The sequence below is a fragment of the Thalia democratica genome, chromosome 2 (assembly GCF_965202585.1).
Source record: "Thalia democratica chromosome 2, ktThaDemo2.hap1.1, whole genome shotgun sequence".
Lineage (NCBI taxonomy): Eukaryota > Metazoa > Chordata > Thaliacea > Salpida > Salpidae > Thalia > Thalia democratica.
In genome coordinates, this window is record NC_139166.1 from 25592911 (window position 1) to 25664999 (window position 72089).

General features: G+C 25.9%; 4 protein-coding genes across 5 annotated transcripts; 1 reads left to right on the top strand and 3 right to left on the bottom strand.

The window, feature by feature from the left end:
- Nucleotides 1–15204: 15204 nt before the first annotated feature.
- On the bottom strand, nucleotides 15205–25725 carry LOC145849990 (uncharacterized). 2 transcript variants are annotated; one of them, XM_082955121.1, is made up of 12 exons: nucleotides 25587–25725; nucleotides 24374–24409; nucleotides 24222–24309; nucleotides 21999–22117; nucleotides 20874–21038; nucleotides 19192–19424; nucleotides 18923–18986; nucleotides 17994–18110; nucleotides 17640–17679; nucleotides 17235–17291; nucleotides 16018–17022; nucleotides 15205–15596 (listed from the first exon to the last, which is right to left on the bottom strand). In XM_082955121.1, the coding sequence occupies exons 1-12, from the start codon at nucleotides 25677–25679 to the stop codon at nucleotides 15544–15546; spliced, it is 2070 nt and encodes a 689-aa protein (XP_082811247.1). In that variant the 5' UTR covers nucleotides 25680–25725; the 3' UTR covers nucleotides 15205–15543. The 2 variants fall into 2 exon arrangements, with proteins under 2 accessions (XP_082811247.1, XP_082811246.1); XM_082955120.1 differs by having other exon boundaries at nucleotides 19192–19427.
- Nucleotides 25726–30910: 5185 nt separating this feature from the next.
- Nucleotides 30911–34556, bottom strand: LOC145829228 (cyclin-dependent-like kinase 5). Its single transcript, XM_082936969.1, has 2 exons — nucleotides 34485–34556; nucleotides 30911–32481 (listed from the first exon to the last, which is right to left on the bottom strand). Exon 2 carries the CDS (start codon nucleotides 32459–32461, stop codon nucleotides 31598–31600), a length of 864 nt encoding a protein of 287 aa, XP_082793095.1. The 5' UTR covers nucleotides 32462–32481; nucleotides 34485–34556; the 3' UTR covers nucleotides 30911–31597.
- A 60-nt stretch (nucleotides 34557–34616) lies between these two features.
- On the bottom strand, nucleotides 34617–36079 carry LOC145829227 (mitochondrial tRNA-specific 2-thiouridylase 1-like). The gene has a single exon (XM_082936968.1). It carries the CDS (start codon nucleotides 36055–36057, stop codon nucleotides 34714–34716), a length of 1344 nt encoding a protein of 447 aa, XP_082793094.1. The 5' UTR covers nucleotides 36058–36079; the 3' UTR covers nucleotides 34617–34713.
- A 16720-nt stretch (nucleotides 36080–52799) lies between these two features.
- Nucleotides 52800–58190, top strand: LOC145829687 (uncharacterized). Its single transcript, XM_082937544.1, has 8 exons — nucleotides 52800–53056; nucleotides 53986–54118; nucleotides 54243–54335; nucleotides 55130–55273; nucleotides 56137–56364; nucleotides 56853–57080; nucleotides 57194–57291; nucleotides 57591–58190. The coding sequence occupies exons 1-8, from the start codon at nucleotides 52820–52822 to the stop codon at nucleotides 57837–57839; spliced, it is 1410 nt and encodes a 469-aa protein (XP_082793670.1). The 5' UTR covers nucleotides 52800–52819; the 3' UTR covers nucleotides 57840–58190.
- Nucleotides 58191–72089: the final 13899 nt, after the last annotated feature.

Consider the following 72089-nt stretch of genomic DNA (forward strand, 5'->3'; position numbering starts at 1 on the left):
CAAGTTCAATTATGAGCGCAAAACAACAGTTACTATTCGCTTGTACTTTTGTAAAATGTGTTTACAGTAGTTCACAAAGAAAGTTAATTCTGTGCACATTAACTAATAAACTATAAAAAATTCGTTGTTTGTTTAAGTTTGCAATATCTATAAAAAAAAGTTTCAGAACTGACAAATTGTTTTATCATTAGCTTTTATCTGAAAAAAAAAACAAGACAATATAAATTCACACTGTTGTGCACGCAAATCGTGAAGAATATTAGTATAGAACAACAAGAAAATTCTATTGATTGTTCGAGGCGACCTTTTGACTATTTACTTTAAATAGAGCTGTAAACATTTAGTAAACTTTTGAAATAAGTTATTCAAATCAAATTTGAATAGTTCTAGTATTCTTAGCTTAACTATCTAACTTGAAGTATTAAATTGGTTAGTTTTAAAAGATACTATTTAAAATAGTATATATTTTATGTATTTAGTTAACAACAATCTAAGATCTCTTATTATACAGATAGAGTAATAACTATTTAATCCTTAAGCGAAATACTGTTAGCGCAATACAGTTTATAAAATATTAAATAGTAAAAACATTTATTACTTTCTTCAACTTACAGAAACCTATAATTTATAGTTTGAGACATAACTGAATTTTTTTTTTCGATTTTTCAAAAATAAGATCTGTAAAATGCTTTATAAAATATTAGATTGAAAAATTAAAAAAAAAAAAAGCAAAATTTGGAACGATAGTTTTTTAACCTTAATTAATTGTTGAAAAGGTCCATTAAAAAATTATAGTTTTTTAACTTTTTTTTTTTTTTTTAAGTTCTTGTAAAAAAAAAAGGTCATTTCACATAAATCTTATTAGAAAGTTAAACTAGTAAAATAAAAATGTGAAATATTCTATAGATTAATTTAATGTGTACAAACTGTTATAAAGATTGTATAATTTAAAATATACAATCTTAAAATTCAAAAAAGCCTTTATGTGCACAAAATTTTATAAGCTTTGAAAGTTAATTAAAAACAAAAACTTGATATATTCTACATTTTATAATACGACAAAATTTATTTAGTTTATAATTTATACAAAGTATAATTTGTCAAATAGTATTTAAAACTTATTCTTCAATAATTCAAACCAATAAAACTTTAATCCACTCAGCAAAGGTTTTATTTTGTAATTTAAATGATATGTTCTCGTAATATATATTGTTTATTGAACGATAAAACAAGTTGGTCTAAGGCCTGGTGTACAATGGAACCTTTCAGTTATTGAGTCGTACACCATATAGTAGATTAAATATTTGAGCAAAGCTCAAGTTTCTTATTATTGTTTTGCAGTTTGAAAATAAAATTCAAAACAACTAGTTTATTTTGTTTTATCGTCAATAAAATTTTGTTTATTTTTAAACCACTTGCAAAAAAAATACATATTTCGTATTTTTATAAAGTTTAATCATCTTTTTAAGTCTTTCGACTTTACTCAATTTCCTTAACGAGATAAATTTAAAGTATTGTAGTTTGAAAAAGTTTTAAAATTTAAATAATATTTCAATAATTATAATAAATAACTAAAAAAAAGATTTATCAAATAAAAGTTTATATACTTTTTTAAATGCTTTAAAAATGTTAAAATAATAGTACTATTTACAAATAAAAGATCACATATCTTTTTTTATACTTATTTAAGCACTGACGAGGTCTTTGACCGAAACTTAATTTGCAAAATAAATTTTTGAAAGAATAAATATATTACTTCTCCTCCAGCAGTTGAGATCTCTCTATTTGTTTTCTTAAAACCAAAACATATAATATAAAAGAAACAAATGTATATATTTATAATATTTTGTTTAATTAATGTTTTTATATAGTTAAAAGTTCAAAACAGTTATGTTGTTTACTTTTTCAACATTTGAAGTTTAACAAATTAGTTAAACAGTGGTTAGATGACAGACTGAAACAGAATAAAAAATTCTTTATTTTGCATTAAAAATCATTATTGTTTAAAAGGTTTTAAGGTCCTTTAAGCATTTTCAAAACAAAAAATAAGTTTCAGAAATAAAGCGTTTCATCACTAAATAACTCTCAATTGATACCAATTTTGGAAAATAAATTAAATAAATTGTGGAAACAAACATTTCAAAAATCTGCATCTAAGTTTGATACGTAGATAAAACTAAATTAAACAAGTAGTTTGCGACAAAAAAATATTTATTTTAGTTAAAATTACGTATTTAATATATACATATTTTTCGCTCATTCTAGTAACAACTATTTCTTAAATTTAGATAATTATATGAATACTGGTTAAAAACTTTTTTTAGTTACTTTTACGTTACTGCTTAATAAATAGAATGAATAGTTTCATACAAGTTTTAAAAATGTTTTCAGTGATTTAAATTTTGCAGTAGCTAGATGTTAGTCACGTTTTAAAACGTGTTTAAAGCGTGACAAATATTTGTTTTCACTTAAAAATTTTGAAAGTATATTTATAAAACTCTTTTTTTTTTGATTTTCATAAGAAATTATCAAGCAAAAATGCACGTCGCGGGCCACAGAATTATGTTGATGGGTCAAATCTGGCCCCTGTGCCGTGCGTTGCCATTTTTATGAAAATTATTTTATCTTGCCAAGGTGAATAAACATATTTTAAATAAAATTTGTTTTGACAATTTTGATTAAATAAGCTACTTATAATAAAACTTGAAATTTACGACTTCGTATTTATGTTATTAACATTATATAAACATATATAAGGTTGTTTAATAATTTTTTTTTAAGCTTATATATTCTAATGTGCAGAAACAAATTGACTATAATTTAATGTGCACAGTTTTTAGTAGCAAAAACAGACCAAAAAAAAAGCTTCTATATATAAGAAATTTAACAAAAAAAATCTACTTTGATGCTTTTTTTTAAATAATAATTATACTTTTTATTTAGTTAAAGTTTTAAACTTTTAAATATCATTCATAATTTAGTTATAATTTTTTTGGAAAATAGTCTTAAGAAATGTATACAGCATCATAGAGTTATATTTTAGATATGATTTTCATAAGTTGAAATATAGCTAAACTTTCTGTATTTAAAATATCTGTTTTCTTTTAAGATAGTATTTACATCTAACAAGTGAATAAAACTTGATAATAGCATTTAACTTTTGGGTTATATGCAATGTAGTTTTTTCCAAAAAGTTAAAAATATAGTTTTTTAGTAAAAAGCAAGGTATAATAAATGCTAGATTTTTTGAGTCAAGATACTTTTTTGTTCTGGTATAAAAATTATAAGTTAATAAGTTATTAGTTAAAAGTTGTTATTTTTCTAGATGTTTTAAACAATTTAATACAGGGGTTAGCAAACTACGGCCCGCAGACCAAACGTTGCCCTTCAAGCAAAACCTATTGACAAAAGTTTACAAATGTGCTCTTTTTTTATGCTAATTAGAAAACTGCTGCCTAATTTATATTTATTTATTACACCTTTCATCTAAATAAAATCAATAAAAATTTGACGTTAGTTTCAGTAAAAATTGCCCTTATTTTCTTTAAAGGTTGCCAACCCTTGCTCTAATATTTGAATAAAATCGACATAATTGACGGTGTTGTATTGTAAAATGTATCATTATATTCATTGACTGTTATCATTTAAAATACTTTTTTGTATTTTAATTTAAATTTTACTTCAAGTTTTATTATTTTAAGTTAAATAATATGTACTTTAATCCGAAGCTGGTGTACCAAGATCAAGTTTGCAAATATTAAATTAGTGTACAAGTTACTTAAGTATATCTTATTTTTGTAGCATTACGTTATTTTAACGTCTGTAAAGTATGATAATTTATTAATCAACTTGTTATTTTAACATGTTATAATATAGCTTATAAAGATATTAGATAAATACTAAGCTAAAAATTTTAATACTTTTTTATAAAACGTTTGACTTATTTATTTTAAAGAAAATCTATCAAACAGTTTTGTAACTTTTAGTCAAAAATAGATATATTTTGGTTAGAAGTTGTAAGTTGTAATATCTTTTATTTAATATTAGTTTAAATTTGTTTTAAAAGTATATATTCGGTGTATACTTTGAAACCTTTATCAAAAAACATCACATTATTAAAGTACTAATTTAGTCAACCAATCAACAATTTGTTTTTTTAACTAATTTAGAAGATTGTTTAAATATTGAAGGTATTCATTAGTCATTATTCAGCTTAATATAATTTTCAATCGAATTGTTATGTTGCCTAATATAATTTATTAAACATCAGTTTCTTAAAGTATTTGAATTTACGTTTTTTTAAACATTTCCTAACTTAAGTTTTAATAAAATATTAGTATTGCTTTTTGTTAATCAAAAAAAATTATCTGACCTTATTTGTCAGCACATTGAGACTTTTAGGTTGTTGAGGTCCAGTAATTATAATAAAGTTAAAAGAAGACTGTATATCGTAGGAAATGATTACACATGAACAGTTTATACATGAACCTAAACATAAAAGTAAAAAGTTACATTAGAAAGTTTGAATTGGAAAATGATATTTTAATGAGTCCACATTATTATGCTTATAGTTGATTTTTTTGAGTTTTTTAAACTAGAATAAAATTTTATTTATGCTTGAAGATATTATTTATAAATTAAAAAAAACTGTGTTGGTATACAATCCGGAGAAATAAACCATTAAAATTTTAAATGTATTTGCTGAATTTTTATTTAAATTGTTTTATAAATTCATAATTTTCACAGGATCTTTTGAGTTAGTCCAGCACAAAATGGCCCGCACCAAGCAACCAGTAAAGGCGACGGCGCGAAAGACCGTCGGAAAGAAAGTTCCCGCCAAGAAAATTCCCGCCAAGAAAGTTGCTGCTAAACTGCCAAGCCAAATAGCTCCCAAGGCCGCCCGAAAGTCAATTGCCTCTTCGCACGTGAAAAAACCACACCGCTACCGGCCCGGCACCGTCGCCCTGCGCGAGATCAGAAAGTTGCAAAAGTCGTGCGAGCTGCTCATCCGCAAACTGCCTTTTCAGAGGCTCGTCAAGGAGATCGCCCAGGCGTTCAAGATCGACCTGAGGTTTCAGTCGGCGGCCATCGGCGCCCTGCAGGAGGCTTCGGAGGCATACCTGGTGGCGCTTTTCGAGGACACCAACCTGTGCGCCATCCACGCCAGGAGGGTGACTATAATGCCCAAGGACATGCAGCTTGCCCTTCGCATTCGAGGTGAATCCCCCTGAATGAAAGTTGTTTCCGTGTGAAATTTTGCTGAAGTTTTATCTGAAGAGTTTGACGTTTGTAGTTTTGTTTCATATTTTTTTTAGTTTTTGGTTTGTTGAAGTTGACGCATTTTTGTTATTATGACTACTTTTTATTTGATTGCTATTTGAATTAGCGTTCTATGTTTTGTTGAATAAAATATTGTCAAAAGTATATTTTCTTTTTCTTACTTAACAAAATGTAGCTTTACGAAACCGATAAACATATTATTTTTGATAGCTTCGAGCAGTTTGCAAGTGAAATGCCCACCTTATGTTATTAATAGATACTTTTGTTAACTTGGTTGGTAATCAAGTATTTATAGACTTGTTTACTTTAAAGTAAATTTCCTGGAATCAATTTAAAGAGAGTTATGCTTAAAAACTTAACCTAAAGTGCCATGTAAGGCTATTGCAGTTATTAATTATATTCTAAAGTTTTAAACTAGTTATATTATATCTTATCAAGCAAGAAATATATTCTATGTAGTGGTTGCTTCTGTCTTGAGCTTTTTAGTTTTAATTTTGCTTAATTTTTTATATGAATCGCCACATTTATTTGAATTCAGCTACATGCATAATGTTTTTTCTGTTAAAAGCGACCTGCGAATTCAAGGAATTTGTTTAAGAAAAAATATTTTAACATGTTTAAAAAATAATTTTCCTTAAAAACTGTTACATTAATATTAACAAGATTAAAAAGAAACCTCCAATTACTTTAACTAATTTATTAATATTAAATGATATTCAAATCAACATTAAAAGCAGCATTAAAAACATGCAGTTAAGCCTGTAATAGACCGATAAGTATAAAGATGTAATTTCATGAATTCACTACGAATTTAAATCTTAAATTTTTTTTTCGGTTTTTTATTCTAAGAAAATATTTTTATACCACTAAAATACCATTATTTATATGTTTAGTAATTCTGACTAAAATATATTTGCTTTTCTTATAATTTTTTTAAGTAAAATGTTTAAATTTAAATTTAAAAAAGTACTCTTTGTATAGCTAGAAACGCTCAAATCCAATAAGTATGTGTGGCTTGATGACTACGGATCATTCCTGTCCTCAAACATGAGGTCCTTTGACTATATTCTTGAATATCGATTTTTTTATTGGGTTCCAAAAACTAAAATTAATTTACATACTAGTAACAAAACGACAATATTTATCCCAAAGCTTGTCAACTTATTTTGATACTTAAAAAATAAAGAACCTACGTCAATTATATTAAACAAAATACTTAAAATACTTTAGTTTTTATATTCAAACGAGCTCTATGTTTTGTTTAGATTTTCAATAGTCTTTTATGAGTGTTACTTTAAACTTAAAACGTATATTATAACACATTCTGAAGCGTATTTATCAGTTTTTACTAGTAGTCCTGTGTTTTGTGCAAATAAAAGCAATTAGTATGTGACAATCCTTGACTTCATCAAAATAAATCTTAGGTTTTGATAAATACAAACAAATTTAGTTATAGTTTTATAAAGGTCGTTTTTTGTGAAAGAATTCACATGTAGTTTTATCATTATTAATAGTTTAAACAACTTTTTTCCACATTATATCATTCTGATTTTAAATATAAACTTTTAAAGTTACTTGATAAGTCAAACCGTCAAAAGTAGTGTTTTTTTAATGAAAAGCCTTTTTTTATATTTAAGTTTGATCTTTTTAAACAAAGACTCTACATCGGATGAACTATTATTTTATTCTTTTAGTTATTATGTTACTAAACAAGATTCATAGTACATTATTAAACACAAAATTCAGCTAGTTTTCGTTTCGTTTAGTTTTGTTTTCTTTCATTTTTCTTTTCATTTAACAGATTGTAACATTACTAAAGGTCTAAATGATAAAAAAAAAATGTGTAATAGCTCGGAAGAAACTTTATAAGCATATGGTTTACGACTCGATAACCGAAAGATTCCTTTGTACACCAGGTCCTTTGACCAAATATTTTGAGCGCTTTTTTTATCGTTCAATAAACAATATTGTTTATACTACTACTTGTTGTCCAGGTTAGTAAACAGCTTTTGGGTAATTTTGAGAATAACTTAATCTGCTAAGTGGCGCCTTACTCGCTGTTGGAGCTTGTGCGTAAAATACAAAAAAAAGGCGATTTAATTCAAAAAGATGAGTTTGAATAACCCTGAACTAATCGTGCAAAAAATTGTTTTTTTACATAATAAGAGTCACTGATGTTTTTTGCGCACTTTTAAGCAAATATTTTTACAATTTTAAACTTTTATTTCATACATAAATATAATTCTATATGATTAAAACTTTATATTATTACCGACCAAGCTTATAAAGGAGTTAAAGATTTAAGCTAGTTGTCGACTAGTCTAGGGGCCAGATGTGGTAATCTTCGATACTTTAAGAATCTGAATTATTTATTTTATAAAATTTTGCAAGTCGTTGTATTGACACCTCTAACAATTTCGTGTTGTAAAAAAATATTGTTAATTTAGTACCATAATCTTCTTACAAAAAAATTGTTACTATACAACTTTAAAATTTCACTGTGTTGTGTATGATTTATAATTAAAATCGAAGTTGTGGACCTGATGAACTTTTTTGGCTACCATATGTTGCAAAAACCACAAAAAAAGTATTAGATTCATACAAATAACAATTCTATTAAATATTAGTATACAATATATACATGGGAAACTTAGAATGCTTATAATATTTTAGTACGACAACTGTTTGTAAATATGTAAATATTTTCGATAGATTTTAGTTTTAAAAATTTTCAATAACATTTGAGAAATATTTCTTCAAAACGTGTTTGTATACACGTGCGAAAACAAAAAATCTTAAACAAAAGGATGTAAATGATTTATTAAATTACTTCGTTTAGCTAACATTTGAACACTTGTTTGCTACTTTGTGTTACGATTTAAAACACTTTATGTTTATATCTTGATTTTTTTACTGCATAGAAAATTACGCTTAAATTTCACGATAATAAAGTTTTTATTTCAAAATCTCTAGTGCATTTTATAATAAATAAAACAATATGTTTATATAAAACTGCTCGTTTAACTTCGAAACAATAAAGCATTAAATGTAAATAATTTACTAATTGTAAGCTTACATCCATGTAGTAAAACAAATATTGATCATTTTAAAATATAGTGAATTAAAAAAAAACTTTTATAGGGAACTGAAAGTATGGATAAAACAATATTACCAAAAGATGTGTCGACAACACAATATGTATTCACTCCTCTTATTTAAACAACCTTCCTTTTACAACGCATACACAACGGCTGTTGATTCTTTTAAGCACAGCCTACAAACAGGGTTGTTACCATCTGCTATTGGCTGTGCTCTTTTTATCACCTCCCAATTTAATCAAAAATCGGTCTAATTGTACTATTGGCTGCAAATATGATTTGAAAAGGGGCAATTGCCGTTCGGAGAACATTATTTACAAGGTAATAGTTAACTCTGACCTTGAGAACAAGTTCTACATCGGCTTATGCTCGACTCAGTTCAGATTCTGGTATGCCAACCATAAAAAATCTTATAAAGGTGGTGTAAACGAAAATGAGACTGAGCTTTCAAAGTATGATTGCGGCCTAAAGCGCAAATATATTGATTTTAAATTAACTTGGGAGGTGATACAAAGAGCACAGCCAATAGCAGATGGTAATAACCCTGTTTTTAGGCTGTGCTTAAAAGAATCAATATATATATTTATTTATTTATTATAAAGAATTGGTCAATAGTGCTAAACAAATAAAATTAGAGCAAAACATTAAACTAATAATAAAATTATAAGCATTTTTTACATATTTCTCGTATATGTATAAAACATTTTTATTTTATATAATCTTCAGAAAAACTTATGTTTATTTAAATTTATACTAAATTTTGAAAAAATTGTAAATGTTATAGATATTGAAAGGTAGTAATGATTTTAAAGCATTTTGAACAGTTAGTTGAGATTGAATATTAGCTGCTTTTCGTTTTGTTGTTAGTTTATGAAATTATGCGTTTGAAAATGTTTGTTTTAGTATTTTTTATTTAAAAAAATGTTAAATACGGAAGGAAAAATATTATTAGAAACATTTCTTTAACTATATACATGTAAACGTATAGTGTATACTGTATACATAACTTTACTTCTTGCTTTTTTAAGCTGTGCTTGATAAACATACAAAAGTTTAATTTTATTTATATATACAAAAAATTCAAAATTATTTTAGCCCAAAAAATCAAAAACTTATTAGAACAAACTTTGTAACTGAAAATAGTTTTAGATAAAGCAACAATAAAAAAAAAAACAAAAGTTTAGAGTTAAAATAAAAACAAAAATTTTAAAACTTTTACAACAGGTTTTGATTTTATTCTTATTCTTAAAAAGCTTTATAGAAAATTATTTAATTAAAAGGACGTATGTTTGTAAACGCATAAACATGTAGTTTTATAGACTTAAAAAAAAATTGTTAAAGTTTCTGAAAACCATGTACTAGTTTACTAGAGTTTACATTGTTTGAGAATTTCAATTTAAAAGACAAATTCTTTGCAGCAACCAATAAAAAAACGGTCGCCTGCTAGTTTATATGTGTCGAATGTTTGGTGGTTAAAAAGTAAGTTTTTGCATTCAATCAACAGCAAAAAGAAGTATTTCTACACAAGGCACGCAAACACAACTTGAACTTTTTATTAACAACTGTTTTCAATTTACACAGGCGACGCTTTCAACGTCGAGCACGAAGCCGCTATGACGTCACTGAGCATCGGAAGCGGCGACGAGGAACGCTTCGAGTTCACGTACCAGTCTTTCGTATCAGTTGCGAAGAAGCGAACGAACAACTTCCTCGTCACCGTCGACGTGGAGAACTGCCACGGCGCCGAAGTTGTCTTTTCTTCGGCGAACTTCAACGTTTCAAATTACCCGCCGAACTCGAGACACTTGTGAGTTTGCTTACTTTCCTCCAGTGGTTGCATGTTTACAAAAACTTGCTAGTGCTAGTTTTGCAATAAAATTTTTATCTGACCACGAATTTGTTGATTGCTTTGTTACAAGAACTGCTAGAAGAATAAGTAAAATGGTTATGTTTTTTTTCTGGTTTTAGGCATTTGTTTAGATGCGACAAAAACTACAACTTCAATCTAAACGTGACAATTTTTGATGTGGAGCAGGGAATGGACACGTTGACAATTTACGCCATTTCCCCGCAACAGTCAAGTTGTAAGCGAAGTTAAAGCGGTAGGACCTGTACGAACTCACACTAACCAATTGTTAGTTGAGTTCAGGTCCGACTGCGATACTTCACTCGGCGGATTCAGGGTCAAGTCAAAAGAAAACCAAAATGTATCAACCAGTCCAGTGTCAACCAGTTCAATGTCAACAACAAAAGCTTACGAAACAACTCAAGGTTCTACTAGTTATTGACTTTATGCGTTCAAATTGTACTCAAACAAGTAAGCAAGTATTGCTTAACCTTTAATGGAAAACCTTATTTAGAAAAAGAGTACCAAGTCTACGGGACAAACTTCTTCGATAGAGATAACCCAAGCGGAGCAGGTGACTGGGAAACTCTCAGTGATCTGAAAAACAGTATGCTGGACAAATATGTGATAGTCCAATCGAAGTAGAAGGTCAACTTTATAACGGAAAGTAACTTTTAAATTAATTTATGACGACAGTTTCTGATATACACTTTGACCGTTTTATATTAACTAAGTTTTAATTTAAGCATACAATGTTATATCCACTAATAATCAAACTAATAAAAATCTCAGCCCGATTACAGAATCAGGAAACTGTGTAGAAATGAGCACTAATAAAGGTTTGATTTGCCAAAACAGTCTGCAAAAAACCAACCTTCAAAATACTGTAAAGACTTTTAAGTTCGCTTTTTGTGTATTGCGTGAACTAATTGACAAAATCGTTTTAATTTAATTTATAAGTAAAATAGTTTAACTACATGTTGTTTTTATTTACAAACAAAATTATTACTTTGAGTTAGATTTTAAAAAAATGTTAGAATATCTTGGAGTTATACTTATATTGTATAGTGCTAAAATGCAAATTTAAGAAAAAAAGAATTAAATGAAATATTTTACTTAAATTTATTAAATAATTTAACAAATTTTAGAAAAACCATTTATAATTATTAAGTATTTTCTATGAAAACACATACCACACTTTCTAAGAGGTGTTATGTTAGCATTACTATTACTTCAACCTATCAAAAGATTCTCTAGCTTTTGGTATCTTTTTCAAGTTGCAACACCTCTTTAAAGTATTGATTTATTTGCAAAACGAAATAGTTGTTGTATGTCATATTTTTGTTAATTCACATATTTAACATAAACATTAACACTTAATGAATTTAGTGACAACAACTGGGAGATTTTTATAAGTAAAAATCAACTGATCAGGAAAGATTAATTTTCTACTTATAGCCAAAAAACGAACATGTAAAAAATATTTATTATTAACAAAAATACAACCTTTTGCACAATAAATGATCTGGTTAAATTTTTTTTAGCAAAATAATTCTTTAAAATTTTTAGTTATGCTCTATACTTGATTATGCTTTCCTAAAACCATGCAATTTTACAATAAAGTTATTGGTGAACGATGTCACTAAACTAGTGCTAGTTTAGTGACATCGTTCACCAATAACTTTATTGTAAAATTGCATGGTTTTAGGAAAACTTAACAAATAAAATTTAAAAAAACAATGTTTAAAACTTAAGAACTTTAACTTACATCAATAAAAAACAAACTATGTTCTAGTTCTAGTTCATAGAGCACACTCGATTTTAATGATCAAGTGATTTAATAAAATGTTAGGACCTAAGCTGGAGATACTTAGTAAAAATTAAGTAACAATTATTTATAGTAATAAATAAGTTAAATAGAAGCTGGATATTAGGCTAAAATTTCTTTAATCACTTAATTAAGTCAAATAAGTATTGAAAAGAGTTTGTTGGTTTAAACATTTTACTCTATTAAATTTCAAAGAATTATAGGGAAAAATGTTGTTAAAACTGCTTATACAATCTTTAAACAGGATTGTAAATAGCATTAATAAACTTGTATAGAATAAAAACACTCAAACTGAAAACAGATAAGAGCAGAACTAGTTACTTAAAAGTTTGAAATGAAGATTTTAAGAGCTTATACAAATTAAAGAAGCTTACGCTTCAACGAAAGCTATATCAACTTAACCATGGCAACCAGCTAATTTTTTACACTATGTTTTAACCATTCTAAATACTAATCTGCTCTAGTTTGCAGCTTTTCGCCAAGATCACTCTTATGATAATCATCAGGTAAACCTTGGCCACTGTACATTGTTTATATAGCTTATTGAAAGATGAAAAAAACGCTCAAAATATTTTGTCCTAGGACCTGGTGCACGAAGAACCTTTTGACTATCGAGCCGCACCACTTAAACACCTTTTAACGTCTTGTTCTGTACACGCTCATTTAAGACTACGGAAACGGTTACAAAAAACTTAGAGTTCTAAGGGTAGGAACGCGTCAAATTAATTTCTTAAACTTTTCTATACCTTTGTTTTATCAACCTGTAGAACTGCAATGCGCATTATTTCCGAAGATAGTTTAAAGTTATTTTGTTTATAAAATAATATTCAACTACATTAAACCTTTGTTATTGGGTAAGTGTCACTTTTGCACAAATAGACAATTTTGCACGGCGACTTTTCCGCACAGGTTGAAAAAAAGTTTATTTTATTTTTTTAATTTTAATTTAGTTTTAATTTGCTATTACTATTTCCCCTTACCCTTACCCTCGGGCGGTAAAGTTTTGTTTTACTTTTTTTGTTTTTATAATTTGTTTTATATACCTGTTTTTTTTACCTGTTTTTTTAATAATAATTTTTGTTAGTTTTTTTTTCACACTTTTACTACTAACCCTTATTACCGGTCGGTATTTTTTATTATTTTTACTTTTTAAATTTTTTTTACTTACCTTTCGTGCAAAAGTGTCCCTCGTGCTAAAGTGACGATCGTGCAAAAGAGTTGCCGTACAAAAGTGTCCCTTCGTGCAAAAGTGTCTCTGTGCAAAATTGACCCGTTCCCTTACTTTTAGCTATTTATTAGCTATAAAAAACCAAATTTAAACTGTATGTCTATTTGAGGGTACAAATAGGTGACTGCATAAATATGAAGCTTACATATAATTCATTAATGTATACAATAAAATGTAACCAATTTCTATAAGTCAGAAAATTTCAGAAGTTTATTTAAGCTTATTTTATTATTTATGTATTTATTGCGTGCTAGCGTTTGTTACTGCTAGGTATTATAATATTTTTTTAATGTTTATCTACTAGTATACCAAATACAATTTATTTCAAAATCTTTATTTTCAAACTATAATATCTCGGAAAAATTTTAGAATTTTTTTTTTATAATTGTTATTATGAAACATAACTAGCTAGATGTTTGTCACGTTTTAAAACATTTTGTTGATTCTACTGTATTTATGCTATAATCCTTTTGTTAACAATTTTTATTGCACTGTAAAGCTTTCTCTTTAAAAAAGTCTCGATGAAAATGATGTTTGAGTATTATTACCTGCTACATTAGGCTTTTTATATGTTATATTTACCTAGGTCATTATAATAAGATTTATCTATTTACAAGGAGGTATGTAACAGTATTTATGAATAAGTAGAAATTACCGAAAATCTTCGATTTAAACTTTCTAAAAAAGCTAAATCTATAAAAACTTTCGAAAAGCTTCTTATACTACTAACATTTCTATCTATTCTAAAGTCTTATATTTATATGTTTTTTTTTTAACATGAAAAACAAAATCTAATTAGTCCAAAAAGAATATTATCGTTGTAAACATGATAAAGAATATTAGCATCTCAATATAAATGTAATGCTAGTTCTAACAACTTAACTATTCGAAATAAAAGTTATATCCAGTTTCCATCTAAATATTTTAAAGAAAATAAAAAAGTTTTTAATATTAACATTTAAAGATTGGTTTGAAATTAGTATTATTTGTATTTTTAATTGTTTACAATAGTGATTTTAAAATACAGTTTTATTACTTGCACATGGTTAAGTTTTTTAGTTATGACTAAAGTTTTTACATTTATTGTTCTTTGTATTGTATTATGAAAAAGTTTTTCAAAGTCTTAACAAAAACTTCAAAAACACACTTAGTTGTAAGCATCAAAATTTTTCATTTTCGGTCAATAAAATGAACTATTATTTTTAATTACAATTGTTATAGTTTATTTATATTTAATCTAAACTTTAAGATTAACTTATTAACAAGTTTCAAAGTAAAACTTTTCAAGTTTTACTTTGAAACCCCTGCAAAATATACATAACAACACAAAGCTAAAATAATTTGTGGTCTTAGAAAGTAGTTAACAGCTAAAACTTTTTTATTAACAACTTAATAAAAAATTCTAAAACTATTTGATTAAAATTGTATTCAAACTGGTTAAAACTAACTTTTATAATACCTATAACTATTTCGCGCGCTTAAGTTTTGCAGATAATAAAGAGTTTTAACATCGAGTTTAAAAACTTACTGTTGCGCACAGTAATTTTTTTTTTGTATTTGTACACATATTAAGAAAATATAACTTATATAACAGAACTGCATAGACTTGATTCACTATACAAGTTTCTGATTAATAACTTAATTAGTTAGTATCTTTAAGTATTTTAATCTTAAACATAGACTCATAATTCAAATCACGAAAAAAAAGCTTTACTTGAAACTTAACTTAGCGTAAAAAACACATAGTAAAGTATATATAAAATTCTTTTGTAATTAGTAACTCCACAATCACAAAAATTTATTCAAAAATTAATTTTAATCTGAAGATTAAAAGAAGTGCATAACACAACAAAAAAAAGTTACTAAATATGGATAAAAAACACAACTTGATTTACAAGAAAAAATAAAACGGATTGTTTTTAAAAGCGACCAGTTTAAATAATAAAGTAAAAAAAAACCAACACTGTGTATAGCTTCAGAAAAAAAATATATGAAAAAGTTCTATACTATATTCTAAAAATTAAATACATAAATCTCGCAACGTTATAACAAAACACGATTAATAAGTTTAAATTTAACACAGTTAAAGAAACATAATTCAAGTTATCAGCGCAAAGGCATTACAAAAAAATTTTATACTGTTGATGAAAAATGCAACTAAATAAATTCAAGTCATAACATGCCATTACGACAACGATCATTGTTTACATATGCAAGTTACACAAACGCAAATTTCAAAGAAGCATTAAAACAAGATTATTGGTTAAAAGTCCTCGTCATCCGACGCTTGAACCTTCCAGCCTCTTCCGTGCAGATCTTCACAAAAAATACAGTTAGTAGAACTTTGACTTTTACAGCTAGGTTGCTTTAATTTTTAAACTAAAGTTGTGCAACTTCCAGTTAACTATTTTATAAGATTTAAAAATATAGGTAGAGAAAATGTATTAAACTACATTTATTAAAATATTAATAAATTATTCTACACTAATCTAACCGAAACTAACACTAATAGTATATTTTTAAAGTTTTTATATGTGTCAGAATATCTATAAATTAACTTGCAACAAAACTACATATCTTATTTGTTTTGAAGTCAAAAGAAAAATTAATAAAATTAGTATTAAGCCATTGCAAGCATTCTAAACGTGAAAAGCTAGCACTTGTAAGCAAATATTTGTAAAGTTTATCATAATATTTATTATTAACGTTTAAATTTTTTTAAATAATTCGAACTTACTTGAAATCGACTCATCAACTGCGACGTGCGACGAAACCGCGCTGACGTCACCGGCAATTTCTTCCTCAATGACGTCATCGTCGTCATCATCCTCGACTATCCGTTGTTTTCCGCTCACGGAACTTCGATGTGAGCCGGCGACACTGGCCTTAAGTCCGGAACTTTTTACTGAAAACTTGTCTTCTTCATTTGCTTCATCGCCTTTGACTGAGTTTTTTTCACTCCTAATTGAAACTTTATCGCTTTTTATCGAAGCGTCGTCGTTTACTATAGAAACACTTTCATGTTCGTTGTAGTCATCTTTAACTGAAGCTACTGCACTTTTAATGGAAATTTCAGCACTTTTAAGTGAATTCTTTTCACTTTTTACTGAAACCTGGTCATTTTCAAGTGAAATACTAGCGTCTTTAACAGATTCACTTTTATCTATTTTAGAAGCTAGTCCGCTTTTAACTGAATTTTTTTCACTTTTTACCGAAGCTTGTTCGTTATCCATAAAAACACTTTCATTTTTATCATAGTCATTTTTAATTGAGGCTATTCCACTTTTAATGGAAATGTTAGCACTTTTGACCGAATTTTTTTCACTTTTCACCGAAGCATTTTCGTTATCAACCGAGTCATTTTTGAGCTCAACTGAACTTTCTACTTCCAAAGCCGATGCACTTTCGCTTTTTACTGAGCCTTTGACGCTTTCCGCTCCGACACTCCTCAACGAAGCCTCTTTTTCCATCAACTTCTGCACGATCGACGATTTGGCGTTGCTGGCAATAGAGCTGCGTCTGGAAACATTCACCGACTTGACAGAAGCAGATTTCACTGAGCTTTGGCTGCTCTCACCCTTTTCTATAGCAGAGCTTTGCCTGGAAACTTTTGAAGATTTTGCAGATTTCACTGAGCTTTTTACGCTTTCCGCTGTTTCTTCTTCAATGGAGCTTTCCTTTAAGGTTGCGTTGGGGCTGCGTACCGGCCTTTCGAGTTTTACAACCGGCTGAGGTCGTTTGCCTACAACAAGCAATTTAAAAAGAGCGTTATTGTGATGAAGTCTACTCTAACAATGACTCAATTCAATGCAAAGCGAAAGAAAGTAATGTTAATAAAATGAAGCTAAGGCAGAGATATACCAATAAACTTTTACAATTTATGTCTAGACAAGATAGCAAAAGTTGCTTGTTTAGTTTTTAGCAGGCAAGTTAGTAAATAGAAAGTAATATTACCTGAGTCAATTGATAGCCTTGATATTCCGTGATCTTCAAATGGGTCACCGACACTACCTGCAGTAGGAATTTTACTTTTTTGAAAATAACTAATTAGTAGTGAAGTATATAAAGCTAGTTTGCAGTTAGTTTTAAAATGAATTAAGCACTTAAAGATAATTGTATTGGATGTTTTTTTAGTACTGCTTTTTAAACTTTAATCTAAAGTAGTATCAAACAATATTATTCAAAGTAAATATAAGCATGAACCTATTATTTCTCAGGTTATAATCACTAATAGTGAAACTTTTTTAAGACTGACAGAATTCGTCTTCATTACAGTGATAAAAATTAATATTAAAAGAAAAACTAACTTAATAAGTATACTAATTACCTACACTACTATTTATAATTATTTAACGTAACCTTTCTTAGAGCTCGTCTTAATACTTCTACTTGAGTCCATCTACAAGAAAATACAACTATTTAAAATTGAACATGTAACAACCCACCATCATTAAAAAAAATACATTGTATACAATTTATTAAATAACTAGTTAACTTTTAAGAGATTAAAAGTATCATATCTTTTGAATAAAAAATTATCGTGTGATAACGAACTTTACTTAACGGTTTATTTTTTGATTAGAATCACGTACTATACCTTATGCTTTAATTAAATGAAAACCTTTGTAAAAATATCAAAAACATTTTGCTCATTTGTATACCTTATAAATGTTAAGATTATAAACTTAATAGCAACAAAAAAAAAAAACTAACATTTTTGTTAATGACGTCACAATCTAAAGACTCATTAAACTTTGTAGATTTCTTTTTAGATCTCGTAGACCTTGCTGAAGACTTTGGTCTTCCAGTGTTTAATGATCTTGCAGTGTTCTGTAATATGCATGTTGTAAATAAAAGCTTAAGTTTTATACATTTAGGCTTAAATTTTGCATTCAAATTTGAAAATAGTTAAAAGTAGATAGTTTCAACCTGTCTCCAAAGACAAATTTTAGTTTTATATCGAAAAGTTTAAGTTAATTAGTATTCATTCAATTAAAATCAAAAGTATCGAGTAAACTATTTCTGGCGTAGATAATTAAAGCAATATACTTATACTATAATATACTATCATACTACAGTAAGCAGGGTTGCCAAATGTTTTCGGCAAATTTTCTCCAGTTTTTTAAATATTCCTCCAGGTTTTATAAAAGTAAACATTTTCGGGTCTAATTTTAGTTTAAAGTTAAGTTTAAGGTAAATAACTTTGTAAAAAAGTATAAAAAATTGAAAAGATACTGTAAAGCTACTTCAAATGTTTTCTTTTGATTAAAAAAAATTATTTATATGGTAGATTTTTTGTGTCAAATCAAAATTTTTCTACTTAACATGTAAAAATTGTTTAAAATTCTAGGTATTTTAGTGATTTTTGTTCCAAATTTCAGGTTTATCCAGGTATCTTTTTACAAAATTTCTCAAATTCAAGGTTTTTCCAGGTTTCAAATTTTTTGACTTGAGTAAGGACTATAGTACTTATGTGCTTACTCTAATTATAAAAGGTATTGAACAAGACTCTTTATTTATTTAAAACGTTATTTTGATTAATCTTTTCAAAATAATTTAATATACGTAATTCTACTGAGTAGTATCTTAAAAGTTATGTGTATACTTGCTTTGAAAATTAAACATGATAACAAAAAACAAACCAAGGCTGAAGTGCTTCTTTTCGATTTTCCAGCATATTTCGATTTGTTATCCAAAACATTAAACCTATTATACAAACAACATTATATTTTTAAACTAAAAGTATTTGAATTTCTAGATAAAAGATTCACTTTTAAATTCTAACAAATTTAGAGGACATAAACAAATCAACAATAAGAAAACAATATAGTATACATAAAAAGAGAGTCAGAGAATTAAATGGGAAATTTCAATAAATTTCCTCAAATTATTTTTTTCAACAAAACACTACCTCACAGTATCCACGGGGTTGGGGTCAGATCCCTTCCACGGCGGAGGCTCCCACTTGGCGGGTGGAATCCTTCTGGTGGTGGGAACTAGGGGGCCTCGCTTCACTCCCGACATGGTGGATCGGTTGAGGGTCAGCTGGGTTGTTTCGTTCAAACTTCTGGCAGTCAAAGTAGCACTTGAGAATGAATGGTCACTTCTGGCGCTCACCGGCCTCGAACCTTCTAACGTCTTTGGCTGCTTTCGAAAACAATAGTTAATTGTTTTTTTATAAAGTGATGCTTAAGTTGTGTTTATAAATATAGTTATAATTTTTTTAATTTTGTTCCAAAAAAAAAATAAGTATTAATTGTGAAATTTAGTTATTAGTTTAACAGCATTTGATTGCTGCAAAAATTTGTACAACTTATAAACTACTTTTTACATGTTATTGTTATACTTCAGAGTACTTTAACCGTTGTATTATTTTTTGTTTTTGATACTATAACAATTAGTATTTCAGTAGCAGACATTTTAATACTCGAAAGTTTAATTTTTATAAATGACAATTCAGTAAAAAACACATTCTACGTTTAAAATTTATTCGCATGACGACGTTTCGACTTTCAATAAGTCATTATCAACAAATTACTGTGCAAAAATAAATAAATTTAGTGATAAACAACTAAGTATACAAAAAAAAATTTTTCTAAGTGATACATTATATAAAAATTTTATAAATTAAGATTATAAACTCTAATAAAATAACATTTTACATAAGTACTAACAAATTGTTAAACTAATATATATCAAACTAATCAAAAATTCTTAATGTATGGGTAATACCCGGTTTAATTAATTGTTTATTTAAAATTGGATTATAGCGTTTAATTAGTAGAGCTTCACTTACCAGGGTCTCAAATTTATTTCTACATTCTTTCAAAATTCCAAAATTATTAGCGGTTATTTTTTCATTTTTACAAACATTACAATTGCTAATATGGTCCGATACCGATGTTTTGCCCTTTAAATGTTCTTTAATTCTTTCTACTAATGGTCGTGAAGTGAATCCAATATATTGGATACTCTTATCATAAGAGCATTTATACTCATAGACCACGTTTGATTTTAATTCATGGGGTGTCTTATCTTTATTACTAAAGTAAATTTAGAATTAAAGAACATTTAAAGGGCAAAACATCGGTATCGGACCATATTAGCAATTGTAATGTTTGTAAAAATGAAAAAATAACTGCTAATAATTTTGGAATTTTGAAAGAATGTAGAAATAAATTTGAGACCCTGGTAAGTGAAGCTCTACTAATTAAACGCTATAATCCAATTTTAAATAAACAATTAATTAAACCGGGTATTACCCATACATTAAGAATTTTTGATTAGTTTGATATATATTAGTTTAACAATTTGTTAGTACTTATGTAAAATGTTATTTTATTAGAGTTTATAATCTTAATTTATAAAATTTTTATATAATGTATCACTTAGAAAAAATTTTTTTTGTATACTTAGTTGTTTATCACTAAATTTATTTATTTTTGCACAGTAATTTGTTGATAATGACTTATTGAAAGTCGAAACGTCGTCATGCGAATAAATTTTAAACGTAGAATGTGTTTCTTACTGAATTGGTATTTAAAAACTCTAGTATCCCCACCTGTTTTTTATAAATGAACTTTAAAAGCATACTTTTGGTTTTGCGTAGTTTAGATCGTGCACAGTTTTTACGTAAAAACGTTTCCATATTTTCTCTTCATATGGCGATGGTTGATATGTAGGATACCAGCCGAATTTCAAGCACTTTGGTCGCCATAAACTGTCCAGCTCTGTGAGATAATTCCAATACCATGACACCTAAAAATATACAACTGATTTATATTAGACAAAAAAAACAACAGCTTTTGTAAATTGCACTATAAAAGTTCTGATAAAAGCAAAGATAAAATCAAGAAACTTCATTCAATGTATGTGAAAACTTTACACATGTGCAATAGTACACTGCATACTAATAACTTTTTTATGTAAAACTCTAGTTCACTAAATAAAATACTAGACTGCACTGTAAGACCATCATCGCAGCATTCTGATGGTAAAAGCATCTCAGCTTTGTTGAAGATAAACGAAATATTGCTACTAGTTTAATAAAATACACAGTTTTAATTTCTGAAATATTTAGCAGTAATTCTTTGAAGTTTATCAATAAAAAATAATACAATTGATAAGTAAAAACTTAAATAAAAATAAATTTATATAATTGCTAAAAAATGTTACAGTGTGTGAATTGAACAAAATATTATACAAATATATAATTAAAAAATGTTATTACAAAAAAGTAAAATATTAATATATGCACTTATTTTTATTTACATTTGCTTTTAAAACATAAAAAAGAAACCTATCGAAAAACATAAATAAGTATTTTATAACATAGAAAAACTTAACAAATACAAATTAGTTACTATGTCTAATGTATCTAAGGAAGATCTAAAATGTTACGTGTGTGATACATAATATTTTTTGTGTAGATAATATCTAAATTTAAAATATTGCATTGTAAGTAGTCTGAAGTTTTATTTCTGTATCAAACAAGTCTTTATTTTTTTAGTAATAAATTAAAATGTTATTGTACAGATAAACTTTATTGACTTACAGCATTTTGCTGTGCATAAAATATGAACAGCACTACAAGTCGATTTTCCAAAAGTAAAATCCTTTTAATAATTATTAATAAAAACTCTAGTACTATTTCATTAAATACAAGTAAAAATATACAAGTTAACTACTATAATAAATACACCTAATATAAAAACTAACCTGAGCACATCTACAAAGAGTTCTTGGATCAAGAAAAGAGAACAAATATAAAGACAAAACACGGGGCAGCCGCTTAGTGAAGTCAAATTTTTCTTGGGGAAATTTGTTGTTCAAATTTTCTGTGAAAAGAAAAGTCTTAAAAAAATAACTTCATCAAAATGAATTTGCAAACTAAAAAATATCTATAAGTTAAAGTATAATATTTTGCACACATTATTTAAAAAATCAAAAAATAAAGTTTAATCTATTAATTGACATAATTTACTTTAGAAATATTTAATAACATAGCATCTATTTATGGTTATAAAGAAATATTTTTTTTAATTTAAAATAATACTTTCTTGACTTTAAAGAACTCATAAGCATTGAACTTAAGCCTAAAAAACAATGTTAGTTAAACTAATTAATATTAACTAACATTGTACAACAAATGCTAATTACTAGAGTTTGAAACATAGATTATATTAGAAATTTACATTAAAATTTAAAAAGAGTTTTTGCTAGAAGGACCTTTGAAAATGTTTAAAGTAATAAGATGTACCTTAACAACATGCATGATTTATTATTTCAAAACTTAACGCAGAAATGGTTTCATTAAAACAAGTTATCACTTACAGAACAACTTAGACATACTTTTTTTTAAGTCTTTGAAAAATATAAACAGAAAATATCAAAGTAGTACAGGTTTTAATATATTTTTTATCAGACCACTATCTTAAAAAATAAAACAAACAACTTAATTAAGCTTAAAAATAAAAATTAAACTTTAGATTTAACTACAGTTAATAAATTAATATCAAAAATACTTCCACTTTGAAGCTACAGTGTTAATTCACTTATCCGGACACGTTGGGCAGGATTTTTCTGTAAACATGTCCTGATAACCAAAATTCCGGATAAGTACAAAAAATCTATTTTTTATATAATAATATGAATTTGAACAATGTTTGCTAGAAATGACCTAGAATGTTCACCGTAAATTAAACGATGTAGTTCAGAGGCATTTTCTAAGAGTATTTGACCAGTTATTGGACTACCCTTCTCACGTTCCTGACAAAACCAGATATAAAGGGTGCTGTCCAACTTTTCAAACCAGCCTCCCTCTCCTTTTTTGTTAGATTTTGTAGCTTGAATTAATCCCAGCTCCTTCTTTTCTGCTTTAAACTTAATAAAATTTTCTTCATTTTTTTAAATGTTGTACAAAGTAGACCTGCCTATACTGAACTTCTTGATCATAAAAGACTTTGGCACATTGTTTTTTACAATTTTACAAACTTCTAGTTTGTTTTTAATGGTTGGTGCAATTTTTTTTTGAATTTTCTTCCAACTTAAACTGTCCGGATAAGTGAAGTCCGGATAAGTGAATAAGCACTGTACTACAAATATGAACAAGAAACTATTTAAAAAAGGATTGCCAAAGGTTTTTTGAATTTTTTTTCAAGATTTATGATTTTTTTCTAGGTTTTTACAAGTACAGTGTGTACTGAGTTCATACTTGTTAACCTGACCATTTTGGGCAAGCTTTTCTGTAGTTTTCTGTATGCCGGATAAGAACAAAACATTGTTTTTGAAATCCTCTTAAATATTATGCAATGCATACAACTAAAACGGCAAATTACAAGAAATCACTAAATCTTTTCCTACGTTTTTTAAGATAAGTACCTCAAACATTCAGGAAATGTTCTTGCATTATTTAAAAAACAAAATTAAATTTTTATGATAAAAAAACAAAAAAATAATGTTTTAAAAAGAGCCTTACCCTATGGTCTTAATGTACTTTTTTTTAACTAGATAGTTTAAGAAAATAATAAACAAAACAAAACTGCAATAAAGTTTAAATTAATCTAACTAAAACATAATCACACTTTAAAAATTTGACTTATATCAGTTTTAAAGTGAAAACATTGATTTAAGCTATCATCAAAGATTAGAAAACCAAGTAGTCAAGGATGCACTGGAGAAGTATTTTTGAACGTTTTTAATATAAAACTAAATTTAAGGTCAAAAACAGTTTCAAATTATAAAGAAATATTGAAAAGATACTGTAACACTGTTTAAATGTAGTTATAATAAAATAAATTCAAAATATGTTTTTTCAGGATTCCAGTTTTTTTTTCAAATCTCTTAAAAGCAACAAATATTCAATTATGTGAATTTAAATCTGAGAATTCAAATAGAGCTTAAGTTAAAAAAAAATAATCAAGTTAATAAAAGTTTACCAACCATGCAATTCATACAAGTGTTTTTGTGATAAGCTTTGTACAATGTCACCAACAACAATTCTTTTCTGTCCGTCTTGCCATTTTGAAAACTGAACAGATTAAAATTATTAAGACCATGCATATCTGAATAATAAAAATAAGTTATAAACTAACCCATTTTTTCATTATTTCTCTCCTTTCTTCAAAAACCTTTCAAAAAAGTATATGCTATTTAAAAAAAAGTTTTAAGAAAAATAATCACTCTAAAAATTTATTGATAGTCATTTAAAAAACTTATTTAAAAGAGTCCCTTAAATGCATTAAATATATCATTTAAACAAATAATAAACGTTTATTTTATATGCATATCGATAAATGTATATTTTTAAATGTTATAATGCATAAATTTATATTTAAAAAGAAAATTTCAAGTTTATCTTTTAAATTTTTATAAACTGTTTATCTTTAAGCTTGAAATAAATTTGTTGTTTATTTCAAAAAATACACACAAAAAGTAACAATTAACAAAAGTTTTTGTTAGTTTAACAGTCTCGTAAAAAGTATTTATAAATGATGTTAAATCTAAAACAAAAAGTTTAAATTTAAGTTATTACATATATAAAACTTTAGAGTTTATCATTTCCATACTGTTCTGTTTTTATATTACTTATTTAACCCTCAACTAAATGTTTGAAAAATTTTTGTTTTTCAATTTTTGTTTAAAAATTAGTGATCAGCAAGCTCTGTATCTCAAGACTTTAAACTTAGTTTTTTATGAGAAAAAGCATAAGTCAGACTATTTCCATTACAACAATAAATACTCTATTGAATAAGAATTGAAAATATTTATATAATAAATGAAAGATCTCTGTATCTGTTGTTTTTGTTTTCGTAAAAGAATTGAGACATTTTTTGTATGATTTTTAAACCAGTTTTATTACATGTAGATCGTAATATACAACATTTCCAATCTCTATTATAAAATAAGGTAGACTACCTTCAAACAATTCATTTGTTTTTACTTAACATGTAAAAATTATAAACAAGTTTAAGATTTTTCAGGTTGTTCAGTGATTTTTGTTTAATATCGCAGGTTTTTTTCAAATTTTCTCAAATTTCAGGTTTTTTTGTTTAAATTCTCAATTTCAGGTTTCCAGGTTTTTTGGCAACCCTGTAACTATACTTATGAAAAACATTATATATGAGTAAAATTAGAAGTTGAACAAACATATCTGTATCAATAAAAATGAAACTAATGTTCAAGCTAAACTTTAAAGAATTTTTTTATAATATTTTTTAAATTACAATTATCCTCTAAACTTTGTCACTTTTAATATAGTTTTATTAAGCAGATCATAATTAAAAAAGTACAAGATAAATTACTTACTTGGTTATTTGATGTTGGGTTGCTTAACGGAGTCCATGAGCTTTTTGCTAAACGGCTAGAAAGCTTTGTCTTTACTGGTGGTGCAAATGTCATAATGATTGAACGATTTTATATGACCATTTATAAAATATCAACTTGTATAATTTGTATGAAAATTCAGAAAACTTGTTTTTACTATTTTGTTAACTATGCATAAGTATAGGTAAGTATGTGCATTCAACCATAGATATAGCTTTTTAAATAACTAACGAAAGTTTTCAAGTTCGCCCTATATAATACATACTTTTAAAACTATTTAACTTAAATAGTATTTTTTATAAAATACTCTTTGACAATAAACTATATAAAATATAAAGTTTTGTTAATAAAATGAAAATACTTTAACAAAATAACTCAAAAAAGTATTTTTAAGTATTTTATTTTCATAAACCCTATTATAACTAGTATTAAAACAAAGAAAAATTTATTGAACAAAAAAAAAAAACGCTCTACAAAAAAGTTTTTTCAAAAACCAAAAGTACAAAAAACCTTTTTATTTTAGTTATCGAGTCGTACACTACTTGGATACAGTTTAACGTCTTGTCCGGGACAAGTACCCCTCCTACTACGCCATAAGACCATATTTTAAATAATTTGTGTTTTAAAGATTTAATTTAACACTCGAAAACCATTTGAAACTTAAAGTTTCTATGTTTTTAATTTTCAAAATTTATTTGATACTCAAAACTTTACAAACTGACTTAATTCTTCATCAAACGTTAAATAAAATTTAAAGCTGTTTGTAAAATGATAAAACTTTTTTTTTACAAAGGAATTATACAAGGTTATAAAAACCTTTTAAACAGTTTTGTGATTTTTTTTTTGACAATAAAGAAAGTACAAATCAAACAGCATATTAAAATGAAAAATTTAGTAATTTTAAGTTGCAAACAGATTTTGAAACAATAATACTCATTAAGACAATAAAATAATGTTTTAAAATAAGTTAAATATTTTGTTTGCCACTAAACTTTAGTTAGCTTAATTTTAGTATTTGCAATACACACTTTTTGTAGTAAGCATTAATGTTTTAACTTAAAAAAATATGAGTTTTAAAGTACTCTTATTATGTTACAAAACAGTTAAGCTTTGACAATTAAAGTACTGTATTAAAATATCAAACTAAATTAAAGTTATACGGTCAAATAAATTAACTGTTTAAATTAAAATGTAGTGCAAAATTTTCCTGATCTATTCTAAATTTTAAAAAGTTTTAAACCCTCTATTCATACTTTTAAAGCGTAATTTCAGAGTTAAAATACTTTTTTTTGCCACAAAAATATTTTATAGTTAGACTTTTAATAAGTTTTAATAAAATTTTAAATAACTGTACATCTGTGTTGAAAAAAGTTTGTTAATACAAAATAAAACTAGATAGTTTAAAAAACTTATGATTCTCTGCATTACAAAAATCGGTTTGCAGAAATAATTGTTGTAATGATTTTATACTATAGTATACTTTAAAGAATTTTAAAAAATTAAAAGTATTACAAGGTATTTATGTCATTATTTAAGTCTAGTTTTATTTTCTAGTAAATACTTCATTTCAAAAAAAAATCTTAAGAAAAGAAAGTTTTTAATGCATAGTTAAAAAGTTGGCCTCAGCAGGGATTTGATGGTCGCTGGTCAAACTTTCAAAATGAATTTTTTGCGGTCTGTGTGACTTTTTTGTTTAAGTTTACGATGCAAACCATAAATATCTTGTGAATTTTTTTTATTCTAATGTAAGCTTTAACGTATTTTGATTATCAGGTTAGATTTACATTCTCTCTTATTAAGTTTACATTGTATTTATGTGAAAACATGCTCGCGGGCCGCAGTTTTTCTACCAATAAGTATATTTTAATAAAAATGAGTAAGGAAACAGTTGTAAAAATGTAACAAAGATATGTTTTTTTTATTCGATACTTATATTACCAAAAAAAGTGTTTAATTAGTGTAACAGTGTTTCTTTTTTAACTAAAACATTTTTTTTGTAAGTAATTAAAATAATTTTTTTTAAGCATTTGAAAATAAAAGTAAGTAATATAGAATTTTTTTTAATGATGTAAAATACTTATTTAAAACAAAACGCATCACATATAATGATTAAATCTAAAGTTTATTTGTTGACTTAAAGCTAATTTTGTATTTAATAAATATTTCAAATTCAAATACTTTAACCTTATTTTTTACTTAAATACAATTTTTTTGTTTTTAGTTGTTTATTGCAATTTTTTAAAGCTACTATAAAACACAAAAAATAAATACTAAATAATTTCATCCTCAGATAAAGTTTTTGCAGAGTTTTTTACCCTATGTTTTTGCTGCGTCAATTTTTAAGTGTTTGAATGTTTTGTCGTTGCTTTTTAAGATTTATTTTACTGTTTTTTTTTATTGTTTTTTAAATAGCAAACATAGAAAACTTTTAATACGACTTGGCTTAGTAAATTATGTAGCATCCATTGCACTTGTAATAAATTCGCTTTGTTTACGTAGTGAAAGTTTTATTTATGGCCATTTTGCTTTGACAGGGCTGTCAACTTTAATTCAGTCAATTGTTCTTTGTTGTAAAGCTATTGCTATCTTTTAGAATTCAAACTTCTTTTTAATCAGTTGTTTAAAATAAATTATATTTTTAATTTTAGCTTTAACAAAGTCAATGATACCATTAACATTTTTATTCTCGTTTTCAAACTAAACACAACTGTGTCAACTTTTATTACCTTATGTTTGAATTTTCATTGGAACTAAGTTATATTTAAAAAAACCGTGTTAGCTAGGTAAATAAAATCTGTATTGAGTTATTCTATACATGTCAACAGTCCTGCACGATAAATAAAAAAAATTAAACCGTTTTTAAATTAAAAAACTAAAACTTAAGTTTCTAGTTAAAATAAACTAACTTCTTAATATAGTTTATATTAATCTGAAACAATTTTCAGTTTTTTTTAACTTTTAAGATGACAAACTTCAATTTTTTTACTTTATCGGTTAAAAATAAACGTTTGATATAAAAAGATAAAGTATTTTAAAAAGTGAATACTTAAAAATTTGTAATTTAAGTACTTTTAAATCTAAAGAAAATTATTTTTATATAGAAATTAGTATGTTATAAAGATTAAAACTAATCCTTAAGATAAGTTTTGTAAAAACCATTTAAAAAGTTGTAACTATTTAGAAAACTTTATAAATCCGGGTTTTTTAAATTACAAAAAAAAAACGTTATATTAAAAAATAAATACATTAATTTAGTTTTTTGATAAGGTCTAAGTTTTTAAATTCAAAACCTTATAACTTACATATTCCTTTTTTATATTTAAGTCTAACTAAACTAAGATTCCCAAACTTAATGACAAATCTTTAAAATCGTTGCAATATTAGGCAGGGTAAGCAAGAATGAGTGGTAATCTCAATAAAATAAATTAAAAAAGTGTAATAAAATACTTTTTGAAAGCATTTTGAATATTAATTAGTGTATATACTTTATAGCAGAGGACCCATACTTAAACTCAAAGAAGATTTTTAGAAATAGTATGATTACAAGTTTTGGCTATTGATAAATGTTACAGTAATTTTTACTTCAGCAAACTTTACTGTTTTTTTTTTATACATATCCTCATAAAATAAAAACCACTTAGTAGGCTCAGATAACACAAACCTTAAGGTTGAATTTCTCAGTACTTTTAATCACCCCTTTTGCCTATTTACTGTTTGCACTTTGAGAAACCTTTAACTGGCCAATGTTCAAAACACTTTTTGTTTGTCTGCAGTATATTTTTCAGACGAAATTATGGATAAAAAACAGACTAGTTAATATCCAATCTTGAAGAATATACATTATAAGATAGTATTTAATGTTATGTGAATACCATTTAAAATTCTAAATATTTGTAAATAAGATTACTATCTAGAAAACATAGTTGAACTAACACAATGTGTATAAGTAATCTCTTCTCTTTACCTCAGTGGATTGATTTGAATAAGGATTAAATCAAAGATTTTAACTTGGTCACCCATTACTAAAAATCTTATTATAAAAAACTTTTGACAATAAATGATAAAAGCTTAAAATATTATTAAATGATAGATACTAAAAAAAAATGTTTAATGCAAGAGCAATAGCGAAAATAGTTTTATAAAACTCTTAATAATACTAAAAAGAAATATTTATAAATTAAAACATTTGAAAAAATAAATTAAACAGAATTACTTATACAATCAAACGTCTAACACTACAATTACGTAGTATAAGTGCAAATACATAAAATGTTAATAGGAAAACGTTATAGTAAATACATAGTTTGTTTAACTTTCTCCTTTAGTCATTAAAATGATGTAGATTTTGCAGGCATCAGTAAAAAAATTGTATCGGTACCTTCACTAAAGTTAACATATTATACTGTTCAAAGTTTTTTATTTATTTCTTATTAAAAGCACTTAAATTTTGTTTGTGAAATATTGACAAGTTAAAAGATATCATGAATAATTTATTTCAAAAATTTATTAGTTGGTAAATAAAATAGTTAAATCTTTAATACTAAGATTTAAGATACATATAAAATGCTAGTTGATATTAACAAATACTTTTATAATTTTTTGACCAAACTGTGCTTTGAAATAATTGTTTTCTTAAGTTATTGATATAGCTATTAATTTGATATCCAGGTTGTATTTTCAAAATTTAGTTTAAAGAATTTAAATATATACTTCTGATACTATAATGAATTTAGTGTGCTAAAAAAAATAATTAGCAGTTTTGAAGTTTAAACTCGTTTAAACAATATTTTAATTTTTTTACAGTTTGAACTTTCAGATTTTAAAACTTCTTATTATATAGAGAATGTTCACAGTAAATGTATTGTTAAACCTAGAAAATTAAGATAAGTTAGTTCTTCATTTTTATATAACATTAATTTTTATTACCTTTAGAGATAGTTAAACGTTTCTACTTGATACATTCTCAAGAATCAATGTAAGCATGATATGCGTAATAACTAACCACTTAACTACGTATGTAGCTATGACTAAAACAAAACAATAAATTAATTAAGTAAAACTTTAAAAAACCGTTCCCAAAGAATAACAAATTGAAGTCTAATACAAAATTTACGAATGACTAATATAAGGCTCAGTATTGTTTCGAAAGTTTAAAATACAATTAAATAAATCTAACTTTTTATTTTAAGCAAAAACATTACTTTCAGTAGTAAAAAACAAGAATTTATTAGTTCTTTTAACTACTTTTAAATGATAATTCTAATTTAAACTACCAGTTTCTGATTAAAGCTAGTTTTGTGGATAAAGGTTCTAACTTAAATTGAAACCAAACAAAGGTAATGTTTGTTTTGATTTTTGTGCGTTTGAAGTTTGCTTTATGGATCCCATTAGCTTGTTTAAATTTATTATCAAAAGTATTTACAGACATCAGCAGCAAATGAATTTTAAAATGATACAACAGACAAATAAAAAAGCAAATACAACAAGTTAGTGTGAAAATCTCAAAACTGTGAAAACTTTAAAAGACATGAATTACTTGGCCACGTTTATAATAAAAAGTAAACTGAACAGGCAAGAAAAACATAAAAAAACACCATTTATCTGAATACACGATGGCGAAGTACTATTTAAGGGAATATATAGGAATAAAAGCAAGTTACTTCTTTACTAAGCTTCATACAACAAACATAATTTTGGTACAAAATAAAATTTCTAAAATCTGTTAAAATATTGCTGGTTGTTTCATAAGTAAAGATTAATATTACGGAGTATACAATATTTAAAGAAAAAAATATTTCAGAAAAAAAAAGCTATTTAATAATATTTTATATAGTTTGACAATGATTGGCTGAATTCTTCAAGCATAATTTACAAGGATACATAATTATAATGTATAAAAGTTGTAACAGGCGAGCATTTTACTGAAAACTTTTACAACACATTGTAATAAACCTAGCAATAGAAGCTCACAGTTTATGAAAAAAAAAAACTCTTCATGCAAAGTAAGGATGCTTCAGCGCCGCAGCAGCGGTCAGCCTTTCCATCGGATTGGAAACGAGCAGCTTGGACAGAAGGTTGTGACCCGCTTTGTTCAGGTGGGGCACCAACGTGGCCCAGTTCGGGCGACTCGGGTACGCGGAGAAGGGCTTGAACTCGGGCAGCTTGTGCACTCCCGGCCAGTCGTCCTGCGTGGGCGTGCCCAGCACCCTGAATATCTTCCGCAGCTGGTCGTCCACGTCGCTGCCCGGAAACAGGGGAGCCCCCGAGTTGGAAATCTCGGCGAAGATGCAGCCGGCCGACCACGTGTCGATGGTGGTCGAGTAGTGCTTGGCGCCAAAGAGCACGTCGGGAGGTCTGTACCACAGCGTGACCACTTCGGCGCTGAAGCAGTGGACCGGGATGCCGAAGGAGCGGGCCAGGCCGAAGTCGGCCAGCTTCAGCTCGTTGTTCTTGTTGATCAAAAGGTTCTGCGGCTTGAGGTCGCGGTGGAGTATGTGCTGTCCGTGGCAGAAGTCCAGCCCCTTCATCAGCTGGTGCATGAACGACTTGGTGGTCTCGTGCGGCACCGATCCCCCGCACTGGTCAAAGTACTTCTTCAGGTCCATCTCGCAGTACTCGAACACCAGGGTCATCTTCCTCTCGGTGTGCAGGACGTCGTACAGCCGCACCACGTTCTCGTGCTTCAGCTCCTTCAGGATGCAGATTTCCCGCAGCGCCGACGAAGGCACTCCCTCGTCGTCGTCGTCCAGCTGCACCTTCTTCAGCGCCACGACCTCGCCCGTCTCGTTGTTCTTCGCCTTGAACACCGTGCCGTACGTTCCCTCGCCGATCTTCTCTATCTTGGTGTACTTGTGCATTTCGTGTTACTGTTAGTTGGCTGCAAGGAATGACACAGAGTTGTTATGTTGAATGCTTGCAGTAAAATTTCTTAATTTTTTGCGGAAGTATGTTTAAGTAGGGTGTTTGGTTTAGCGGTTTAAAATAAGATTATGTCGTCAAAAAACTTGTGTTTTAAAAGACTACTTTGAGTATAATTAATTGCATATGATTGTTATAACGTGCATGATGTTTTTAAATGTTATTCAAGTAAAAAATAAAACTAGTAGATATTCTATCGATAAACATGCTAAAATATACTGAGTTACTTAAATGATGAAAAAAATTGTAGAAAAATTTAGCTGTACATAATTGTAAATTACAAAACTATAATAAAGATTTTATTTTTGTACTGCTTATGATTTTTAGCCAAGATGAAAAAGGGTCTCTGATATCTAAAAGCTGAAAAAAAAATATTTAAAATTAATGATATTAGTACATACTAAAATAGTTAAGTTTATCCATATGGACAATTTTACCTACTTTACTAACTAAACTAAAAACAACAAAAAATTAAATTAAAATTTTAGAGAAATAACAATACTAATAAAAGTAAAGAGCTTAACTTCGAAAACATAAAGTTTACTTATTGTTCAAAATGGAAATTTTTAAAGTTTAGACAAGAGGTCGGCAAACTGCGGCCCGCAAGCTCCTTTTCAGCCAAAAATATACATTTAAAAACAATAAAATTTATATAAATACTCTTTATTAGTGCTCTAATATTGCTTAATTTATCATATTTTGATGATAAATAATATTTTTCTACTGATAACTAGAACATTTTTTTAAATAAGGCCCTTAAAGGTTTTTTTCTAAACAGTGCGGCCCACGAGCAATTTTTTCTAGGAAAGTTGGCACGCGAGATAAATAAGGCTGCCGACCCCTGGTTTAGGTGTTAAATTGTTTAAGATTTTTATAATTAATATGCATATTTGAAAAACTAAATATCTTAGTAAATCAAAAAATAACTACTTAGTTAAAGTAAAATTTGATAAGTGCATAAAAAAAAACTAAAGCATTTAAGCAAAGGTAATACAGGTATTATAAATAACTATTAAACTCTTTTTTAACGTATGCTATACAATTGTAAAATTTAAACAGTACACATTAAAATTATTTTAATTAAATTTTTATTATTATTCTTTAAGTTAAAACTAATTCAATAATAACTTACACTTCATATTTTGTAGTAAAACAGGGTTTTTTTTAATTTCTACCAGGTCTTGAAAAATTGAGTTTTTTGGTTTATTTTTTGTGTAAAATTAAACTTAGGTCAAAAAAAACATCTTACAAAATTAAACAACATAAGACATTGTAAAGCTACTTTAAATAAGTTTTTTAATAAAAAAAAAATAAATGATAAGATTTTTTATTTTTATGATTGATTTTTTGTATCTAATTAAAATTTTATTATTTCACATAAAATATTTTAAAATTCCAGGTTTTTAGTAATTTTTATTCGAAGTTTTTTCAAGTTACAGGTTTTTCTTGCCTAAACTGTCAAATTCTAGGTTTTTCAAGGATTCTAGGTTTTTTTGCAACATTGAATAACATCAATTTTAATTATTTTTTATACAACATTTAGATGTATCATTTTAGATATTTAAGTTTTTATTATAAATGTGCACAGTAAAGTTTAAGAATACAAAAAATGGCATTTAACTTTTAAAACATTTAAATTATAAGAATATAAATAATTTGATAGCACAAGTGCAAATTGTAGCTTATTCAAGCAAGTAAAATAGTATGTACACTTTTATCGACAATAGCTATAATCTAAACTAAAATGATTTGGAGGTTTTATTAGACCTAAACAGTTTTATCCAAATTAAAACTATATAAAATATGTGAGCTAAAAAAAGTTTTAATCAGATTAACTTTCAAAACTTTTTGTAAAATATAAAAATAATTTTTAAACAATTTAAAAAATACTTTAAAATATCAGGATCATATATTAAGTCAGAATGAAATTTTAAACAACTAAGAAAGTTAAAAATATCTTACCTTAATTAAGTTGGACTGTGAGTTACACTTTCAAGTATATTTTTAATTTATACCAGAAACCTATGAAAAAAAATTAAATTTGTTGAACAGAGACAAATTAGCTAAACAATTTTAAACTAGCATGATTTAAAATATACATATAAACTTTGATGTATAAAAACATTGTTAAAAAATACAGTGAATTAACTAACTGTTAGTTAACAAAAAGTATCTTGAAATAAAATTGATATTACAACTCTAATTTTTTACTTTTACTTTCTAATATTGTAGCACCATAAAACATCCTACTGCGTAACTCATTCATTTTATTCATCATATCTAAATCAAAACTATCAGCTTTCTTTGTCAAAGCAGTTTTATATTTTCCAACAAGTTCTGACCAAATTTTTATATCATCCCTAAACCATGAAAAATTAATATTTTGTTCATTTTTACATTCATGCAAACTTGGACCAATGTTACAAATTGTACCCCCTCCTAAACACACTTCATCATCATATAAAATTGCATCTTGACCTATTGTTAGGCTTCTAAGTGGAAAATCTGAAACTATCAGAGCTTTACTATTTTCTAGTAAAATAACAGTACATTTTGTTAAAGGAAAACGATGGTTCTGCCTCATTTGGCATCTGAAGGTAGATTTATTTTTGTACTTTTCTGGAATATCAGAAATCCAGTGTAAGGAGTCAGTAATGAAGCTTCTGCTGTACAGAGCTTTATGTTCAGTAGATGGCACAACAATCACATCTCCTGTTTCATTGCACCTGTGCAACACTGCATAGGCTATACTCATGCCTGATATTCCTGATCTTTGCCCAACTGTGAATTGGTGAATTCCAGTGTGCTTGGCAAGGACTTTTTCTGATTCAAGGTCTACAAAATTGCCTGGTCTTGGTGGAATGTAGGTTGAAACAAAGTCACTAAACTTTCGTTTACCAACAAAACAAATCCCAATGCTCTCTCTTCTATCAAGAGTAAAACCTATCTCTGAATTTTTTGCAATTTCTTTTACCTCAGTTTTTGATATGTGGTGTAATGGGAAGTATGTTTGTCTTAATGCTTTTTCTGTAATTTTATGTAAAAACATGGTCTGATCCTTATATGTGTCTTTAGCTCTTAACAAGTGTACTTTCTGACTATTGCAAATATTTTCGCTCAGAACTCTTTTGCCCAGAGATGTTCCACAATAATGACCTGTTGCAACAACAAAATTTTCAGTGTTGAAAATTTCCGCACACTTTTGGTGCAGCAAATTGAACTTTATTCTTTTGTTGCAGTAAACATCTGGATTTGTAGTCATGCCCTTTTCAGCCTGATAGAGCATCGGCTGAAAAACTCCAGTCCAGTACTCTTTGACAAAATTTACTTCTGTCAGAGGAATTTCCAGCTTATCACACACTCTTGAGGCATACTCCCTGTCTTCATCTGACTGGCAATGTCCTTTCTCATCACGAGCATCCCAGTTTTTCATGTAAACGCCACAGACTTCCAAACCCATTCTTTTTAGCAAAAGAGCTGACACAGCACTGTCTACACCTCCACTTATTGAGCATATTATTTTTCTTTTCAACATCTTAAAATTACTACTTTTTTAAAGATCTACAATTTATTTTCAACTCTTTAAATGCTTAAAAGCTTAAACAAAAAAAATAGCTAAATTTGTAGACATACTACTAAGAAAAAAAAAAACTGTTACATACAACAAATAAAGTAATGAACAAAAACTATATTAAATATATTATCTACTAAACTAAAATGGTATATTTTTATCAATTTTATATTGTTAAAATTAACTTTACCTTTAAATATCAAAAACACAACATTTAAATAGTTTATTTTGCTCCACAACCCCATGACTTCATCATAAAAAATACAGACGTATTATAACAAGAGTGTTGCAAAACTTTCAAAACATTGCAACACTTAAAAGCAAAATAGAGCTGGATAAAATTTAATTTATTGAGTTCACTTTAAAAAACACTTACAAATTAACTATTAGAATAAAACATAGCTTACTGTTTACCATAAAAATTTTAACTTTAGAAATAAAGCATATAAAAGTAATTCAAACAAATTAAAAATATACTTAAAGCTTTCAACATAACTTTGATAAAAGTTAGCACTAAATATTAAATTTTATATGAGTGAAACTTAAGTAAACTAAATCAGAATTACATGTTGGTAAAAACCCTACAAAAAATTGAAACTTTACTTTTATAAGATAAGCATTTAATCAAACTAAATTCATTATATGCGGTAGTTTACTAAAGCAATAAAAAAAATTATTTAGTATTGATTAGAAAGATTTTTTTAACTTGAAAGCAATTTAAAAATTTTGGAATTTTTATGTTGCTACCTTTTTAAAACAAATAGTCAGCCAGTGCTCATAGTAGGCAGGCATAGGTAATTGATTTTATTTTGTGAAGAGACAGTTATAATAAAAGTTACACATTATTTAATAGAACTAGGTTTATCTTTTCAAAACTTAGTTGACTTATTTTCTATTTAGAGTATAATAAGCAAATAGTTGAGAGGTTTGAGGTGGACAACTCTTTGCCCTAAAACAGGTTTGCTTATATTTTCTAAATTTATTGTTTCAAAAATAATTAATGAAAAAGTTTATCACCGATCTCTCACAAGTTTAGGTTGTAGAACTAGTAAAATTAGATGGCTATTTTAGATAAAAACTTAGTTAAAGTATTTTTATATCAATATATAGTGAACTACTTGATTAAACTTATTTAAAACTATATTAGTGGGTTTTAATTAGTGTATTTAAATATTTTGCAGCAATTTATAATTTATCAACAACTACTGAACAACAGAATAAGTCATAATATTTATAATAATTAATATTGTAAATCTATACTTTTAGACTTAGTCTAAAGAAAAATTTAGCCTAAAAAGACAGCAGTAGTATACATATATTAAGGAGGGCATAGGGGATCCAACATATTATTAATCAAAAAACATTGACTTTTATAAAAAAGCTTAGAGTATATATACTATAAAAAGTTTTTATAGAGTAAAAAATTAAGTTTAACTTTTGAGATATAACCAGTTTTGTTAAAAAAATCCAATACAACTATATGGAATCAAAAAATTCAAGGCCAATTTATTTGGAACTTTGAAAATTTTACTAAAAGTCTTGCTTCTCCTTAATTTTTCAATCAATTTACTTCAAATTTTCAAGAAATGATCTTTTTTGTATTGCAAACAACTTATAGGAAGCAGATTTTGAAATAAATACTTAATAAAATAATGACTAAGATTTTTTTGTTCATTTCCTATAACATTTTTTTACAAAAATTTAAAAATCTGTTTACAACAAGTTGTTTAAAATTTATTAAAGATTACACTGAGAAAGTTTTAATGCAATTGCTCAAAAACTGAAGGAGTAGATAGATTTTATTGAAATAGTCTAATTTTGTCATTTTAGTTTTTGCCTACCGATAAGACCCAATAAACCCTCTAACTTTAATTGCTTATATCTCAAAAGTTACTTTGAATTTTAACAAGCAGTAAAGAGTAACTGGTAGCTTAAATAAGTATGTAGAAAAAAAAACTAATATTCAAAAAACTGTTACCCCCTATACCCTTAAAAAGTACAAAAGCTTATAAGAAAATAGACAAGAGAAACACAAAGAAAAATCGTTAAAGTAGTATAAGAAACAGAGTTACCACCCTTTGAGCTAAAAATACTGTCTTGAGTGACCTTATACTAAATTGAGTCATTGTAAAGTCTTGAAATTTTCAAAAAAAATTCTTTTAATTTTTCAAGAAAAATTCAAGTTGATTAACACAGGGTTGCCACTCGTTTTTTCAAATTTTTTCCAGGTTTTCCAATTTCTTCCAGGTTTTTAAAAGTACACATTTTTGGGTATGATTTTAGTTTAAAGTTAAGTTTTAGGTAAGAAGCCGTGTTTTATAGTACAAAAACATTGAAAAGATACTGTAAACTAAATGTGTTTTTTAGTAAAACATTTTTGATGATGACAAAAATTTTTTAGTTATATGGTAGATTTTTTGTGTCAAATCAAAATTTAATTATTGAACATGTAAAAACTGTTAAAAATTCCAGGTTTTTCCAGGTTTTTTAGTAATTTTTGTTCAAAATTCCAAGTTTTTTTCAAAATTCTCCAATTCCAGGTTCTTCCAGGTATTTTCTACCTAAATTGTCAAATTCCAGGTTTCCAGGTAAAGTGGCACGCCTGTGAACAAAACTAGGTCAGAAAATAGCAAAATATTGCAAATAAATCTCATTCAAAATTTTGAAAAATTTGTCCTGACACTGTTAAAAAAACCAAATAACTACCCTAAATCAGCCTGAGTTTTGATAAAACTTCAAACCAACATGATATTTCTGAGTGTTCAAGTATCCTATATGTGTGGCACCCTGAGAAAAGCAAAAGATGATCAATAATAAAAGTCAGTTTTTTTTTTTTATATTTACCTAATTACAAGCACATATGAGAAATAAATTGACTTCATCTATACCTACAACAGAGTTCGTGCGGAAATAATTAAAAAATTAGCCTGATATTTTACAACTTTGATCGATTTAGCCTGATGTTCACCTTCCTCATATGTATTTGTTTTGAGTATGCACTTCTCATTACTAAATACGCATTTTATATTAGTCACAAATTTTTTAACCAAGATAAAAATTTCTATTAGTACCCCTTTTTATCATGACTTGAAACTCTTAGTTTGAAACTCTTTATTAAGTAGCTGATGTGTTCAGAATGTGTTAGTCTCTTTAATAACTTAAATAACTTTTAATAAACAGTAAAACATTTTATTAATTAACTGCTATGAGTTTTAGCCTAAAGTATATTTGGTATTGAGTTTCTAATTTAGGAATTATAACAGTTAAACAATCTAAGCTTTAAAAACTAGCTGATGTAAATAAATTCAAACCAACAGCTAAGATGTTTTAATTCAACTGTTAGGTTACATGACTATTAAAATTAGGTCAACTCAAATTCCTACAATTCAAATTCTTAAATTTTGTTAAAATAAGCTAAATCTCTTAATATAAACTGTAGTTGAGAAAAAAAAAATACCTAGATGTGATTAAAAATAATATGATTACGAAAAAAAATGTATAAAATATTCTTATAATAAAAATATTATTAAGAGAATATTGAAAATATTTATTTTCTTTAAGCTTTTAAATTATATCTTGACAAATAGTTTGAATTTGAAAAAAAAAATGCACACATAGGTCTGACTATTATAATCATAATGGTGAAAAAAATTTTTTTAAATTAAAATTAAAATAAACAATTTAGTTTTGCTTTAAAAATCAGAAATTAAGTGTTCAGAATTTGAATTGTCCGAATTATAATCGTTGTGCACCCCAACTGTAATGTTTAAACTGATAATTCTTAATAAACTTTCTTAATTATGTCGTATACAATCTACTTAAAAAAGATACTTAAATTTTTATTAGAAACTAAAAAAGTTTAAAGCATTTGTTTTAACAAATACTGACTAATTTTGTCTTTAATACAGGGTTTGTGCGTGAAATTTTTTTCATTTAGCCTGACTGAGACCAATTTAGCCTGACATTTTTTCAAAGTAAAGAAAATCCCCTTTATAAGTAATTTTTGGTATTGGGGGGTTTTGATTAGTACTATTATAGTCTCCGACTTCAACCAGCTTTATCTCAAAAATATTTTAAGCTTTAAAAGTCTGCAAAAAGCAACTCATAGCTTAGTTACAACTCAATAAAATAAGACTAAATTGTGAAAAAGGTGATTGACCCCTATGCCCTTAATATAACAAATTCAGTAATAAGTTATAAAATAAGTGTTATATCTAATCTGTTACTAGTGTAAAATTTTAATATATATTACTAAACACAATTGTTCAAATTAATTAAGCAATAAGTAAAAACATTATAACCAGAAGATTTATAATAAAACGACTTGCATTGTTGTGTTTTATTAAAATTTAAAATGAAACCCTTACAGAAGTATTAAAGTAAGTAAAAAGTGTTTATTATAGTATTTTGACTAATACTTAAAATTGATACATAATTATAAATCCTAAACTCTAAATAAATAAAGTGATTGTTGATATCATATCAGATTTAAAAAGCTCACACTTAAATTAAAAAAACCTTTAATAATCTTGTATTCTTAATTATTTGTTCTTGTATAGAAAAATTAATTGCACCTAAAATTTGTACTCCAACAAAAACTAGTATTTACATCTTAAAGCTAAGTTTTAGTGTTGTGAATATCTCTAATAACTTAAAACAAACAGTAAAATATATGAATAAACTGCTAAGAGTTTTAATCCAAAAAGTATTTGGTATAAAGCCTTTAAATTGGAAATTAAAACAGTTCAACCAACTAAGCTCCGAAAAACATAGCTGATGTAAACAAATTCAAACAAACAGCTAAATTGTTGAACTAAACTGTAATGTTTAAACTGTATTTTATTATAAATTTTCATAATTATGACGTATATAATCTACTCAAAACAAAATAATGAAGATTCTAAATTTTTTTTAGAGATTCAACAAAAGGTTGTAAGCATTTATTTTTACAAATACAGTCTGATTTTGTTTTTAATAACTAAATCTTTATTTAGAAATAAATTCACATCTCAATCTGATCTTATAAAGATTTCTTTTTTTTTTATCAAAAATTGTCAAGCATTTAAACTGAGAAAAACTGAGATTCTCAAATTTTTAGATAAAAAAACTGATTTAGCCTGACGTTTTTCAACTTTTTTCAAAAAAACTGATTTAGCCTGACTTAGACTGATTTAGCCTGACGCGCACAAACCCTGTTTAATAACTAAATTTATATTTAGAAATAAATTCACATATCAATATGATCTTAAAAAAAAATTCTCAATTTTTCTTTATCAAGAATTTATAAGCATTTGAACTGCAAAAAAACTAAGATTCTCAAATTTTTAAATAAAAAAACTGATTTAGCCTGATGTTTTTCAACTTTTTCCAAAAAATGATTTAGCCTGAAGCGCACAAACTCTGCTACAGTCTTCATTTAAAGTTTAATTCTTATACTATACATTTTGAGGTGTGACTAGGATGATGTTGCACCAATATTAAGCTGAAATTATTTTACATTCAATGTCTTTTTTAACCATAATTTTAGGTTAAAATTCAATCATTTAAGGCTAATAATATGTTTAATCTAAAAAGATACTTTGTCTGATACAAACTATACAAAAATACAGTATGAAATTATTTATTTATTATTAACTATAAAATTTAATCAATTTTATTTTGCAATACCTTAATCAATTTAAATTATTGTATTAATACAATGCTTTATATTGTAAAATAAAAGCAATTAAGTATATAAGTTTTATTAGTTTATGATAAATAAGTATTTATTTTATATACTTATGAAATACAGATTTTGGTAATTACCTAGGATCATGTTGCACCAACAACAAGCTGAATTTATATAATATTTGGTGTCTTTAACATTAGTTTTGTGCTAAAAATCATTCCTTTAATTACTATTATAGGAAAGTTTTTGAATGTATTTATATACCATCTGCCACTTAATATCAATAGATTGTTCATTTTGTTTTATATTTTATTACACTAAGCTTTTCAAAACTATACAAGTTTCATTCTCAAGTGATAAATTTTAAATGAAATTTGAAAAAAAAAATTGGTAAGTTAACAGCTTAAAAAATAGCTTTAATTATAATAAAAAATAGCATTAAATGGAAAACAAAAATATTAAAAATTTATAATAAACATACCTTTACTTTAGTTTTACTTGCTAAATCTCTAAATTTTGTATTTATTTGAATTTATTCATACGTCATAATTTAAAGTTATTTTTTAAGCTGTTCACTTACCAAAAAATTTTTTCAAATTTCATTTAAAATCTATCACTTGAGAATGAAACTCATATAGTTTTAAAAAGCTTTGTGTAATAAAATATAAAACAAAATGAATAATCTAATGATATTAAGTTGCAAATGGTATATTAATTCCTTTAAACATAATATTTTTAATCTTAATAGACACTTTGTTTAGAATTTTTTTTATAAATACATGGTAAAAATTTAATTGTTTTATTATAAAATAAATTATTTGATGTACTTTACAATATTGTAATTGATATAAATTATTGTATTAATATAATCATAGATCTCTTATCAAAGGATAGTTGACCATAAAGTTTGTGTGAAAAAGTTACTGCATGAGTCAACCAGTGAAAAATGTGAAGTTGGGGTTCCACAAGGGTCAGTATTAGGACCGTTGTTATTCTTAATACATATAAATGACCTACAGAACAACACTGGTCTTAACATCTTCAACTTTGCAGATGACACAATGTTATACAAAACATATACAAAAGACACATATCTAAATGACAGTAAAAATTTTAACATAGAACTTAAAAAGGTATCAGATTGGCTTATGGAAAACAAACTTAAATTAAATGATAGTAAAACCAGAAGCATGATTTTATATCAATCAAAAACTATTTTTTGGAAAAATAAAGATTCTAATGTAAAAATAGGTAAAACAGTTATATCAAACACAAATAGCTATAAATATTTGGGAATAATTATAGACAGAAATTTAAGATGGTCAGAACACATAGAAACTATATAAACAAAATTACAAAAAACATTGGGTATATTATAAAAAACCAGACACTTCTTAAATGAAAAAGCATTATATTTGATCTTTAATTCTTTGCTTATGAGCAATGTTAGATATGGCTTGTTGTGCTGGGGAAGAGCAAATAAAAAATGTATAAATGATATTAATGTTCTCATAAACAGAGCACTTAGATGCATACATTATAAGAAACATGATGACAGTGTAAGAGAATTAAAAACTTAGAAAAAAATATTAGATGTTGAGAGTCTGTATCTATATGAATTAGGTCTGTTTATGTTTAAGTTTAACTACAATTTGTTACCAGATAACTTAAAAAATTACTATAAAAGTGTAAAAAATGTACATAATTATCATACCAGGTCTTCAGAAACAATTTTTTTCCTACCTAGATTCAACAGCAAAATAGGTCATAAATCACTATTCTTCCAAGGTAGTAAGTTATGGACTAAGTTACCATTAAGTTTAAAAAGTTTAAGTCATTTTGGAAAGTTCTAGCATGAACTTAAAAGTTATCTTTTAAATAGTAATTCTCAAGGTCATTAGTGATCATTCCTACTCCCTATTTACTTTGTTTAAGGAGTTTGATTTTTTCTTTTTTTTACATTTTTAGTTCATTATAATTTTGATTAAGTTTGGGTATGCAACTCGATGACCGAGAGGTCTTTTCGCTATCCAGGTCATTGAACCAAAACATTTTTGAGTAAAAATTTTTGTTTTTTTTTCACTTTTTGTTTGATAAACTATTATTGCAATTTCATGTATGGAAATATAAATTTGTATACTTACTAATGACCACCTGAATTCTTCCACATTTTATTAGTTTTTAATAAATAACTTAAATTTTATTTTTAGAATATAAATTTTTATCCAAAAGTTATGAATAAAAAAGACATCGATTATAATATAATTTCAGCTTGATATTGCTGCAACATCATCTTAGGTAATTACCTACTTTGTTTATAGTAGTTTTAACACTTAATCTACTTAACAACTTTAATCTTGTTTATTAAATAGTTGCATTTTTATAGTTGCTCTGGTAGGGAGGGTAAAATTATAAACATGAATGTGTATGATAAATCTAAGTCTAAGGGGGAGGAAAATATGGTTCATAATTAATACTATGATCTCTACTTTCCATGATCAATATTTGCAGTGATGGGTCTTAGAAAAGTACTAAGTTTATTTTGATGAAACTTATCTCTTATTTAACAATAATAAACTAAATTTCTTGTAATTGACACCAAATTTTTATGTTATCAGTATAAAATAGCTTATAACAGTGTTTGAAAATCATAATGTCTGTAATTCAATGACCAAAACGTCTGTCTCCACACCAATTTATTGACCATAGTTGTAAGCATACACACTTTTTTTTCTAGTCATTGTTCCTACATTGATTTCTACAATGTTACAAACAGTAACCAAAACAAGAAAATTTTACTTATTAGGGGTTTTCATAAAAACTAAACTAGTAACTAAACTAACAGAGTTAGAAAAAACTAACTACAGTAGTAGCATCAATTTTTTTTTTTTTTTGATATATCAGCGTTTTAATTTTGCAGTTTAAGTAACTAATCATATTCTTATATTGGAGAAATAGAAGATTGTGCGAACGCAAGTATGAAATAGGAAGGTGTATTAAATAAAAGATGATTTACAATTGTTTATTGAATGACAAAAAATACGTCCAAAAATTTTGGTCCAAAAACCTAGTGCACGAAAAAACCTTTTAGTTATCGAGTCGTTCAGCAGAACAGTTTAATGTCATGTCTAGGACAGTAAAAAACATAATTGCAAGACGATAAAAAAAAACTATTGCAATTTGAAAAATACTAATTAAGTAAACACCGTAAAAGTTCTGAAATTGTAGCGGAAACGAAATAAAGAAAGTCTAAACTCTAAGTCACCTACTTTATAACTTAAATCTGTGATTCTTTATTTTTTAGCTTTTTTTACTTATTAGATTGTTTATCTTATTTCCTGAGCGAGTTAACAAAACTAAGAAAGCACAACATAATAAATAGTAACATACACAGTAATAATGTTAAATTGGTATTAAAAATACAACAAAAACAAATATAAAAGTTTTAAGAAAATATTACCTACTTCTACAAAATCACAAATTCTACAAACATTAATACTTTTAATGTACACATTATTGCATATTAATTTCTGGATTTCAGTTGAAACTTGAAACATTTGTTGATTTCTACAAGTTATATTATTGTTTTAAAAACCTTACTATAGTTAAACACTAAAAAATAAATTTACGCATTTTTATAATGTGAAAAATTTAAATTAAAGTTTAACAAATAAACAAATAAATATTTTTTACAACTTTTCTGTCACTCTTGCACAGAAACCATGCTTATTTTGTACTAGCTTCGTCAGAATCTATAACAAAATTGTACATTTTCTTGTTCTTCTTAATTGAATAGCTTTTACAGTAGGTTCAAATAGGCAAATGTTTCAATTATAAGCTGCTTAATTATTTCAACTAGTTGTCCATAATACAGATATTAAAGCATAACACATAAATAAAAGCACATATACAACTTGTCACAGGCCTTTATTACCTTAACTTGTTATTACGAATTAAAACTAACCAAACAGCTTGTTTTAAAATTACATAAATTTATAAAAGCAACCAAAAAAATTTTTTTTTATAAAAATAAAGTTAATTAAAAAAATCTCTTTATTTTTTAATTCTCGTAAAAATTTATTAGTTTCTTAATAAACATTTTATAAAGAGTTTCTAATTTATTTTTGTTTTAATATTATTGATGCGGTGTTAAAAAAAAAACTATGTAATTTACTTTAAAAATTGATTAGAACTATTTAACAAGGTTTATATAATGTACGGATTAAAAAAAAAACTTAAAAGGAATTATATCTTCATCATTATTAAATTAGCATTTAAATATTATTTTTATTATTTCTACTATTTGTATAACCATTTTAAATTATGTTTTCAAGTTCTACATTCAAGCGCTATAACAAGTTTAAAGTTCTTAAAAGTGTCAGAATAAAAAAAAAACTATTTTTGTGTTAGTATTTACTTTACAAAATATAAAATATTTCTTTTATAAATTTTAGTCTTTTTTCTTTTTAACGATGTTATTAACTAATACTTTCTCTCTTTGGTGCTAATTCAGTAGTCAGTCTCAGTACAGTATTTTCATATCGCTACTCTGGTACTATAAATTATTAGTTTATATTTGAATGTTGAATATTGTATTTTGTTAAATCACTTTGATTTTATTAAACCTTTCTAGCATATTGTGTTTCATATAGTTTCCCTTTCATAAATACTTTTTAATTCCAGCTTAAAACAGAAAAAACACTTTAATGTCTATGAAAAAGTCAAAGCTATTGTCAAGGAATTTCTATGGAGCTAGAACTTTTGGTTATTATATAGAAAACTAATGTCATATGAAAACTAACATCCTAAGTTTATGTATTGGAATTTTTTTCAATGACTACTATATCTTTAAAGTTAATTAAATGTTTATATTCCATAAAAGATAAGTTTTAGTATGGAATATATTCTTTAATGTTTGTTTTTGCCCTAATCTATGATATACAATAAATCATTCAAGTAGTGTAAAAAAATCAATAAAATTTGTCCAATAATTTAATTGCATAAATAAAGTGACTGGTTTAATTTTACTTTTATTTTTTAATATTAAAATAAAAATACTGTAGACTTTTCAAAGTAATGCTTGTTTTACTAATAAAATAATAAAAAAGGATACAGTTTGACTTATATGTCTGTAAGTTCAAAAAACTTTAGGCCTTTAAAATATTTTCAATAAGTTTAAAACTTCATTGTGAAAATGTAATTAAGATAACAAATTATTTTAGGTATAAATAGTTTTAACTAATACTTGTTTTTATTTCTAATATTTAGTTTTAGTTGTTCATAAGATAGTTGGTATTCAGTAACTTTTGCTTTTTTTTTATGGTGAAAAAACATTAGTCTCAAACTCCACCCCTTGCAACAATAAACATTTTCTGGGGAGGTTGATTAAAAAGATATTCTCTAACTTAAAAAAATTTGTTTTGTTTGTAGTTATATTTATTTATTGTGTTATTTTCACTCTTAAAACTTATTGAACATAAACATAAGTTTTGTCTAGTTTAGTATATCTTTAAAATCTTTTAATAACTCAGTACTGCTCATGATATTATAATTTTTTTTACTTAGACTGACTCAGTAAAGTTTGTTTTTAAACTCAGGTTATTTCAAATATTAACATAAAATGTCAGGACAGATTTTTTATAATCTCAAATGATATCTAGATGATCCAGTCTCAACATTTTGTTATTTGTTTACCCAATTTTGTTCAAAAACATAATTTTTATTGATTTTGAAATGCTTATTTGATTTAACTTTTTTCCCTACAGGCTAGTCATTCACTAATCTTAGAAATAATTTTTAAGAATTTGTTTTAAATCTGAAATTAATATTTATCATGATACGAGTTTATATAAATATGGAAACATTTTAGAAATATAAAAGTTTAACTAAGCATTGAAAACACCAGTTTTTTTTTGTTTTTTTGTTATATAGATTTTATTTTTTAATATTTGAAATTTTGTTCCTAAAGAATTTTCTAAATAATGCAATGAACATTTCCTGAAAATTTGAGGTGGTTATCTCAAAAAACGTAGTAGGAGATAGAATTTTAATGATTTCTATTTATTTGCTGTTTTAGTTAGCGCCTCCTATAAGGATCCTATTAGTGCATCCGACTTTTATATAATAGCTATATCTCAACTATTATTTTGAATTTTTAAAATCTGTAAAAAGCATCTTGTAGTTTAGTAAAATCTATTTAAAATAAGATCAAATTTCTGAAAAAATTGTTAACTTCCCTATGCCCTTAACATGTCTGTAAAAAAGTAGTTGAGTAGTTTTTTTAAACCTGTTGATAATATTTTTGTTAAAACAAAGCTAGAATTATTTTAAATTCTATAAAAAGAGGTAAATAAAAGGCAAAAGTGGTCAACAGATAATATTTACCATGACATAAACATTTTTGGCTTTTATGTTACTCTAATAAAATAATGCTCCAATTTATGTAAGCACTTAAAATGTAAACATATTTTGGTTTATCCTTTAGTTTAAGCCAGTACTTCCAAAGGTAGTTGCCCTTTTTGATAAACTGTTGTTTTTTTACTACATAATGGTTCTTCATTATTAATTATTGCCCGATATTTCCCCTTTCAGAAATCATAGTTTTGATTATTATTCTTTTTAAAACAAAAACATGTTTTCAGTAGATTTTAAGTTTTTTTTCAAGTTTTTTTTACAATAATGTTCCATTTAATTTAAACATAATCACTAACAACTCACTTGCTTTGTGTTTTAAAATGCTGCAAGTAATCAAAATTAAGTATTTTATACTTAAAAATTTTATTATGTTCATATAACTATTATCGACTTATTTATATGTTATTACATTTTTTTATACCATATACATTTAGTTTTCCATGAGGTGGATAGGGGATAATGATATTAGTTTTGTTTAAAATTGAAATAATTATCAAAGTGACTTTGAGCCACACAAGTAGATAGACATCAACAATAACTGTAAAATAACATACTTTTTCCAATGTTGCAACACACTAATTCTACTAAAGCTAGTTTGTAATTTTTGAAGATCTCAGGTCAACCCACTTTAATTTTAAACTTTCAAGATGTTTTAAAATACTCCAGCTGACTCAGAAAAAATTGGTTTTTATGAGAAACACACTCAAGTTTTAAAAAATAATATAAAACACTGACTATATATTTGTCAGATTTAAATAAAATTGATTTGATTTAGATATTTCTTCTTCTACTACTTAATTTTATTAATTTACAGTTCTTATTTTACTTAAAAGACAAAATTGTTTGCCATGTTGCTAGCTTTACTAAAATATAGGCTTGCCAAAAAACGTAGAATCCTATAAAATCCTTTAATTTGACAATTGAGGCAAAAAATAAACCTAGAAAAGCCTAGAATTTTAGCATAAACTCACTAAAAAACCTTAAATATTTTACAATTTTTAATGTAAAATTATGAAATTTGGATTAGGTATGAGAAATCTATAATAAACAATAATATTTTTTGTTTCATTTAGAATTTTATTCATTATAAAACACATTTAAAAGTAGCATTAGAGTATCTTTTCAATGCTTTTATACTAATTAAGCTAGTTTTTTAGCTTGAACTTGATTTTATACTGAAAATTGATAAAAAAAAAGTACATACAAAAACCTGAGAGAAATTTAGAAAACCTAGTTAATTTTTTTAAAAAAAGGTTGCCAAAACCTTGAATCCCGAAAAAAACTAGAATTTGACAACTTAGGCTATAAACACCTGAAAAACGTAAAATGTTGAATAAAAATCACTACAAAACCTGGAATTTTGAAAAAAATTTACTTAAACATATGGAAAAACCTAGATTTTTAAACAATTTTTACATGTTTAGTATTAAATTTCAATTTGACAGAAAAAATCTATGGTGTAGATATTTTTTTTTCATAATCAAAGAAAATTTTATCAAAAAACAAAATTGTTTATTAAAAAAGCTTTAAGATATCTTTTTAATGTCATTATACTATTTAACACATTTTTTTTTTTTAAACTTAATTCTTAAACTAAAAATAGACCCTAAGATGTGTAATTTTAAAACTTGGAAGACATTTTGAAAACCTGGAGAAAATTTGCCAAAAACATTTAGCAACCATGTTGAAAAAACCTTTGGCAACCCTTTATGTATAACAAAAATAAATTGAAAACAATTTGTAGACATAAAGTGGGAAGGACACATTTACAGTCCTGCTCTTAGTTTGGAAAATAAAAATAAGTCTAAATGCAGTGCTTATCAACCTTATCTTAAAAAACTGTACAAAGATGTTCACAAAAAAATGTGTACTGTACAGTAAATCAATGATTAAAAATTTTTTTAAACTATTTTAAATAATTTAGTTTAAACTTTATAATTTACAAAAACATCCTTTTTGGGTTAAACTTTTCTTTATTAGGTGTCAATGTTTGTTGATAACTATGGAAAATAATTTGAATAGTAGAAGAAGTCTTTTTATGCATATACCTTAACTCATTTTTCCTGTTTACTGTTAAAATTTTATCAAATAATATTAAAATTAAAGGAATTTAACAAACTGAAAAACATACAATAGTATACAATAGTTCTTCAAAAAAGATAAATGTGATCAATTTATTTAAATCTAAATACCATAAAAGATTTATGTTGCCAAATACTGTTAGAGAATGGTATTAATGAAAAATACAGCCTTTTTGTGAAAGTACTGCTTATTAATTTTTTAAATTGTGGTTGTTTTAAAAAAAAGATGATTTCAAGTAAGTTTCACTTTAAAAGTAGAACTTGACAAAAATAAACACACTAATTTATACTCTATTTTATAAAAGTTGAATTGATCAAAAAAAAATCATTTTTTTTAGTAAATGATAATACTTGGAGTAGAAATCATCTATATGTAGTTGAATTAAATATTTTACTAGTTGCACAATTTGTTTAGTTAAAAAGCATTTTACACAAGTATTTTTGTAAGTTTTTGTAAAGGTTTCTTTTTATCTTTATAAAGTAAGCTATGGAACAAAAGCAGATAAAAATTCACATATAGTATTTTTTGAAATATATTTTCAGTTTACTTTTAAACATAAATTAGATTAATGTTATATCTGATCTGCGTAGTTATTTATAACTATTTTATGTTAATTAATGATATATCACTTTTTAATTTCTTGTTTAAGCTGTTATTTTTGACTATGTTTAATAAAATTCAAAAATTCTAAAATAAACATATCTAAATAGCTACTAGTTAAACTTTAGATTATAAAAAAGTATAAAGATGAAAGATGGAAACAACTATGAAAGTTGCAGTGATGAACGGCTAGCAGAAATTGTTTTTACAGAAGGGGACCTTGGAGCTTTTAACAGGGAGTACTGGCATCCTGAACTCGGGAAGTACACAAAATTCAGGCATGAACGGGTATTGGAAAGCCTAACACAAGGTACTAGGCATCACCTGAAATGTAATTTTTCTGACATGCAGTTTAGTGAGGGTGATGATAACATGTGGTATAACTCGTATGACTGTACCCACCACCAAAAGAGTGAAGAAATGTATGCCATGTTTGTAGAAGAAGTTGGCAGACATGTCAAATATAACCTCTTGCCTGAGTTCAAATCTGTTGAAGATATGCAGTTTTTAAAATTACTAGTTTCCAGTTGGACAACTTTCAAAAAAACTATTTATGTATTTTCAGAGCTTTTCAAACATTTGACACTTTGGATTGAAGATGTTCCTGAAGATGAAAAACCGAAGGATGGAATTGAAAAGATTGGTTTGAATGCATTTAAAAATGGAATAGTTTTAGAAGAAAATACCTTCAAAAAATTGACATCAGTTCGAAAGAGTTTTACTGACCACCAGAGAAAAGGTATTGATGCTGCCAAAGAAACCATAAAGCTAGTTTCTAAAACTCTCCACGAAATTGACTGTCACAATAAAGTTTTTGGAGAAAATCAAATTGATTTAGTCAGTTATGGTTTTTTATGAGAAAACAAACTTAAAATGTATAAAAAAGGCCAGATTAAAAAAAGTATAAAAAACTCCTGCTATATTTTTGTTACATTTAAATAAGATTGAGTTAATTTATTTTAAACAGTTGAAAACTTTTGTTTGCTAGGTAATTTAATTAGTTTTATAGTTTTGATTTCTGTAGTAGTAATTTTAACAAAATTGTTTACTATGCAGCTAGGTTTACTTGAAAATAATGAAAATATTTTCAAAACCGTTTGTAGAATTTAAGTGTGAAAGCATATATTTACATTCCTGCTCCGAGTTAAATTTAAATTTTAAGTCAAATGCAGTTGTTATCAACTTTATCTTAAAAAACTGTGCAGAGTTGTTCAATAAAAAAATCACAGATAAAAATTTAGTGCACAATATAGTAAATATTTAAATTTAAACTTAATATTTATAAAAAGTACTTTTTTAATTAATTTTTTTTGAGATATTAATGTGTGTTGATAACCATGAAAAGTAAGTTTAATAACAAAACCAGAAGCTTCATTATGCATATCCTTAAGAATTTTTTTTTCCAGTTTAGTACACTGTCGAATGTAATAAAAATACATTTGTTAAATACATTTGTTTTTCAAAAAAGACAAATATTATTAATTTATTTAAATCGAATTACCAAAAAGCTTTAGGTATTTGGATAGATACTACAACTTTTTTGTGAAAGTACCTTTTAAAATTATGTTTGCTTTATTTAAAAAACTGATTTCAAGTTGGTTTCATTTTATAATGCGTACTTAACTATGAAATTACACATTAGTATACTTTTCATTTTAAAAACGTTATATTGATTTAAAAAAGTTAGTATTAAATAAATTCAGTTTTTTGTTGAAAGGTAATGCTGTGTATAGTGGTTATCTATGTGTAGTTAAATTGAGTAATTACTATACAATTTGTTTAGTTTGAAATAATTTTGTTAAAGTGTTTTTTTGTATATATGCTATACAAGCAAAGGCTAATAAAAAGTACACATACAGAATTTTTTAAAGTAACTTATATTGTGAACTGTGAAATTATGTTTCATACTCAATTGCTGTAAATAAACTTAATAACAGATTACTGCAAGTACTAAACTAAAAAATGAACATGGAGCATTTGTTTGAACAAGAAACTGAAGACAAAGGTCTTAAAGAAGATGAAATGTATCCACAAGCAGCGGTGATTGATAAAAAAGATTTATCTCAAGATGATGTACTTGATGACAACCCACCTCAAAAGAAGATGAAGTTTATTAACAAATCTGCAGTTATTTCAGAAGATCCTAGGTACCAAGGAAAAAAAGTAACTCTGAAAGAGATTGAAGATCAAACTGAAACGGTAAATTAGTTTGGTTATATTGATATATTGTTAGCTCCGTTCTTGGTATTATATGTAGCTAATTTGAAACAAAGAGTATTTATTAATTATTAAAATTAAGGCTACCCATAATCAAACAAAAGTTGTTTAAAACGTTTTGTTAAAGTTTTAATAAGAAATATATTTGACCTTAATCTAGTAGAGAGTTTTTTAAAAGGTAGGAATCAACTTTGTTTTATAACAAAAACTTTTTATTTTAATTTAAAGTTAAATAATATAAAAATTTTACTTCAAAATTACTTTATTTTACTCGGAAGTATTAGTATTTAGAAATATTTGTTTAGTTTTAGCTTTTTTAATCATACTCGTTTAATACTATTAAGTTTTATAAATATTCAGTAGCCAAAAAAACAAGCCTTTCAAGAAAATATCACTATATAATAAAAATTAGAGCATATTTTTTCAGTTTTTAAATTTTAAATTTGAAAATTTTTATATGCATGGTAATAAACCATAAAAAAGCCTTTTTTGTTTATAAAAAATTAATAAGATATTATTTTTTACTAAAAATTCCATGCAAACTTATAATATAAATTCTTTTATACCAATGAATTAAAAAAGTTAATAAGTTTTTACTGAAAATTTTTCAAATAAGAAAACAGTAAAAACTAGTTGTTTTAAAATTGTATTTACTAATAGGACGATGCTTGATTTACTGTTAATATTGCAGTATACAAAAATAAACTTGAATGTTGCAATGATTTTTTTATTTGTTTGATAAATATTTTTAATATCAAATAAGTTAGCTTCAAAAAGATAAAATTTACCCCAATATAAAGAGAAAATTTGTTACAAATTTTGTTCAAATTATTTATATTACATACTTAATACTTAAAAAAAAGTACAGTATTTTGTAACTAAGTATATTATACTATAATCAATTTGTTTAGATCCCTGACAGAGAGGACTTAGAAGAAGATGACATTGAGTCTGTTGAAGACAATGCAGATATAGAATCTCTTGATAATTCCAATGATGACTTTGATTCTAAAATTCAACTGTGTAAAAAGCATATGGAGCAAAGTATATATTTTATTTTTTTTATTAAATTAAATTCTATTCTTAGTTTTTGATTTTATTTGATTTATGTTTTAGAAGTTACCATAAAAGTTATAAGAATTTTTTATTTATCTGTAACACAATATAGCTGAAATAGAAGAGGATGAAGAAATTGATTCAGACGAATTCGGAGCAGACTTGAAAGAATTCAAAACTGCAAAGAAAGAAAAATCAGAATGTTGTAAGTGCTATAACTTAAAAAGAAGAAGTAAATATTTAAAAATTTTTGTATTGAACCTTTAAGTAAGTAAAGTTGAAGTCAGCAGACACTGATGGCTCAGTATCTGCAAGACCCGTTAACTCTAGTTCGTGTAGGAGATGCTTATTTTTTTATCTTAAACTCTTCTTCGGCGACGAAAATTTTACTTAGTATAGTATAGATAACAACTTAATAATTTTAAATGATAATTAGAACTAAAAACAACTGGTTATAACTTACAACAACAAAGTTTAATAATCAGTATTCAATAAAAAATGTTAGTTAAAAAGACATATTAAAATCTATAAAATTGCATAAAAAGTTAACGAAGCTAGAAAAATAACTTATTAATTTGGTACTTTCTTTTGATTTTTAAAGCAAAAAAGTTTAATAGCAGTCTATTCGCTTAACTGTAGATTCCAAATCCAATTCAAAGTAGAAGGATGTTGATACACTGTCATCAACTAGATTTCATCTGTAAACTGACGTTGCTAACGCTAAAAACACTGTATTTGTATCAAATATAGGTCGTTATGCAACCGTCATAACAGCTTTTTGAAATTCAAACTTTACAGTGCTTTTAAATAGATTATTTGTAAATATTGTTAACTCTTATTTACAAATCAGGGACTATTCGCCATTTCCAGCACAAAGTTTTAATTATAAGGTGAATATACCAAATAAAAGTAATATGTTTTGTTTCTAATTATTAACACTTCAACTCATTAATAGTGATATGAAAAGTTATTAACAAATTAAAGCTTAAAAAAAATCAGCTGATGATGACTACGAATCTGATGACAATCCGATGGATTTGCAAATGTCAGATGATTCAGATGAAGAAATAGATTCAGATGAGTTCGGAGAAGATGAAGATGAAGAGGAAGTTCAATTTAAAAAGAAAAAAGCATCCAGAAGTAGTAAGTGTTTTAGTTTGAAGCATTTGTTCACTTTTTTTTATTACTGAAATGTTTTTCAAATATATGGAAGCTAAAAACTATTAAAAAAATATTGTTTGCTAAAATTTTAAAGCTGGCTGCAGTTCTAAAGTCGCTTCTGGTTGGCTAATTTTTTACTTATTTTTATTTTAAATTTTAAGTAATTTTTTTTTCGATTCAACTTTTTATGTATTTTGGTAAGGTAGGTTAGGGATAAGGGTATAGGTGTTCTTAATTTTCTGCTATATCACACTACCCATTTGCATAATGTTATGAATGAAAAAATTTTCAAAACCTTACAACTGCAGCCGACCATAAATTTTGTGTTTATCTATTTATTTTACAATGATCTAACAGTATTTATTTTTAGATGCAAGTTATAATTTTTTAATTGTCAAGGAGAAATGATAAACTTAGTTATATAAATTTTCAACAACAAATATAACTTGTAATTATTTTTAAATGGTCTATAATTTTGAAACTTAAAGTGAGCAGTAAGTGCATTTTTGATCTTAGTAGTTCATTTCACATCAAGTATTAACATTTATAGAAAGCAATTTTTTACAATTTATGATTAAATTGTTTTTTTTTCACTTCAACAACATGTTTAGTTGAAGTTGAAATACATTTTTTGAATACATATATTTGTTAGTTAAGTTTTTTTTTTAAATTTAAACAAAATTAACTTCAATTACAAATGTTCTAAACTGGTTATATGTTTATTATGTCTCAAATTAATTTCGGCTGTTGTATGTTAATTTTTATTTTTGTAAAATTTAGATAAAACCATACTACTTTATAAAGTTAATAAACTTTATATATTAACTTCAATTTATAAAAAATAGACCAGAGAAAAAGTATCATGAACCAAAAGGCTGCAGAAAAATCATTAAAAAAATTTAGAATTAGACTTCAGCCAACCTTAACTGAAGCCAATATGATGCCCAGAGTTGGAAAATTTGAACAAATTGAAAACAGTTGCTTCACTGATAGCACATATATTGACTTAGGTGAAAAAGCTGACAAAATAAAAAGTTTATTACTAATGATACAAGCAAAAAGCTCTTCCAAAGGTAAGTTGTTTGTGATTAGTTAAAACTTAGTAAAACTTAAAACAAACCTTAGATTACAAAAATCAATGTTAAATTGTTATATTTAAATATTTTTTGTTAATATTTTCTGTTTTTTTAATTAAAACAGTCTTAAAACTTCTAAAAGTTACTGTATTTCAAATATTTTTGGATAGTTTATGTTCGGAGAAAATGTTATAAAATATATATTTATAGATATTTAACTTTTTTGTAATAAACACGTTTTTTGAAAGTGTTTTCAAGAAATAAAAGACTAAATATACCTTCAAAAAACTTCAAAAAAAAATTATTGGTTAACATTAAATTTATTACTTAAAAAAGTCTTATTTTTCGTCTAAAAACTTATTGAAAACTGTTTACACTGATCTTTGATAAAAATAAGTTCAGAATTAAATAAATAGCAATAAGAAAAACTTATCTCAATGTGGCAAAAAGTGTTCAAGTTTAATAAAAGAATATTTAAAAAACAGACACAGACCTCAGTAACGAATCTTCCATGGACAAAAGAGTGGTGCTGGTCAAGCAACATCGCGGCAAGTATTTGAAGTATTGGTACGATCGCACTAACGTTGGCGGGAAAAAGTCAAATTTTGGCGGGATGGAAAAGTCGACCAACGACCAGGTGGAAGAAATTCTAATGGATAGGGAACGGCTGATCAAAAGAACCCGAATGAAAAGATCCAAGTCGCACGTGATGTGTGAGTTTTTTTTATTGGAACCTGTTAGATTATTAGATTTAAAGAGTAAATTGGTGTTTAGGTCAATAAGTGTTCATTTTATTTCCTGTTGTGATAAAAAACTATAATTGTAGGTGAAAGCGACGAGCAGGATTCGGACGACGGTTTTTCGTCAAACGTCAACCCCGAAACTTTTGACGACGAAGATTTCTACGGCACCATGTTGAAAGAGGTTGGATGTTTTTCAGTGAAGAAATTTATAAAAAATAAAGCTCTAGAAACAGGCTGAGTTTTACTAACTGGAATTTTGATTACAAGTATTAAACCAAAGTTTCATTTTTTTGGTAAACCAAGTTATTTTCATTCTATAAATTTTGGTTTTGACTAAAAAAAAATGCTGATTTTGAAAAGCAAAAAGCTTAAAAAAAAAGAAAGATAATTTTTTTTTCCCCATTCAAACCTAGGTAACAATTAGAATATTTAATTCGCTCATTATTATCATCAGTATAACAAAATGCCTCTAATCTGCAGATCATCCAGGAAGCGAACCAGCCGCGCGACCTGATCAGCAACGACAAGTGCATACAGATGACCAGGGACTACCTGGCGAGGCAGGGGGGCAGGAAGCGGGCGAGGAAGGCGGAGTACGACAGGAGGGCGTCGAAGGGGAGGAGGCTGAGGTACGAGATCCACCCGAAGCTGGAGAACTTCATGGCGTGCACTTCGGTCACGTGGAGCGACGCGAGGAAGAACAAGTTCTTCAAAAACATTTTCGCTTAGATTTTATACCTGTTGTGATCCCGTTTGAAAGTATTTGTTTAGCCAATAGTTTTATGGAGAATTTAAAAAAATGTTTTAAAGAACTTTTTTTTCGATCACTTTTACATTTTACTTAACTTAGAATGTGTTTGTTGACCTAATAGTAATTGAAAAAATTTTATTGGTTTTAGACAATTTTAATACTTTAAATTTTTTAGGAAATTTTTATGTTTAATTTGTTAATAAAGTTTTGTATTAGTCAATTCACCTAATAAAAAATGTTATGAAATGTTATGATTAAAAATACCCTAGGCTACTTTCAATATTATATATATGTGGTTTTGGATTTTTGTGCATAGCTGCGGTTTTTTGTCCCTTATACAGCTAATTGTGAATTTATATTAAAGCAGAGTTGTTATAAATGAACGTTTTTCGCTCTTAATTTAGTCAAATCTAAATTTATGACGATGTAAGTAGAACCCATTAGTTTACGATATCTTGATTTATGGTAGATATTTCATGGTTGCTACTCAATCAGGTTAGATTGAAATTTTAAAGTAACTATAAAGTTAGTAGAGCTATTTAACATAAAAAATCTTTATATTTACTAAATTTTATACTTATTTTAACTATGATATGTTTTTTGATTACTTTTAATTCAATTGTTTAGCTAAATTCATTTTTTAGTATAATAGCTTGAATAACCAAGGTTGAATCTGGCTAGTTTCTAGATGACTTAAGCAGGTTTATTTTTTTAAAGATATAAACTTTTTATAACAGAGATGCCACAAAACCTGGAATCCTAGTAAATTGGAATTTGAAAATTAGGCTAAAAACCTGGAATTTAAAATATTTTTCAAAAAACCTGGAATTTTGGTCAAAAATCACTTAAAAAACCTGAAAAAAACTATTTTTTTTTATGTAAAGTAATAAAATTTTGACTTGTCTCCAAAAAATATATCATATAGAATAGATAAAAATATTTCTTCATCATAAATAATTTTTCAAATCAAAATACACATTTTAAGAAGCTTAACAGTATTTTTTCAATGTTGTTATTCTTCTTAACACATTTTTCAATTTTAAACTTAACTTAAAACTAAAAATATAACCAAAAACGTTTAATTTTAAAAACTTAAATTTTTTTTTCTTAAACCAGTGGCAAGCTTGTTATAACTTTAAATAGTTTAAGTTTGCTCGTATTTCTAAAAACTGTTTTTTAGATATAAAAGTTTAAATGAAGCCCTTACTTATTAATTTAGTAATTTCTACCGTGTCCGGATTAAAAAAAAATTAAAGATCCGGCCGGATCCTAAATGATTTAAATTTTGTGTAGTTTCAATAGAGAACAAACTTATAAAGTTTAATTATTTTAATACCATAAATTAGTAAAAATTTGTTTAATATAAATATTTTGTTAAAAAAAAACACAATGTTGCTGTCTAAATATTTTATTTGAACACTTGAAAAAGAATGTTGTAGAAATAAAAATATATACGAAGTCTTAGTTTAAATGTTAAATTTCAAGCTACTAATACGACTAAACTTGAATTTTGTACCTTGTATGATATAAAAGAAGTTAAATTATACAACGCCTTAAAAAATAAGTAGCTTTATTATTTATTTTGACAAGCTTTACATTATACTTTTATTTCCAAGAGTTCTAACAAGAAAATGAACTATAACTTTTTAAGCATCAGTTTACATGTATAAAAGTAAGTAGTTTGTTAATAACATTCACTCATGTCAACGCTATTAAGCTACGAAATAACCTAATATTAATACGAAATAAAACAATTTGCCGGTTTTTGGAAGCAATCGATTTCGCTTTTGTTTGTACAAGTTACCAGCTCCTGAAAATAACCTTTCAGAATAAACAGAAGATCGTGGTGCCGAAAGATACCTTCTTGCAAATCTGACAAGATGTGTGTAATTACCTATATTTAAGTTCCACCAAGACAAAACTTCAGCTGTTTTAACTTCTTCAGTAGATACATTTTCTTCAGCCAACTTAATTTTGTCTCAATTTCTTGATCAACTGAATCTTCTTGCTCACTTTCGTGAGTGTCTGCACTCATTTCCGTTCAAATGTAGAAAAGAACGTAAAAAAAAATTGGCTAACAATTTTCCATTCATGAGCTGTAAGAATATTTTCGGATTTAATTTTGTTCTAAGCCACGTAGTTCTGGATACTTGTTTTTAATTTTTCTAGTCTTTTCAGCATAAGGTAGGTTGAGTTCCACCTTGTTCCAACATCTTGCAGAAGTAGCAAGGCTTTTTGCATTGACACTGATGAAGCTAAAGTGACCAGGTTTTTCTTTAGTTTCTCGCACGCTGTAGAAGAATAATTAAAATGGCCAACAGTTTGACTGGCCTTGGCTATTAAATCACTTATGTTATTTTCTGAAATTAGTGAGTATTTAGTTTTCAGTTGAAGCATGTGAATGAAACAGGGTGCTAAAGAGGTTCATAACAATAACATACCAGCCTTCATGTTAGATGCAATAATCTAAGTACGTAAAACTGAAAGAAATGATCGCAGAAAACAAAGTCTTTCCAAACTAACTGGATCCGGATCCGGCCAAAAAAAAAATCCGGATGTTTTTAAAAAATTAGGATCCGGTAGATCACTGCTTATTATTTACTTTTGACACTAATAAGTTTTGAATCAATAGTATTTTAGAACGAATATGATAAACTTAAGCCTAAAATAAAAAAAAGTCATAATTAAAAATATAAATATTAACTACTAGCATCGGAAAACTAAAGCTATTTATATTGAAAGTAAATTAATTTAACTATAATTTAAGCTAAATATTTTTTAAATGATTACCAAATCAAATTAATTTATTCTTAGATTAAGCAATCTTTTAGCAAATATGCACTGTACAACCGCTAATTCATCTACTATATTTTTTAGTCGTACATTAGTTTAGGTTAAATATTTGCGTGTTAGATTTTATTTAATAACTTATTAAAGTTATCCGTAGCTCAATTACGTACATAATTAGTAACATCTATTTGTATATATATGTTTGTGTAATAGTAAGCTTTTAAATCAGTTTTATATAGATTTCCATCATAGAAAAAAATAATATTAGTAGGCAAACATGGTACAAGTATTAAAGGGTTTCCAAAAGTGGGCCAGGAGTAGCAAAGGGGGCATGAGCTGTAAAGGGGCCATCAGATCATAACTTACACTAGATTTTCTGATATTGATGATAAAGAGCAAAAAAAAGGTTTCAGCGTTTTAAATGGTAGTTTTGAAACTTATACTAGATACTATGGAAAATTTTAGTGGGCCACAAGTCGTAAAAGAGAACTTATATTAGATATTCTGGAGTTGATGATGAAGAGCAAAAAAAAAAGGTCTTAGACGTTTTTAATAGTAGTTTTTGAGAAATCTTAATCGGAAGAGGCCATAGCTTTTTTAATTTCTTTAAAGGGGGCCTTTTGAAAAAAAATTGGGAACGCTGAAGAATTGGCTTTAAACATATATAAATACTAGCTTAAATTATTACTGTAACAGTTTTTAAACTTTTACGACTACACTAGACGGTAATGAAAATTAACAATATACATATTTAAAAAAAAAACTTACCTCTTAATGCTTAATGAAATTTTAAATCTAAATACTTTTGATTGAGACGTGTATCTCAAACCATCGTGAGACTGACTTTATTTAAATTGTGTAAAGTGTAACAGGGGCGTCGCGTAGGTTGAGCATTGGAGCAAATACTCCCCTAAAAAATAAAAAAAAAACTGTTTTTATTGTTATAAAACTGTTAAAATTATTATTTTGCATATTCTTATTTTCTACATAAAGTTTAGGTTTACAAACTATTTGTAGTAATTGTAGTAGTTTTATTTGCTAAGTTAATTAAAAAAAAAGGTTTTGTTAAATACTTAAATTCTCTGCACCAGCCAACAAAGATACAACGCCTCGTCAATTGTAATCACCATCTTGCTATCTAAGCTTATATCTTTAATTTTCCATTAACTATCAATCTTCGTGATGTTCATCTTTGTGAAAATACAACGATAAATCGCAAAAAATAGTATATTTTTTTTCGTTAAGTTTGATAAAAAATTACACGTTTATAGGTAAAAATATCTTAAGTTTTATTTATATGTAATTGAAAGCTAAATATTAAAAAAAAAAGTTGTGTTAATTAAAAAAAAGTTTAGCTAGTTTAATGATAATTTATTTTTTTGAAAATTAAAAAAATAAAAGCAGTAATAAACGATTGATATATTTTAGCTTTTTTATTTAACTAGAACAGTTTTTTTAATTTTCAAAATTACAAGGAAATTTAAATTTTTAAATCAATTTAGAAAAAACTAAGCTTAACTACTGTATATACATGTTTTGTAGTGAAACTATGTAGCCTGACCAGTTTAATTTAAAACATTCAACCTATAGTTTAACCAATCAAATGTTCTTTTATTAAAAATTCTTTTAAATCGATATGGTACATTACAAAATGAGCCTCATCTTCCAAGTAATTTAGCACAGTAGCCAACAATTTACTACCCTGATATGCTAGAGATTTGTGCCATGCCTTTTACTGTTTGGTAAGAAAAAGTTTTTTTGTGAAAATCTTGTCGAATGATTATATACTTTATCTACACTTAAAAACTAACACTTAAAGTTAAATTTTGAAAAGTCATGCACAAATTTATACATAAAAACACTTAGCTCATTTTAAAATAAGTTTTGAATATTTGATACTATTTTTCTTATTTTCAGATTTTTTACACTTTCATCATATACCATTAGCCTATGGTTGTATAAAAGGTGGAATAAAATAATAAAAATAAACAAAAATTGGTTATCTAAAGTTTTTTATATTTTTATTATTGTTCAGGTAGATTTTATTATAAAAGCAACTTACGAACTTTTCTAAATTGTCAGCGTTTACGTAAATAAATATTCTTGTTAGCCCATTAAGAAAAATATTGGAATAAAAATATTGGAAAGCATTGTTTTTTATAATTTCACTTGATCTTTTTTTAACTGTAAAACTTTCCAAAATATATTTGGGTAATACTTTATTAGTGAGGTTTTGTAGTAAAGTTACAATAAAATGATATTTTTTGTAGTTGAAAAAACTTAAATAATTATTTATATTTACTTTATATTTACCTACGAAAATAATTCTTTAAAAGTTTAAAAACTATTTTTAATTTAATACAGGACTAATATTAAGACATCACTGTTTTGTTGAACATGATAAATCTGAATCCGGTTTCTTAAAAAGGTAATTTTTGCGCTTTTTATGGTCGATTTAGATTTGAAACTTTGCAGTTTACAAGATTTTTGAAGCTGTGTATTTTGTACATGAATTTAATTTAGTGTTTTAAATTTTGGGCTCAAAAAAGAAAGTGAAAATCAAAACTTTTCATTACATACGTTTAATAAGTTTTACATAAAAAATTTGATAACATTTTTCCAAAGCAAGTTTGTTACTCGTTGCAATGTCAATGTTACCTAGTTTCCAGACTAGTTTATTACAAAGTATTTAAAATAATTTTTCATATTTTTTTCTGAAATTTGTTTTCTTAAGTTTTATATTATAAAAACTTATTTTTTTTGTCGCTTTGAAATGTCTTTATTCTAAGCCATCTTATAGAATTAATAACTAAAGAAATAAAAAACATTAAAGATAAAAGAAAACTAAAAAGTTATGTTCTCAATTTATTTTTTCAATTTTAGACTACTTTAATCATATAAATAGCAATTAAGTTCCAACACAATAAAGGTACTTTTAAAAACTGTGAACGTAATTTTAAATTTTTAGTAAAGGTAATTTGAAGCATACTATTGTACTGGTTTTTGTAAACAAAAAGACTAATAAAATTTCAAAACATTATTAAACAGGTTGAAGTATGAGTGGTTGATAAAAAATATTTTTTTTCTAAATGTTTTACAAATATATGATTATAAAAATAAAATAAATGTCTAAAGCAGCGGTTCTTAACCTTGTTTTCATGTTTTACTCTTTTTGGAAGGTTATTACCAAATTTTTCCCTTTTTTTGGATGGTAATTACCAAATTTACCCCCAATATACAAAAAGTTGTTTAATTTTGAAGAAATATACTAGATTTTTTGAACTTTAAGCACGTTGAATATAAAAAACCGTAAAACTTTAAAAGTTTATTTAACTTTAAAAAAACTAAGGTTACTTTATAAATTATAATGAAAACTAATAAGCATTAATTTACACAACTTGTAGTAAAGAAAATTTACCCCTTATAATGAGGGAATTTAGGTTAAGAATTGCTGGTCTAAACTCTAAAGTATGCTAACTTTAGTAAAATATTAGCCCTTAGGTAAAAAAAGTAACTTTACGAAGTAAACTTATCACAAAAAATTTATCCTTTTATGAAGATTATTTAAAAGCTTTTTTATACAAATCTGGTGACAGCAGTGAAAGTTAGTTTTAAAAAAATATTCATCAGCAAACAACAAACATATGCATAGAATGATCGATCGCATGGTAAGACATATAGTTTATAAATTATGTTTCAAAGACTATTCGAGTTATTTATTTTTATTAGTACTAAAAAAAAAGTAATTTATTTAGCTGTAAATTAAAATAAAATGCAGATTTCATTATTTTTTACAACAAATTAACAATGAAAAAATAAATAAAGATGTACTGAGTTTTATTGACGGTTAAGGATTGTTCTGGCCTTGAATAACTACGACAGTTTCCTGTTCAAAGTTTCCCTTGTTTTCTGTTGAAAAGGTATATTCAGATGTTACTTTTATCATATTTGTTTTTAAATTACAAAATTTTTTAATTAAAAAACTATAATATTATTTAGGAAATCTTAGCAAAAATCTTCATTAGCATTCTTGAACATTTGCTTTTGTCTTAATAGTTATATTTTTGCTAATCAATAGTCTTATTTCACTTTTGTATCAAATGTGAAATAAGTAATACTTTGTGGTTATAGAAAATATAGTTTAACAATTATTAAGTTTAGAAATAATAAATATTGTATTAAACTAGTACAAACAGATGTAATGAAACATTTACTTGTTTTTGTATTTAAAAAAAACTTTTAAACAAAGTTCGTATTAATTTTGCTTCAAAAAACTCAAAAAGCAAGTTATGTTTTAATTTATAAAAATCATTGTATATATCTTGATCATCAAAGAGTACTTGACAGCAAATTTAAAACTTCGTATCAATAATTTTAAAAATTAGGTTGCTAATGTCCTGAAGACCTACTGAGCTACGAAGTACTTGTATCCACATATTTTTTTTGATAAAATGACACGTTATACGCTAGAATTTTTTTTTAAAGTTTTACATTTTAAATACCCCTCAACATTAAACTGGTAAGATTTGAAAAGTTAAATAAATCATTTGCATGTTGCTTACTTTGTTAAATAACAATTAGATGGTTACAGTTCGTTAATATATTAAAAAAAGCAAAATTGAACTAAATTAGTTACTTATATTCAATTAGGAACTATGTTTTCAGTTATTAAAAAAAAGTAAAAAATTTAATTAAAGTAACAAAAATGAAAACTGTTTAATTCAGTTAACAAAAATCCTACTTTTATATTCTAAAAAACAAAAATAATCTAAAACGTATAAAAAGTTAAAAAGTAAATGTCACATTAATTTTTTTTTTCTGTGTTGTTCACAGTAATTTAGTTAATGTACTAACAAGATTAATACTTTATACTAAGGTTTTTAATTAATTGACACAGTAAGTAAGCAAAGCGTTTTGTAGAACAAAAACTAACGAGCTAGCTGAACGAATGCAATTCCCCACAAAACGCTCCAAACCCAGCCGATTCCGAAAACTAAAAGTATTAACTGCATCCAACCAAACCAGAAGTTTATGCAAAACATTTGAAATTTGTTTGTTTCGGTACCAGAATAGTCAGCACAGCACAAAGATCCAAACGCCGCTGTTATTGTTCCTTGAAAAAAGAGTTTTAGTACGAATTCTAAACTTCCCATGTTTTTTAGTTTGCAAATTAAGAATTAGTATTAGGATCAAACAGAAGTAATTTTAAGCTCTATATTATTTTCAGCTCTAAAAGATATTTACAAATAGAGTTTATTTGAATACATAGTGTTTCATGCACAATGTATTGGCCACGATAACAAAATATTTTATTGGTTAAAAAACTTTAAACATAATTTTAAACTTTAACTACTGAATAATTACTGTGAAGAAATAAGAACTAATATTTTGTCAGACAAACTAATTTATAACTACTGTATTCTCGAACTTAAAAAATTAAAACAAAACTTATCAAATTTTAGCGGTTCTTAACCTTGTTTTCATGTTTTACCCCTTTTTGGAAGGTCATTACCAAGTTTACCTCTTTTAGGAAAACGACTACCAAGTTTACCCTCAATATACAAAATAGTGGTTAGTTTTAAGGAATAAAAAAGATTTTTTAAACTTTAAGATTATTAACTCTCTAAAAGTCGTAAAATTTAAAGAGTTTACTTAACTAAAAAATTACAGTCAAGTACTAATTTTAAAACTAGAAATACAATTAATTATTAACTTACGTAACTTGTAACAAAGAAAATTTACTCCTTAAAAAAAGAGAATTTACTCCCAGGGGTAAATTCACCCCTGGTTGAGGATCGCTGTTCTAGACTATAGTATTATTTAGTTTATAATAACTACTTTAATAGTGTTAATCAAATACTTTTTACTTTGAATTAATTTACTGGTTAAACGAAGGTTGGTTGAAGCTTGAATGAATGTGTTTATTAAAGTTTAGGTAGCTTGTTATTTAATATATTAAATTTATAAGATAAAGTTATATACAGCTGTTGAAAAATTTATTTATTCGACATTTAAATTAGGTTATAAAGAGAGAATTTTAAAGAAAACATTTGTACAAGTGTTTACTTTTAACGTTAATTGTTTATCTTATGATGTAACATAATTGAAGTTACTAAGAAACTTTTTATTAGCAATACAAATTTGTCGATTTTGTACAATAAGAGTTTTTTGATTAACTATTTGTAAAAAAGCACTAAATCTTATAATGCTGATAATTTTGATAAAAATTGTCTTTTCTCATTTTATTAACAAGTAATTTTGTTCGTTTAAAGTAAATGGTATACAAAAAAACGTTAATTTTTTCTTTGAGTAACTATACTTGAAGTAAAATTTTGAGGTATAGTTTTTTTAAACTAGACTACGATGTACTTTTTTACCTTAAGTTTTTTATTGAAAAAGTGCACCGTGAAATACTTTTATAAATGACATGTTTAATTTTTTAAAATTGTAATAAGTTTGTCAGGCCTAGTTTAAAATGCTATGAAGCTAACAAACTTTATTAAATATAATAATAAAGCGATACATAATTTTAATAGTGTAACTTATTATAACAGATTTATCATTTTAAGAAAATTAAATCCTTAAATTTAAATAAAAATTTTGTCTGGTAAACCTATAATTTCCAATAGTTATCCGATGTTTCTAAGTGATTATTGAACTAAATTATTTACTAAAAATAAGGTCTAAATATTTGTAAAAAAAAGGAAATTCTTAAATTTAAATCAGACAACGATTTTGTTTATAACTTGTATTTTTTTATATTTTTGGTGCTATGAACGTGTTTATACTATAACTTTTAAATATTGATAAGACTCAAAACTCACCAATTCCAGGTAATATGCAGTTTATTACCATGCAAGTGATGGCGAACCCAACCGGCAAAACTGGTATGGTCTTCTTTGCCTGCTTGTACATGCTCATTTCTGATTGGTGGACATTACCTTGCACGTGGTAGACTGGCGGAGGGGGAGGGAGCGCTTGGTACTGAGCCGGGGCATTTTGTCCTGGGTAATGCGGACCTTGGTAGGGAATGCTTGAGTAGTTCGGACTTTGGGTGGAAGGGAATCCTTGAGGATTGCTACTAGCCTGTTTGGTGAAAGAATATCAGTTCTTTTATGTTAGCTATCAATCAATATTAATTTGCTTAATTTTTTAAGTTTTTTGAAATCCGTAAAAAAATGAAATAACACTTGAATTAAATTAAAACTTTTATTCTTAACAGTATGTGCAACAATAATTAAAGCAAACAAACTTCATAAGGAGGAGGTTGGTTTTTTTCCATTTTGTTTGTTTTATAAAGTTTCTGGTAAATTGAGACTAGCATTCAGAAAGATTGTTTAAATTTGTTTCGTTAATACCTTTTAAACTAATTTTTATTACAAAATCATAGTTTTTAATCGTTGTTGTTATTCTAGTTCGAATAAATTCATTGCATTAAACTAAATGCAACAAAACTAATTTTGGGTTAAAAAAAAACTAAAAATAAATTGTATAGTCCTTGATATACTCATGACTGAATGGTAAGCTCTAAAAATTTGACAAGTTCATTACAACTCGTAATATCTATCAATATAAAATAAAAAACTATCTATCTTTTTAACAACGAAAATATAAGACTATTTAGTGCAACAATTCAAGTTTTAAAGATGTTTCATTTTAACTGGTAATAAAAAAAGTTTGTGTAGAACTTAGTAAAAATACTCAAAGCGTGGATAATTTCCGGTTTCAATAATCGCTTGTTCAAATGTAGAATATATAATCTATTATATGTAATTATATAATTTCAAATTTTGTTCCACACTCTTTTAAAATTTAAAAGACATTGAATAAACTGTCTATATTTTGCTACGAGCAATTTCAAACGTGGTGACAAATAAAAGTTTTGCTATTTAAGTGTTTTTTTTTTACTTTTTCAAACAACAATCTACAATTTTAGAATTTTCGGTTAATTTTTTTTTATTGAAAATCTTAAAATTTTTTAATTTTTAGTTTGTTAAGTTTAAGAGTAAAAACGTTTTGTTTTATTAGTTTAACTATTTTTAACTAAAGATAAAAGTGTGTTATTATTTGTTTCAAATCACAACGAATTACATGCTTAGGTAGGTTTACTGTTGAAATTTTATGTATTACAGGTTTTTAAAATGTTTAAAAATAACCAATGAGTGTCAAAACGTCATTAGACCTAAATAAACTCAAACAATGTTTGATTGTTGTATTATAAAAAAAACTATAGTACTTGCTCATAAGTTCTGATATGTAAAACAACTAAAACTGAGAAAGTTTTCTCAAATAGTAATATAAAAAAGATGCTTAGGTACGTTTCCTTGGTTTGACCAATGTATTAGTTTTTTTTCGGACAACTTTTAAACTAAAGAAAGTTACTGAAAATAAATAATCTTTTTCAATGGTTGATTCTGCTTCCCAACCTTATCAGCTGTGCAGACACTGATCATATAAAAAAATATTGAATTTGAACATTTTTAAATTTCTAGTTTATCTTACTGAAAAATATTTATTCCAATGTAGTTTAATCAACATAACTGCAGTTGTGATTTTAAGGCAAGTTGTCAGTACACTTGTATATATTTTTTATTCAAAAAGTTGAAAATAAATTTATTAATAAAATTATTACTTTTAGTTCAACTATACAAAAATTTTAATTAAGTTACTTAGTTTTTTTCTGTTTTATTTTTCTATAAAAATGGTTTCTTAAAATTAAACTACTTATTATTTGTTAAATAACTTTGTTTTTATAATTAGTCATATTTTATTGTTTACATGATAAATTGATATTGATAATGAAGCATAGTCCTAGTATAAATAAAATATATACAGCAATATAGTATAAATAAATGTTGATTGAGTTTTTACAATATTTATTTTTTTCTAGTTATTATATATATATATATATAACAACAGCTTTAAAACAGATAACTAGTTCTTAAAAAAATTAAATATTACAGTTTTAAATAAAAAGAAGTAATTTAAAGTTAAATAAAATGATATAAAAATAAATATAAATAAGTAATAAGGACTTTTTTTAATTTAAATGGACTAGCTTTCTAGATAACAACTGTGCTAGAAACAAACTAAAGTAATAAAATGTTTCTTTTTTTAATTTAGTTAGTACAACAAAAAAAAACTGCTTCTTTTCTAGACTTCTTAGAATCTTAATTTAATTGTAACTAAAATACTTTACATTTAACGAAACAAAATACGTCTAAAACAATTAGAAAATATAATTTATAGAAATTAATTTACAAATACTTCTATCTTTTTGATTAAAGCTTGTTAAAGTAATTTAATTCTGTAAAAAACTATTTAGTTTAATCTCTAACAAAGAGCAGTAAAAACTGACTATATCAGTTTATTATTTACTCTAATATTTTGAGTGGGTGCGTGAAATTAATTATTAACTAACGTACGTAAATCTGAATTTATTTAACTTAAGTTTTATTTAAAGTAAACTTGAACTTCTTATATTTTATATATTTTATATGTTTTATACATTGTTTATTAAACGAAAAAAAGCGCTTAAAAATTTGGTCCAAAAACCAGATATACGAAAAAAACTTTCGGTTATAGAGTCATACACTAGGATACAGTTTAATGTCATGTCCAGGACATATAGTCTGTTGAGTAATCAGAACCTTGACAAAAAAAAAAGGCAGTTGTCAGTTTTTAAATTGATTAACAAGTATTTAGTACATGGATTTTATTTGAAATTAAATTTAATCTTTTTAGTTAATGGTAAATTATAATCAAATAAACTGTTTTTATTTTCTTTTAAATTAGTACTTTCAAGAAAACTCTATAGTTATCATGATTTTTTTTTTAAGTTGTAACAAACTTTATTTTATAACATTTAGTTCAGATTTAACCTATAGTAAAATTTTGTATACTAAAAATAAATAGATATAAGACTATAATACTAAATATAAATTATTTGAAATTATTTTACATCAGTTTAAAAGGTCGTTTAGATTCATTTAAACCACATTATTTAAGATTTACGATATAAATAATCGTTTTTTAGCTGCTAAACAAGAATTACATTTAACGCATTTAGGCCATACAATTTGGCATACTACTTCGCCCACTACTTAGTGTACTACTAGGCCAATCAGTGGCGACTTAATCATTTTTCTACTAAAACAAATCAACGAACAGTAGCAAACAAACAAGTATTAATACATAGAGTAGTTAGCTGTAAAATAGTCTTATGAAAAAGTAAATATAAACAACAAGAAAGCAATTCTTATATTATAATTTCATAACATTTTTATTATATTTTCCATCATAGTCCACTAGGCAAGAAAGCTTTTACGCTCGTTTAGATACGATAAAAGAAAAAATCAGAGAAAGTATACAGAGCCTAAACCTGTACTTTTCTTCGAATGAGTCAAGCTCAAGACAGTAAATAAAAAGTTTAATACTACCAAAGTTTTTATTAGTGAGGGAATAAACTTGGTAATAAAGCTTATTCTAACTTTTTTAAATTCAACTTAAAATGAGTAAAAGTATAAGTTCTTACATAATAGCCATATAACTCTTATAACTATACCTACTTTAGCTTCTATTCTTTCCTTACAATATTTATTTTTTATTGAGCTCTGTTGAAGTGTATTAACTTGTTAACACACAGAAACATGAGTTTGTGTAGTAAAGAAAGAGCACTATTTAAGTTTATTATTATTTATTAAAAATAAAATGTTTTAATATTTAATAAATAAATTGTGGAAACGTCATGGATTAAGTGAAGTTTAATTACAAAAATCTTAAAAATCTAAATTAATACCAAGACTAAAAACTTAGTTTTTAATGCTATTTAAAAAGTTTGAAAACTTTTATGCATTTATTTATTCTTTGAAATTGAATAATAAGGCTGTTACTTGGTTTATATTGCTTGGTGACGTCATAAAATACAAATTAGTGCTTTAAGTACGAAAGTGAAAAATAAAACAATATTCTTATACAAAATAAATATATAAATTATATTCTGAATTTCTAGCAAGAGTTAATAAATATTTTAATCTTGTAAAAGTCGTCATTATCCAGTTAATCCAACTAGTTATAAAACAGATAAATAAATGTTTTCTTGTTTTCTTGAAAACAGTTAAAACATAGATAAAAATATAAAATAAAACATTATCTTAAATGCTGTTTAAATAAAATATTTATTAAGTTTCTATATTACAATTTTCAAAAATTATGTGGCGGGCAAAGACATGCTTTCAATGACTTCGGCCCGCTAAAGACTTTTTCTGGTGAATCTGGCCCACCAACTTGAAAATATACCCACCTATACCACAGATGATGACAGTAGAATATCTTCCAAAACTAAAACACAGAAAAACTAATTGCTTTTTCAAGAACAGCAGGCAATGCAAAGTAGACACTTCAGACTAATCAATAGATATTGATACTAGCAACCAAAA

Coding starts and splice junctions, on each gene's coding strand:
- LOC145829228 (XM_082936969.1), bottom strand. CDS start 32,461: ATGCACAAGTACACCAAGATAGAGAAGATCGGCGAGGGAACGTACGGC.
- LOC145849990 (XM_082955120.1), bottom strand. CDS start 25,679: ATGACATTTGCACCACCAGTAAAGACAAAGCTTTCTAGCCGTTTAGCA. Junction 21,039..21,998: donor CTCTTTGTAGATGTGCTCAG/GTTAGTTTTTAT, acceptor GTATATTTTTAG/GTGTCATGGTATTGGAATTA. Junction 17,292..17,639: donor TAAGACGAGCTCTAAGAAAG/GTTACGTTAAAT, acceptor TTCCTACTGCAG/GTAGTGTCGGTGACCCATTT.
- LOC145829227 (XM_082936968.1), bottom strand. CDS start 36,057: ATGTTGAAAAGAAAAATAATATGCTCAATAAGTGGAGGTGTAGACAGT.
- LOC145829687 (XM_082937544.1), top strand. CDS start 52,820: ATGAACATGGAGCATTTGTTTGAACAAGAAACTGAAGACAAAGGTCTT. Junction 54,119..54,242: donor TAAAAAGCATATGGAGCAAA/GTATATATTTTA, acceptor AACACAATATAG/CTGAAATAGAAGAGGATGAA. Junction 57,292..57,590: donor ACGGCACCATGTTGAAAGAG/GTTGGATGTTTT, acceptor TCTAATCTGCAG/ATCATCCAGGAAGCGAACCA.